Source organism: Staurois parvus, unplaced genomic scaffold (assembly GCF_062004578.1).
Source record: "Staurois parvus isolate SC_StPar_1 unplaced genomic scaffold, SC_StPar_1.0 ptg000498l, whole genome shotgun sequence".
NCBI classification, from domain to species: Eukaryota; Metazoa; Chordata; class Amphibia; order Anura; family Ranidae; genus Staurois; species Staurois parvus.
The window spans coordinates 461,435-533,523 of NW_028318294.1; the positions used below are offsets into that span (position 1 = coordinate 461,435).

The 72,089-nt window shown below is 43.5% G+C and overlaps 2 protein-coding genes across 3 annotated transcripts in view; one reads left to right on the top strand and one right to left on the bottom strand.

Annotated features, from left to right (window-relative positions):
- The first annotated feature begins 22,454 nt into the window (after nucleotides 1–22,454).
- Nucleotides 22,455–52,658, top strand: CUNH16orf46 (chromosome unknown C16orf46 homolog). 2 transcript variants are annotated; one of them, XM_089689781.1, is made up of 3 exons: nucleotides 22,474–22,687; nucleotides 46,461–46,674; nucleotides 51,336–52,658. In XM_089689781.1, the coding sequence occupies exons 2-3, from the start codon at nucleotides 46,483–46,485 to the stop codon at nucleotides 52,326–52,328; spliced, it is 1,185 nt and encodes a 394-aa protein (XP_089545907.1). In that variant the 5' UTR covers nucleotides 22,474–22,687; nucleotides 46,461–46,482; the 3' UTR covers nucleotides 52,329–52,658. The 2 variants fall into 2 exon arrangements, with proteins under 2 accessions (XP_089545908.1, XP_089545907.1); XM_089689782.1 differs by lacking the exon at nucleotides 46,461–46,674 and having other exon boundaries at nucleotides 22,455–22,687.
- Nucleotides 52,659–70,019: 17,361 nt separating this feature from the next.
- Nucleotides 70,020–72,089, bottom strand: part of ATMIN (ATM interactor) — a 33,197-nt gene continuing 31,127 nt past the window's right edge. The window contains exon 4 of the mRNA XM_089689783.1: nucleotides 70,020–72,089. This exon is cut by the window's right edge and continues 61 nt beyond it. Within this exon, the coding sequence (XP_089545909.1) occupies nucleotides 70,377–72,089 (1,713 nt within the window). The 3' untranslated portion in view covers nucleotides 70,020–70,376.

Sequence of the window (72,089 nt, forward strand, 5' to 3'; positions counted from 1 at the left end):
TCACTGGAATGCACTAATCACCCAAAAAATATTACCGCCACCCGGCGTGTAAATGGATCTAACTCTTTGAACGTACAATAGTGGTTGTGAAGCAGAAAGTCAGTTTATTGTACACAATCGGTCAATTGCAGCTTGCCGTTGGCTGGAAACTGTACGTTTATGTCACTGGAATGCACTAATCACCCAAAAAATATTACCGCCAGCCGGCGTGTAAATGGATTTAACTCTTTGAACGTACAATAGTGCTTGTGAAGCAGAAAGTCAGTTTATTTAGCACAATCGGTCAATTGCAGCTTGCCGTTGGCTGGAAACTGTACGTTTATGTCACTGGAATGCACTAATCACCCAAAAAATATTACCGCCAGCCGGCGTGTAAATGGATTTAAGTCTTTGAACGTACAATAGTGGTTGTGAAGCAGAAAGTCAGTTTATTTAGCACAATCGGTCAATTGCAGCTTGCTGTTGGCTGGAAACTGTACGTTTATGTCACTGGAATGCACTAATCACCCAAAAAATATTACCGCCACCCGGCGTGTAAATGGATCTAACTCTTTGAACGTACAATAGTGGTTGTGAAGCAGAAAGTCAGTTTATTTAGCACAATCGGTCAATTGCAGCTTGCCGTTGGCTGGAAACTGTACGTTTATGTCACTGGAATGCACTAATCACCCAAAAAATATTACCGCCACCCGGCGTGTATATGGATTTACCTCTTTGAACGTACAATAGTGGTTGTGAAGCAGAAAGTCAGTTTATTTAGCACAATCGGTCAATTTCAGCTTGCCGTTGGCTGGAAACTGTACGTTTATGTCACTGGAATGCACTAATCACCCAAAAAATATTACCGCCACCCGGCGTGTAAATGGATCTAACTCTTTGAACGTACAATAGTGGTTGTGAAGCAGAAAGTCAGTTTATTTAGCACAATCGGTCAATTGCAGCTTGCCGTTGGCTGGAAACTGTACGTTTATGTCACTGGAATGCACTAATCACTCAAAAAATATTACCGCCAGCCGGCGTGTAAATGGATTTAACTCTTTGAACGTACAATAGTGGTTGTGAAGCAGAAAGTCAGTTTATTTAGCACAATCGGTCAATTGCAGCTTGCCGTTGGCTGGAAACTGTACGTTTATGTCACTGGAATGCACTAATCACCCAAAAAATATTACCGCCACCTGGCGTGTATATGGATTTAACTCTTTGAACGTACAATAGTGGTTGTGAAGCAGAAAGTCAGTTTCTTTAGCACAATCGGTCAATTGCAGCTTGCCGTTGGCTGGAAACTGTACGTTTATGTCACTGGAATGCACTAATCACCCAAAAAATATTACCGCCACCCGGCGTGTAAATGGATCTAACTCTTTGAACGTACAATAGTGGTTGTGAAGCAGAAAGTCAGTTTATTGTACACAATCGGTCAATTGCAGCTTGCCGTTGGCTGGAAACTGTACGTTTATGTCACTGGAATGCACTAATCACCCAAAAAATATTACCGCCAGCCGGCGTGTAAATGGATTTAACTCTTTGAACGTACAATAGTGCTTGTGAAGCAGAAAGTCAGTTTATTTAGCACAATCGGTCAATTGCAGCTTGCCGTTGGCTGGAAACTGTACGTTTATGTCACTGGAATGCACTAATCACCCAAAAAATATTACCGCCAGCCGGCGTGTAAATGGATTTAAGTCTTTGAACGTACAATAGTGGTTGTGAAGCAGAAAGTCAGTTTATTTAGCACAATCGGTCAATTGCAGCTTGCTGTTGGCTGGAAACTGTACGTTTATGTCACTGGAATGCACTAATCACCCAAAAAATATTACCGCCACCCGGCGTGTAAATGGATCTAACTCTTTGAACGTACAATAGTGGTTGTGAAGCAGAAAGTCAGTTTATTTAGCACAATCGGTCAATTGCAGCTTGCCGTTGGCTGGAAACTGTACGTTTATGTCACTGGAATGCACTAATCACCCAAAAAATATTACCGCCACCCGGCGTGTATATGGATTTACCTCTTTGAACGTACAATAGTGGTTGTGAAGCAGAAAGTCAGTTTATTTAGCACAATCGGTCAATTTCAGCTTGCCGTTGGCTGGAAACTGTACGTTTATGTCACTGGAATGCACTAATCACCCAAAAAATATTACCGCCACCCGGCGTGTAAATGGATCTAACTGTTTGAACGTACAATAGTGGTTGTGAAGCAGAAAGTCAGTTTATTTAGCACAATCGGTCAATTGCAGCTTGCCGTTGGCTGGAAACTGTACGTTTATGTCACTGGAATGCACTAATCACTCAAAAAATATTACCGCCAGCCGGCGTGTAAATGGATTTAACTCTTTGAACGTACAATAGTGGTTGTGAAGCAGAAAGTCAGTTTATTTAGCACAATCGGTCAATTGCAGCTTGCCGTTGGCTGGAAACTGTACGTTTATGTCACTGGAATGCACTAATCACCCAAAAAATATTACCGCCAGCCAGCGCGTAAATGGATTTAACTCTTTGAACGTACAATAGTGGTTGTGAAGCAGAAAGTCAGTTTATTTAGCACAATCGGTCAATTGCAGCTTGCCGTTGGCTGGAAACTGTACGTTTATGTCACTGGAATGCACTAATCACCCAAAAAATATTACCGCCAGCCAGCGTGTAAATGGATTTAACTCTTTGAACGTACAATAGTGGTTGTGAAGCAGAAAGTCAGTTTATTGTACACAATCGGTCAATTGCAGCTTGCCGTTGGCTGGAAACTGTACGTTTATGTCACTGGAATGCACTAATCACCCAAAAAATATTACCGCCAGCCGGCGTGTAAATGGATTTAACTCTTTGAACGTACAATAGTGGTTGTGAAGCAGAAAGTCAGTTTATTTAGCACAATCGGTCAATTGCAGCTTGCCGTTGGCTGGAAACTGTACGTTTATGTCACTGGAATGCACTAATCACCCAAAAAATATTACCGCCAGCCGGCGTGTAAATGGATTTAACTCTTTGAACGTACAATAGTGGTTGTGAAGCAGAAAGTCAGTTTATTTAGCACAATCGGTCAATTGCAGCTTGCCGTTGGCTGGAAACTGTACGTTTGTGTCACTGGAATGCACTAATCACCCAAAAAATATTACCGCCAGCCGGCGTGTAAATGGATTTAACTCTTTGAACGTACAATAGTGGTTGTGAAGCAGAAAGTCAGTTTATTTAGCACAATCGGTCAATTGCAGCTTGCCGTTGGCTGGAAACTGTACGTTTATGTCACTGGAATGCACTAATCACCCAAAAAATATTACCGCCACCCGGCGTGTATATGGATTTAACTCTTTGAACGTACAATAGTGGTTGTGAAGCAGAAAGTCAGTTTATTTAGCACAATCGGTCAATTGCAGCTTGCCGTTGGCTGGAAACTGTACGTTTATGTCACTGGAATGCACTAATCACCCAAAAAATATTACCGCCACCCGGCGTGTAAATGGATCTAACTCTTTGAACGTACAATAGTGGTTGTGAAGCAGAAAGTCAGTTTATTGTACACAATCGGTCAATTGCAGCTTGCCGTTGGCTGGAAACTGTACGTTTATGTCACTGGAATGCACTAATCACCCAAAAAATATTACCGCCACCCGGCGTGTAAATGGATTTAACTCTTTGAACGTACAATAGTGGTTGTGAAGCAGAAAGTCAGTTTATTTAGCACAATCGGTCAATTGCAGCTTGCCGTTGGCTGGAAACTGTACGTTTATGTCACTGGAATGCACTAATCACCCAAAAAATATTACCGCCAGCCGGCGTGTAAATGGATTTAAGTCTTTGAACGTACAATAGTGGTTGTGAAGCAGAAAGTCAGTTTATTTAGCACAATCGGTCAATTGCAGCTTGCTGTTGGCTGGAAACTGTACGTTTATGTCACTGGAATGCACTAATCACCCAAAAAATATTACCGCCACCCGGCGTGTAAATGGATCTAACTCTTTGAACGTACAATAGTGGTTGTGAAGCAGAAAGTCAGTTTATTTAGCACAATCGGTCAATTGCAGCTTGCCGTTGGCTGGAAACTGTACGTTTATGTCACTGGAATGCACTAATCACCCAAAAAATATTACCGCCACCCGGCGTGTATATGGATTTAACTCTTTGAACGTACAATAGTGGTTGTGAAGCAGAAAGTCAGTTTATTTAGCACAATCGGTCAATTTCAGCTTGCCGTTGGCTGGAAACTGTACGTTTATGTCACTGGAATGCACTAGTCACCCAAAAAATATTACCGCCACCCGGCGTGTAAATGGATCTAACTCTTTGAACGTACAATAGTGGTTGTGAAGCAGAAAGTCAGTTTATTTAGCACAATCGGTCAATTGCAGCTTGCCGTTGGCTGGAAACTGTACGTTTATGTCACTGGAATGCACTAATCACCCAAAAAATATTACCGCCAGCCGGCGTGTAAATGGATTTAACTCTTTGAACGTACAATAGTGGTTGTGAAGCAGAAAGTCAGTTTATTTAGCACAATCGGTCAATTGCAGCTTGCCGTTGGCTGGAAACTGTACGTTTATGTCACTGGAATGCACTAATCACCCAAAAAATATTACCGCCAGCCAGCGTGTAAATGGATTTAACTCTTTGAACGTACAATAGTGGTTGTGAAGCAGAAAGTCAGTTTATTTAGCACAATCGGTCAATTGCAGCTTGCCGTTGGCTGGAAACTGTACGTTTATGTCACTGGAATGCACTAATCACCCAAAAAATATTACCGCCAGCCAGCGTGTAAATGGATTTAACTCTTTGAACGTACAATAGTGGTTGTGAAGCAGAAAGTCAGTTTATTTAGCACAATCGGTCAATTGCAGCTTGCCGTTGGCTGGAAACTGTACGTTTGTGTCACTGGAATGCACTAATCACCCAAAAAATATTACCGCCAGCCGGCGTGTAAATGGATTTAACTCTTTGAACGTACAATAGTGGTTGTGAAGCAGAAAGTCAGTTTATTTAGCACAATCGGTCAATTGCAGCTTGCCGTTGGCTGGAAACTGTACGTTTATGTCACTGGAATGCACTAATCACCCAAAAAATATTACCGCCACCCGGCGTGTAAATGGATCTAACTCTTTGAACGTACAATAGTGGTTGTGAAGCAGAAAGTCAGTTTATTTAGCACAATCGGTCAATTGCAGCTTGCCGTTGGCTGGAAACTGTACGTTTATGTCACTGGAATGCACTAATCACCCAAAAAATATTACCGCCACCCGGCGTGTATATGGATTTAACTCTTTGAACGTACAATAGTGGTTGTGAAGCAGAAAGTCAGTTTATTTAGCACAATCGGTCAATTGCAGCTTGCCGTTGGCTGGAAACTGTACGTTTATGTCACTGGAATGCACTAATCACCCAAAAAATATTACCGCCACCCGGAGTGTAAATGGATCTAACTCTTTGAACGTACAATAGTGGTTGTGAAGCAGAAAGTCAGTTTATTGTACACAATCGGTCAATTGCAGCTTGCCGTTGGCTGGAAACTGTACGTTTATGTCACTGGAATGCACTAATCACCCAAAAAATATTACCGCCAGCCGGCGTGTAAATGGATTTAACTCTTTGAACGTACAATAGTGGTTGTGAAGCAGAAAGTCAGTTTATTTAGCACAATCGGTCAATTGCAGCTTGCCGTTGGCTGGAAACTGTACGTTTGTGTCACTGGAATGCACTAATCACCCAAAAAATATTACCGCCAGCCGGCGTGTAAATGGATTTAACTCTTTGAACGTACAATAGTGGTTGTGAAGCAGAAAGTCAGTTTATTTAGCACAATCGGTCAATTGCAGCTTGCCGTTGGCTGGAAACTGTACGTTTATGTCACTGGAATGCACTAATCACCCAAAAAATATTACCGCCACCCGGCGTGTATATGGATTTAACTCTTTGAACGTACAATAGTGGTTGTGAAGCAGAAAGTCAGTTTATTTAGCACAATCGGTCAATTGCAGCTTGCCGTTGGCTGGAAACTGTACGTTTATGTCACTGGAATGCACTAATCACCCAAAAAATATTACCGCCACCCGGCGTGTAAATGGATCTAACTCTTTGAACGTACAATAGTGGTTGTGAAGCAGAAAGTCAGTTTATTTAGCACAATCGGTCAATTGCAGCTTGCCGTTGGCTGGAAACTGTACGTTTATGTCACTGGAATGCACTAATCACCCAAAAAATATTACCGCCAGCCGGCGTGTAAATGGATCTAACTCTTTGAACGTACAATAGTGGTTGTGAAGCAGAAAGTCAGTTTATTTAGCACAATCGGTCAATTGCAGCTTGCCGTTGGCTGGAAACTGTACGTTTATGTCACTGGAATGCACTAATCACCCAAAAAATATTACCGCCACCCGGCGTGTATATGGATTTAACTCTTTGAACGTACAATAGTGGTTGTGAAGCAGAAAGTCAGTTTATTTAGCACAATCGGTCAATTGCAGCTTGCCGTTGGCTGGAAACTGTACGTTTATGTCACTGGAATGCACTAATCACCCAAAAAATATTACCGCTAGCCGGCGTGTAAATGGATTTAAGTCTTTGAACGTACAATAGTGGTTGTGAAGCAGAAAGTCAGTTTATTTAGCACAATCGGTCAATTGCAGCTTGCTGTTGGCTGGAAACTGTACGTTTATGTCACTGGAATGCACTAATCACCCAAAAAATATTACCGCCACCCGGCGTGTAAATGGATCTAACTCTTTGAACGTACAATAGTGGTTGTGAAGCAGAAAGTCAGTTTATTTAGCACAATCGGTCAATTGCAGCTTGCCGTTGGCTGGAAACTGTACGTTTATGTCACTAGAATGCACTAATCACCCAAAAAATATTACCGCCACCCGGCGTGTATATGGATTTAACTCTTTGAACGTACAATAGTGGTTGTGAAGCAGAAAGTCAGTTTATTTAGCACAATCGGTCAATTTCAGCTTGCCGTTGGCTGGAAACTGTACGTTTATGTCACTGGAATGCACTAATCACCCAAAAAATATTACCGCCACCCGGCGTGTAAATGGATCTAACTCTTTGAACGTACAATAGTGGTTGTGAAGCAGAAAGTCAGTTTATTTAGCACAATCGGTCAATTGCAGCTTGCCGTTGGCTGGAAACTGTACGTTTATGTCACTGGAATGCACTAATCACCCAAAAAATATTACCGCCAGCCGGCGTGTAAATGGATTTAACTCTTTGAACGTACAATAGTGGTTGTGAAGCAGAAAGTCAGTTTATTTAGCACAATCGGTCAATTGCAGCTTGCCGTTGGCTGGAAACTGTACGTTTATGTCACTGGAATGCACTAATCACCCAAAAAATATTACCGCCAGCCAGCGTGTAAATGGATTTAACTCTTTGAACGTACAATAGTGGTTGTGAAGCAGAAAGTCAGTTTATTTAGCACAATCGGTCAATTGCAGCTTGCCGTTGGCTGGAAACTGTACGTTTATGTCACTGGAATGCACTAATCACCCAAAAAATTTTACCGCCAGCCAGCGTGTAAATGGATTTAACTCTTTGAACGTACAATAGTGGTTGTGAAGCAGAAAGTCAGTTTATTTAGCACAATCGGTCAATTGCAGCTTGCCGTTGGCTGGAAACTGTACGTTTGTGTCACTGGAATGCACTAATCACCCAAAAAATATTACCGCCAGCCGGCGTGTAAATGGATTTAACTCTTTGAACGTACAATAGTGGTTGTGAAGCAGAAAGTCAGTTTATTTAGCACAATCGGTCAATTGCAGCTTGCCGTTGGCTGGAAACTGTACGTTTATGTCACTGGAATGCACTAATCACCCAAAAAATATTACCGCCACCCGGCGTGTAAATGGATCTAACTCTTTGAACGTACAATAGTGGTTGTGAAGCAGAAAGTCAGTTTATTTAGCACAATTGGTCAATTGCAGCTTGCCGTTGGCTGGAAACTGTACGTTTATGTCACTGGAATGCACTAATCACCCAAAAAATATTACCGCCACCCGGCGTGTATATGGATTTAACTCTTTGAACGTACAATAGTGGTTGTGAAGCAGAAAGTCAGTTTATTTAGCACAATCGGTCAATTGCAGCTTGCCGTTGGCTGGAAACTGTACGTTTATGTCACTGGAATGCACTAATCACCCAAAAAATATTACCGCCACCCGGAGTGTAAATGGATCTAACTCTTTGAACGTACAATAGTGGTTGTGAAGCAGAAAGTCAGTTTATTGTACACAATCGGTCAATTGCAGCTTGCCGTTGGCTGGAAACTGTACGTTTATGTCACTGGAATGCACTAATCACCCAAAAAATATTACCGCCAGCCGGCGTGTAAATGGATTTAACTCTTTGAACGTACAATAGTGGTTGTGAAGCAGAAAGTCAGTTTATTTAGCACAATCGGTCAATTGCAGCTTGCCGTTGGCTGGAAACTGTACGTTTATGTCACTGGAATGCACTAATCACCCAAAAAATATTACCGCCAGCCGGCGTGTAAATGGATTTAACTCTTTGAACGTACAATAGTGGTTGTGAAGCAGAAAGTCAGTTTATTTAGCACAATCGGTCAATTGCAGCTTGCTGTTGGCTGGAAACTGTACGTTTATGTCACTGGAATGCACTAATCACCCAAAATATATTACCGCCACCCGGCGTGTAAATGGATCTAACTCTTTGAACGTACAATAGTGGTTGTGAAGCAGAAAGTCAGTTTATTTAGCACAATCGGTCAATTGCAGCTTGCCGTTGGCTGGAAACTGTACGTTTATGTCACTGGAATGCACTAATCACCCAAAAAATATTACCGCCACCCGGCGTGTATATGGATTTAACTCTTTGAACGTACAATAGTGGTTGTGAAGCAGAAAGTCAGTTTATTTAGCACAATCGGTCAATTGCAGCTTGCCGTTGGCTGGAAACTGTACGTTTATGTCACTGGAATGCACTAATCACCCAAAAAATATTACCGCCACCCGGAGTGTAAATGGATCTAACTCTTTGAACGTACAATAGTGGTTGTGAAGCAGAAAGTCAGTTTATTGTACACAATCGGTCAATTGCAGCTTGCCGTTGGCTGGAAACTGTACGTTTATGTCACTGGAATGCACTAATCACCCAAAAAATATTACCGCCAGCCGGCGTGTAAATGGATTTAACTCTTTGAACGTACAATAGTGGTTGTGAAGCAGAAAGTCAGTTTATTTAGCACAATCGGTCAATTGCAGCTTGCCGTTGGCTGGAAACTGTACGTTTATGTCACTGGAATGCACTAATCACCCAAAAAATATTACCGCCAGCCGGCGTGTAAATGGATTTAACTCTTTGAACGTACAATAGTGGTTGTGAAGCAGAAAGTCAGTTTATTTAGCACAATCGGTCAATTGCAGCTTGCTGTTGGCTGGAAACTGTACGTTTATGTCACTGGAATGCACTAATCACCCAAAATATATTACCGCCACCCGGCGTGTAAATGGATCTAACTCTTTGAACGTACAATAGTGGTTGTGAAGCAGAAAGTCAGTTTATTTAGCACAATCGGTCAATTGCAGCTTGCCGTTGGCTGGAAACTGTACGTTTATGTCACTGGAATGCACTAATCACCCAAAAAATATTACCGCCACCCGGCGTGTATATGGATTTAACTCTTTGAACGTACAATAGTGGTTGTGAAGCAGAAAGTCAGTTTATTTAGCACAATCGGTCAATTGCAGCTTGCCGTTGGCTGGAAACTGTACGTTTATGTCACTGGAATGCACTAATCACCCAAAAAATATTACCGCCAGCCGGCGTGTAAATGGATTTAACTCTTTGAATGTACAATAGTGGTTGTCAAGCAGAAAGTCAGTTTATTTTGCACAATCGGCAAACTGCAGCACCAACTGTGCACGACAGCCACCAAAAAAAAAAAGGGTGTATGTCACTTTAAATTTTCGATTCTTTGATAGCTGTGGCCCTAAGTAACGATTCTGTGTCCCTGAGTAACGATTCTGTGTCCCTGAGTAACGATTCTGTGTCCCTGAGTAACGATTCTGTGGCCCTAAAGTCTCTGTGGCCCTAACTCTGTCCCTTAATACACACAGGTCTGTCTCTCTTGAATGACCAGAGGCTAATGGAAAATTCTAAGATGGCCGCGATTTATAGCTCCACCATTACACATTGCTGGCTGGCTGCTGATTGGCTAATGCGATCACATGTCATGAATGCATTATGGGTCAGCGCGCCTTGTCTGCGCGCCTTCCCAGAGATCCCCGCCCCATCTTCTCTGTCCATTTTCTCCGTCGCCACACATGTCGCCGCCATTTTTGGGAAAATTCGATTCGTGCATCCGAAGTTTGCTAATCTTCGAATTCGTCGCGAATAGAATTTTTCCAAATCTTCGGAACGAATTCCACTTCGTCATGTTCGATTCGCTCATCTCTACTACTGACATACAAAGATACCAGAGCAGCTAGCGATTGTACATGATCACAACCACAGTAGTGCAAGGTCATCATAATGACACTGAACTTGCTCTGGTGACAGTATGTGAAAAAAAAATTTTTAAATTTTTTTCTTTTATATAATGTTACCAAAACAGTCTCACTGTACTGTTTGGTTGGGGGATATGTTTTCTCTTTTACACTGTGATTGCTTACTATAGTCTTGTTGCCTGTAGCAAGCAATGTTTCCTAAAACTGTTCCTGCAGCCTTTGTTTACTGCTGTGATTGGTCACAGCAATCACATGGTCAGGGCCAATGAAATTCTGATCTGTGATCGCTGCAGCCATGGGACTGCACACGAGCAGTGAGAATGCAAGGACATACTGGTTTGTCCTCCTGAAAAAACAGAGCTCCTGGCAAGAAGTGGCCAGGCAGAAGGTGGTTAAAGATGGTTATACACTGCTCAAATTTGGACCAATTTACGCGGAATCATCTCAAATTCAACCTGTAGGTCGCCCTGTCGGCACTACCCAGCTGGACAAAAAGCAAATTTTTTAGGGTCCTTTCGCACGGGGTGGACCCGTTTAGCATATCAGCTAATCGGATCTCTCCACTGATCCCTGCTGAGCAAGCGGATCACAGCTCTGTGTCTGCTCCGCTGCTGCAGAGCAGACACAGAGCAGCTCACTCTCCTCAATGGGTGGTGGGATGAAAATGGACCAACTGTCTGTTTTCATCTGATCTGACGGATGGAGGGGGAATTGGATCCCCATCCTTCCCTTTTTGGCCGATCGGATCCGATGTCGGCGGGTGTAAACAGACACATATACGTTTACACCTGCCGTTCCATAGAGGAGCATGTAAATTCCGATCGGGAAAAACAGGCACGTGGACCCGATCGAAACGTTCATATGAAAGAGCCCTTAATTGATTTTTGTTGAAGGAGTCAAATTGAAAATTGTCAGCGAAATAGTGACTGCATCCAATCAGCCACTGTTCAGGTATTCAACATCTATGGGTCACATCAGCTGCTGAAAACAACAACCCTCAGGGGAGATTCCTTCTTCCACACTGTTTAGTGTAGATGGGGGAATTGATTGACTTCTCTTGTTCTGGTTTCTATATACCTTGTTCTGGTTTCTACGTATACAAAAAGAACACTTGGAAACACAGCAGTTCACAAATAAAGCAAAAAAGCAAATGTTTTAACTTCCTCCAGCAGTGTCCAACTGAACGCTATAATACAATATTACATATTTTTGGTACAACCAATCAAAAAAAAAAAAGTGGGATTCTGACTTTATGTAGACTGTCCGCATCAAGGGCCAATTATCTGTAGGTAACTAGTGCATGGCATGTGAATAGCCGTGAATAGCCATGAACAGCTGCGGGTACTGTTAGCCTTCCATTGCTTTAAATGGGGCTTCCCGTTAGCTACTCACAGACAACACAGCTGAGTCTGCTGCAGGTAATTGCGGTCAGCTCCATTGACAAGTGTGAACGAGGCCATAGAACTGGGGATTTAAAGGGTCACTGTGGTGCATTTTCATTCTGCGTTATGATTGCAAGGATTACATACAAATATTTTGTATGCGTTGTTCGTTTTTTACGTGTTTTCTGTTCAGTTATTCATGACCGTATTTCATGTAGTGACGTATGTTATCGCTGTAATGGCTTTCTATTTGTTAGGCATTCTGTTCCCCGTAGAACCTATTATGAGATTGCAGAATAAATCACTTAAATAAATCATTGCAGTATATAATGTATAAATAATGTAATTAAATATGACTAAGCAGAGAGATATACCAGTACTAAGGGAAAAAAAGAGAAAAGTGCAATAGCTGGTGATTTTAAAGTGCATGAGACATATTACAGGAGTTTTATGAACTCTTTTTTGCATGTGTATCAAGCTTCAGGAGTTTGTTTCCTTGATTTGGCAAGGGGAGGAAAGCAGCTCTATAGGAGCAGAGTTCTGCGGGTGTAACAAATGTGCATGTTGCATGTTTATGAGCACTTACATTAAATTTTATGGGATCAAAAAACACCTGAATACATAAAAATAAAACAAAAACCCCCCAAAAAACAAAAACTTAGTGCAAGTAGGGGATGTAGGGCAAGGTAGGGGACAAGTGCGGTCAGGGACAATTAGAAAGGATGGGATTCTGCATAGTCAGACATAGTCAGGAGCAGGGGCAGACTGACAACTCATGGGGCCCCTGGGCAATAGGAAATCATAGGGCCCCTTTGTCCTCGCCCACACTCAAACCCCACCAAAAAAAGCCTATGAAAGGTACCAGGGGCATTTCATGGGGCCCCCTACTGACCCCAGGCCCTCGGGCAATCAGAAAAAAGTGTGAATGGGACTTAACTCCTTCCTGACCTCACACATATACGTGGCCTCATGGAAGTGGGTCTTTATCTGTGGGGCTGCATATATGTACTGCTGAGTTTGTGCTGGGAGCACACTGCACAGTACATTCCCAGCACAGAGACTGAGCTGTCAGTGACAGCTCAAGGTCTCCCTCTATTGACTAAGAACCAGGAAGCCCAAATCCTGATCATCTGCTTGCTGTGATAGTCTCTGATTGGCTATCACAATGCCCAGTTACTGTACAGCTAGTCCCTGTGTTGTTTTCTTCTCTAGAAATGAGAAAAAGATACATTATATAGAGGATATTATTATATAATACTTTGCATAGGTTTATCCTTGCTAGAGGAGAAAATTGTAAAAAAAAACTGTGTGAAAAAAATTGAGAAAATAAAAAAAAGGAACTGAGGTAAAAACCTTTTGAGTTTAGATATACTTTATTTGTGACTTTCAACCCAAACAAATCCCTGAATGTTGAACAATGATAAAAACATGTCAGAGCACACTAACTGCTTCCGCGCCTCCCTATAGCAGAAATACTGCTACAGGGTGGCACGGGTGCGCAAAATCACATATATATACGTGATTTCGCAGTTTCGGATAGGGAACTGCACTGCCATTTGTGGCCTCGGCTGTCAATCACGGGGTCCTGGCCGGTGATCCCCTGCCGGCACCGATCTCCCAGTATTACCGAGGAGGGAGAGACTTGTATGTAAAGAATACAGATCTCTCCCCTGTCAGCTCCTTCACACTGCTTTGTATGGATCTGCATAGCACAGCCATACAAAGCAGTGAGCTTAAAGTGTAAAGCAAACACAGCCCCCATAGTAAAACAGCACACAGTTAACCCTTTGATCGCCCCCATTACTAGTAAAAAATAAATCCCAGTATATATACCGCCATTTGTAAACGCTATAACTTTCACTTAAACCAATTAATTTACATGCATCCGGATTTTTTTTTTAGCAAAGACATGTAGTAGAATACATTTTGGCCTAAATTTATGATGAAATTTGATTTTTACATTTTTTTTCCTGGACATATTTAATAGCAAAAAGTCAAAAATATAGTTTGTTTGTTTTTTCAAAATTGTTGGCCTTTTTTTGTTTATAGCGCAAAAAGTAAAAAATGCAGAGGTGATCAATTACCACCAAAAGAAATCTGTGGGAAAAAAAGGACATACATTTAATTTGGAAGCAGTGTTGCATGACTATGCAATTATCAGTTAAAGCAACGCAGCGCCATATCGCAAAAAATGTCCTTCTCAGGAAGGGGGGTAAATCCTCAGGAGGGCAAGTGGCTAATAAAAACATAAAGGTTATGTCAAAAACAACTATTTGGTAAACACTCCAATAATAACCCACATTATGCAATAATAACTTGCACTTATTAAATAAACACTTTAATTTCCTGAATAGAAGAAATAGAGGGAAGGTCGTTGGTATGCAGGGCCCTGTGTACACAGACATTCTTCTGAGTACCCATGCCACTTTAAATTCACTTCTATTCCAACAGCTGCAAATAGCATTCCTTGATAAAAACAAATGTGCAGCCTCAACTACAATCACTGCAACTGAATGGTGTGTGACATAAGCACAATGAAGAACTTTCATATTCATTTTCCATGTATAAAGGTATTTTCATGTTATTTATTTGTTTGGTTTTTTTTATACCTTTCATCAGTTTCAGGTGGCAATAGGAATGCCTAAAGGATGCACAAAACACCGGCAGTCACTCTCAGCAAAACTTCATCAGTAGATATGTCTGTTGGTTGGAATTTAGCTGATGACGTGTTTTTCCCCAATATAAGAGCAGTAACAGTTATGTTATACAGAATAACATGTTTATTCTTGGGATTCAGGTATGTAGGTTTTAAATTTGTTCTAAAGGCAGGTTTTTATTTTACCTTCATGCATTATGTGCATGAAGTTAAAAAACCTTCTGTATGCAGCTTCACCCCTAGCCCTCCCCCTTATATTATTTGAGCCCAGGGGCGGACTGACCATTTGGAAACTCGGGCACTGCCCGAGGGCCCGGGGTTAGTAGGGGGCCCCATGAGATGCCCCTGGTACCTTTTGCATAGGCTTTTTTGAGTTTGGGCAAGGGCACAGGGGCCCCATGATCCCCTATTGCCCGGGGGCCCCATGAGTTGTCAGTCCGCCCCCGTTTGAGCCTGATCTTGATCCAGTTATGTGAACGAGAGCAGTGGCTCACCTGTCTCTCTCCCTCCTCATTGGCTTAGAGACAGCAGAAGGGGGCTAAGCCATGCTCTGTGTGTCCATGGACACACAGACCTGGCTCTGGAGCGAGCCCACACAAGTGCCCCCATTGCAAGCATCCTGCTATTGGGGGCACTCAGCAGAGAGGAGGGGCCATGAGCACTGAAGAGGAGGATCGGGACTGCTCTGTGCAAACCCAATGCACAGTGCAGGTGAGTATAACATGTTTGTTATTTAAAGGATAAGTTCACCTTTTGGGAACATGTTACATGTTCCACCCATTTTTAGGGTGGAACATGTAACATGTTCCCATATTTGCAGACGTGCCCGCCACACCCCCCCCCCCGACAGATAGTACAGGGAGGAGCTTGCATAGGGAGGGACAGGCTGCCATAGGCTGCCCAGTGATTTGGGGGGTGTGGCCAGATGAGAGGAGCAGCATGTCACATAGCTATCAAGATCCAAGAAAATGAAGACACCGGATGGACACCCTCTCCATCTCTTCTCCCGCAGCGCCTTGTGGACTGGATCAAAGTGGGACACGGAGTCGCGGAAACAGGTAAGACACAGCAACCCCTGTCCCTTTCCCACGGAAGTGTCCCTTCCGTGGGATAAGGGGGGAGAGGGTGGCCCTGCTACTGCGCAGCCCCCCAGAAGAATGCCTTGTTTTCCTCTTGGCAAATACGCCCCTGGAAGCACTCCAACCCACTGGTGTCTAGCCCCGGACATTGAGGATGGCCATGAAAACCGCCGCCGGCTGTTACCTTGGCAGGTCTGGCTCTGCATGCTGACATCATCCCTCGGTGGCTTTGTGGTTCCATCTTGCCTGACTGTTATCCTCTCCTCCACTTCAAAGCTGCACCTTCCTAACCTTGATGTACAGTCAGGTCCATAAATATTGGGACATCAACACAATTCTAACATTTTTGGCTCTATACACCACCACAATGGATTTGAAATGAAACGAACAAGATGTGCTTTAACTGCAGACTGTCGGATTTAATTTGAGGGTATTTACATCCAAATCAGGTGAACGGTGTAGGAATTACAGTAGTTTGCGTATGTGCCTCCCACTTGTTAAGGGACCAAAAGTAATGGGACAATTGGCTTCTCAGCTGTTCCATGGCCAGGTGTGTGTTATTCCCTCATTATCCCAATTACAATGAGCAGATAAAAGGTCCAGAGTTCATTTCAAGTGTGCTATTTGCATTTGGAATCTGTTGCTGTCAACTCTCCAGATGAGATCCAAAGAGCTGTTACTATCAGTGAAGCAAGCCATCATTAGGCTGAAAAAACAAAACAAACCCATCAGAGAGATAGCAAAAACATTAGGCGTGGCCAAAACAACTGTTTGGAACATTCTTAAAAAGAAGGAACGCACCGGTGAGCTCAGCAACACCAAAAGACCCGGAAGACCATGGAAAACAACTGTGGTGGATGACCGAAGAATTCTTTCCCTGGTGAAGAAAACACCCTTCACAACAGTTGGCCAGATCAAGAACACTCTCCAGGAGGTAGGTGTATGTGTGTCAAAGTCAACAATCAAGAGAAGACTTCACCAGAGTGAATACAGAGGGTTCACCACAAGATGTAAACCATTGGTGAGCCTGAAAAACAGAAAGGGCAGATTAGAATTTGCCAAACGACATGTAAAAAAGCCTTCACAGTTCTGGAACAACATCCTATGGACAGATGAGACCAAGATCAACTTGTACCAGAGTGATGGGAAGAGAAGAGTATGGAGAAGGAAAGGAACTGCTCATGATCCTAAGCATACCACCTCATCAGTGAAGCATGGTGGTGGTAGTGTCATGGCATGGGCATGTATGGCTGCCAATGGAACTGGTTCTCTTGTATTTATTGATGATGTGACTGCTGACAAAAGCAGCCGGATGAATTCTGAAGTGTTTCGGGAATATTATCTGCTCATATTCAGCCAAATGCTTCAGAACTCATTGGACGCCGCTTCACAGTGCAGATGGACAATGACCCAAAGCATACTGCAAAAGCAACCAAAGAGTTTTTTAAGGGAAAGAAGTGGAATGTTATGCAATGGCCAAGTCAATCACCTGACCTGAATCCGATTGAGCATGCATTTCACTTGCTGAAGACAAAACTGAAGGGAAAATGCCCCAAGAACAAGCAAGAACTGAAGACAGTTGCAGTAGAGGCCTGGCAGAGCATCACCAGGGATGAAACCCAGCGTCTGGTGATGTCTATGCGTTCCAGACTTCAGGCTGTAATTGACTGCAAAGGATTTGCAACCAAGTATTAAAAAGTGAAAGTTTGATTTATGATTATTATTCTGTCCCATTACTTTTGGTCCCTTAACAAGTGGGAAGCACATATGCAAACTGTTGTAATTCCTAAACTGTTCACCTGATTTGGATGTAAATACCCTCAAATTAAAGTTGACAGTCTGCAGTTAAAGCACATCTTGTTTGTTTCATTTCAAATCCATTGTGGTGGTGTATAGAGCCAAAAATGTTAGAATTGTGTCGATGTCCCAATATTTATGGACCTGACTGTAAGTGTGAATATTTGTTTTAAAGAAGAAGTACAGCCAAAGCTCTTTTGTGCTGTTCGTTCTGCACTCCTGTGATCCGTTTTCAGCTGACAGTGGGCTGAAGCCTGCTGTCGGCTGACATCACTCAGCCGGTCCAGGCTGGGGAGAGATCCCGACTTCAAAGTCGGGATCCACCCCAGAGTCTGGAGTGGCACCTGGCTCAGCCTCTCAGCGAGCTCTGGGGGGGCTGAGCAGAGAGCGGTGGCTGACAATCCCACTCTCTGCTCACAGCGGCTGTGAGAACTCATGTGATCGCTGAGTTCTCACCCTTAGAGCCGGTGGGGGACAGAAGCCACATTGGAACGATGCTGCATCTACCTAGGTAAGTTTGATTTTTTTTAAAAAATGACCATACTTCTCTTTTAAAAAAAGTGTTACAATGTTTTTTATTAACTCCTCTGCTCTTGGCTACTTTGTTTCTCCTGCATGCTGCCATGAATCTCTCCCCGAGCTGTCATTGCTAAGGAGCTGTGGAGCTTATCATCGTTCTACCTCACTGATCCCGCAGTGATCCATCCCTCCATCCATCCAGATGTTTTCTCAACCCTACCAACTGGGTTGGAATACCATTACAGTGAATGTGATTATAGACTTCTGCCTTTGATTCATCCATCTACCCATCCATAATCCGCACGGTGGGACCAGCATCCATCCATCCATCCTACACCTCCTTGGTGGGATTGTGATTTCTGCACAGGACTTACTCTACAGACATTTGTTTCATGAGCCATATAACAATTTTATTTCCTTTATACAGCGGGTAAAATAAGTATTGCACACATCATTATTTTTCTTGGTAAATATATATCTAAAGGTGCTATTGGCATGAAATTTCCTCCACGTCGGTAACAACCCATGCAATCCATACATACAAAGAAACCAAAGCAAACTACGTTCAGGAGTTGAGATTGAATCAACTGATTTTAATTTGCAGTGACAAGAGGCAGGATTGCTTTCTAATGACTGATAGATTACAGCAGGTGTCTTGGCTTTCCATGCCTTTTTTTGCACCTCCCTTTCTTCATGTGTTCAATACTTTTTCCCTGTGTCATTCCATTTTATTACACATAACTTAATTTCTGAACTTATATATTTATTTCTTTCAGGTACTTATATAGCACCTTCAGTTTACACAGTGCTTTACATATATATTGTAAATTCACATCAGTCCCTGCCCTCAAGGGGTGTACAATCTAAGGTCCCTAACTCACATTCATATCTATCTATTCAGTCGTATCTGACCCTTGGTGATTGCATGGACTGTCACTCACAAGCAACTTTTTCCATGAATTCTCTTAGCAATTATTTTGCAGGGTAGGTTGCCAGGTCTTTCCCCAACCCCTACCATGCAGGAGATCCCACATGGCCAGGGCACATCCATATACTAGGGCTAATTTAGACAGGAGCCAATTAACCTACCAACATATCTTTGGAGTGTGGGAGGAAACCCACGCAGGCACAGGGAGAACATGCAAACTCCAGGCAGGTGATGCTGTGGTTGGGATTCAAACCAACGACCCTAGTACTGCCAGGCGGAAGTGCTAACCATTTAGCCACTGTGCTACCTATACAGCTTTGGTGGGGATTGGCCAGTAATGGTACATGCATAGTTACACTGGTCAAAGCTGGACCAATTTAATTATTTGTTTTGGTTTCTTTGTATGTATGGATTGCATGGGTTGTTACCAACATGTGGTGAAAATTTCATGTCAAACGCACCTTTAGAAACATATTAAGGCTCCATTCACACTTGTGCAACTTCAAAATCGTGCAGTTTTCATTGCGACTTTACAGTGACTTTGATGTGACTTTCGATGAGTGCTACTTTGGCTTTGACCAAGGATGATTGTTTGTGCTGTACAAAGTCGCACAAAAGTCGCATGTTTAACGTTCAGGTGTGACTTTCTTGAAACTTGAGGGCCATAGACCTCAATGCAAACCCTCAAAAGTCACACCTGAATGTTAGACCAAAGTAATGCAGGAACTACTTTCAAGTAGCTGTGACTTGAAGGCGCACATATATGAATGGTACTCATTGGGAAACATGGGGTGTGAATTGTGTGAACCCCAAAGTCGCGTGACAAGTCGCACAAGTGTGAATGGGCTCTTTTAGGGTATGCATACTTTTGAACAGGGGCCATTTCATTTGTTTACTTGTTGCCACATTTTGTTTTATGATTGTGCCATTCTGTTATGACCTACAGCTGAATATGAAACACAAAAGTCACTGGTCACACCACTGAAATTGTGCAATTTGTGTGCAATTTCAGTGCGATTTCAGGTGTGATTTCTGAAGACTTTGTTGCTACTTGTGAACATTTCCATTGATTTCTTGCAATTTGCAGTGTGATTTCCATTATATTCTATGTATGTGAAATCGCAACAAAAATGCAATAACTACTTTAGAAATTGCGCTGTGGCAAATTGCACATTAAGACACTGACATTTCTGTTCATTAGATGCAATTTCAGGTGTGATTTCAATTTGCAAATCACACCTGAAATTGCACCGATGTCACCGGGCACTAAGTCACCAGTCACACCACTGCAATTTTAAATTGCGCAATTTGAGCACGATTTCAGGTGCGATTTCTGATTACTTTATTGCTACTCATGAAGATTTTCAATGATTTCTTGCAATTTGCAGTGCGATTTCCATTATATTCTATGTATGTGAAATTGCAGCAAAACTGCAGAAAAGGCAATGCAAGAACTAGAAATCACACTGCAGCAAATCACACGAGCTAAGACACCGATATTCAGATTAATTTCAATTTGCAAATCGCACCTGAAATTGCACCGGTATGAGCCGGCACTAAAAGAAATGTGCTTTGCCTGCTCATTCATGTTTTCTTTAGAAATGGTACATACTGTGTATACAATGCTCCAAAGGTATGCAAACTGTATATAAGTGAAGATCTGTGATGTGTCCTGTACTATATACAGAATATATACAGCAAGTGATCGTCTCCTGTATTGTGTCCTGTACTATATACAGATCTCCTGTGTTGTGTCGTGTATTATATACAGATCTCCTGTACTGTGTTGTGTATTATATACAGATCTCCCATATTGTGTCCTGTTTTATATACAGATCTCCCGTGTTGTGTCATGTATTATATACAGATCTCCTGTACTGTGTTGTGTATTATATACAGATCTCCCATATTGTGTCCTGTTTTATATACAGATATCCCGTGTTGTGTCGTGTATTATATACAGATCTCCTGTACTGTGTATTGTATTATATACAGATCTCCCGTGTTGTGTCCTGTACTATATACAGATCTCCCGTGTTGTGTCCTGTATTATATACAGATCTCCCATATTGTGTCCTGTTTTATATACAGATCTCCCGTGTTGTGTCGTGTATTATATACAGATCTCCTGTACTGTGTTTTGTATTATATACAGATCTCCCGTGTTGTGTCCTGTACTATATACAGATCTCCCGTTGTGTCCTGTATTATATACAGATCTCCTGTATTGTGTATTGTACTATATACAGATCTCCCGTGCTGTGTCGTGTATTATATACAGATCTCCTGTATTGTGTATTGTATTATATACAGATCTCCCGTATTGTGTATTGTATTATATACAGATCTCCCGTGCTGTGTCGTGTATTATATACAGATCTCCCGTATTGTGTATTGTATTATATACAGATCTCCCGTGCTGTGTCGTGTATTATATACAGATCTCCCGTGTTGTGTCGTGTATTATATACAGATCTCCCGTGTTGTGTCGTGTATTATATACAGATCTCCCGGACTGTGTCGTGTATTATATACAGATCTTCCGTATTGTGTCGTGTATTACATACAGATCTCCCGTGTTGTGTATTGTATTATATACAGATCTCCCGTGTTGTGTCGTGTATTATATACAGATCTTCCGTATTGTGTCGTGTATTATATACAGATCTCCTGTATTGTGTATTGTACTATATACAGATCTCCTGTATTGTATTATATACAGATCTCCCGTGTTGTGTCCTGTACTATATACAGATCTCCCGTGTTGTGTCGTGTATTATATACAGATCTCCTGTATTGTGTATTGTATTATATACAGATCTCCCATGTTGTGTCGTGTATTATATACAGAATGATCATCCGTATTGTGTCGTGTATTATATACAGATGTCCCGGACTGTGTCCTGTACTGGGTCGTGTATTATATACCGATCTCCTGTATTGTGTGGTGTATTATATACAGATGTCCCGGACTGTGTCGTGTATTATATACAGATGTCCCGGGCTGTGTCGTGTATTATATACAGATGTCCCGGGCTGTGTCCTGTCCTGGGTCGTGTATTATATACAGATCTCCTGTGTTGTGTCTCGTATTATATACAGATCTCCCGGACTGGGTCGTGTATTATATACAGATGTCCCGGACTGGGTCGTGTATTATATACAGATGTCCCGGACTGGGTCGTGTATTATATACAGATCTCCCGGACTGGGTCGTGTATTATATACAGATCTCCCGGACTGGGTCGTGTATTATATACAGATCTCCCGGACTGGGTCGTGTATTATATACAGATCTCCCGGACTGGGTCGTGTATTATATACAGATCTCCCGGACTGGGTCGTGTATTATATACAGATCTCCCGGACTGGGTCGTGTATTATATACAGATCTCCCGGACTGGGTCGTGTATAATATACAGATCTCCCGGACTGTGTCCTGCTCTGTGTACACCGCACACGGACGGTCACAGAATGTCTGATCCGTCACACGTCCTATGCGATGCTCCTACATCGTGCTGGGAGTCATTCCAGATGATGAGACGTCTGCAGACCGTGGGATCGCCCCGCCCCTGCATCAGAACCAAGGTCAGCGGCTGGCACACAAGGACTGCAGGGTCACCTCCCCGGACGACGTCACGTCCGCCTCGAAACACGCCCACCCCACGTGGTCTCCATGGTGACGGCGGAGGCTTGTTTTGGTGCGGTGGGGGATGGAGGCGGCTGTGTAGCGCTCATCAGCTCCTCGGTGCCGGGTGGGCTCGGTATGTACACAGTTCCTGGACATTGGAGGACGGCGTTCCAGCAAGAGGCGGGGCATGCTGAGCTTTGTAGTTGCACAGACCTGGGAGACATACACTGCTTGCCTGGCTTTTCTGGTAAGATGCCCTGAGTGTTGTTGCTGTGTATATACTTGGGGTGAGGTGGGGTGAGGGTGGGATTAGTTCCAGGTGACACATTTCTCTGATTTTCAGGGACAGTAGCAGACCTTGCATTGGACCTTCACACTTTCCTTCTCTCCTATTACCGCACCCCACCCACACATTTGCAGCCCACCTCCCACCCTCCTTTGTCGCCTAGATGAGTATGATGTGCTGTGTTCCCGGTGCGTCCTCGGATATGCCCGTCGCATCATCTAGAAGGTATCGGCTAGCATTTATGGAGGGAGGAAGGGGGTGATCTTTGTGGTGTGTCATTGGGAGGCAGCAGCCTGATCCCAGAAAAGACGCTTGCTGATGATGTCACAGAGGAAGATGGCGGAGCAGAACCTGAGCGGAGGCAGCAGAGAATAGGATCGCAGCAGAACAGCGCTGGATCAGCTGTGTGGATACGTATCTGAATTGCAGATAACCCCCCTCCCCCCAAAAAAAAATTGGGGGTGGGGGGTGAAGTTTGACTTTGGCCCCTTGGCGCCCATGCCTCCTGGTCCTTTAAGGGGTTGGTAATGCTAGGAGGCAGGGTTTAGGGTCATGTGACAACCGTGACAGCCAGTCACATAATCAGAAAGCTCACGACTGCAAGTAGCGAGCATGATGCGTCAGCAAATGAGCTGGGAGTGCAGAGGGTGCATGCTCTCAGCACACCTTCCGTTTACATGGTACGCAAATATGTGGGTGTTCAGCACCAAGGCTCACCCGCCAAGATATTTGTGTGTGCTCGGCGCAAAGGAAATAAAGGATAAGTTCACCTTTTGAACAAAAATAATAAATGCACATTTTTTTACAGGTGAAAAAATGTGCATGTATTATTTTTGTCTACAGGAGCCTTGAAAGCATTGCACCGGCAATCAGTAGATCTCTGATGACATGCAGGTCTCCTGCAGACCGGTCAGAATAGCTGCTTGCCATATGGGATGTACAGGCAAGCAGATATACTGACAGCAAGACTCAATGAACTACCACGGTGCTCCACAGTGCTGTGGTAGCTCATTGAGGACTACAAGCCCACAGTCGCTAAGGCTGTCAGGACATGCCGTCCATTAATTTATGGAAGTCAGTAATTGAATGATGCAGGCGTGTGGACGGAGCCCCACCATGCGGATGGCCACACTATTTTCAAATCTGACATAGTATGAGGAATGATATTACTGCAAAATTTCAGTAAAAAAAAAATTTTTTCATCACATAGGGGACAAAGTCCCCTATGTGATGATATTTGGTGACAAGTTCTACTTGGAGACATACAAGGTCTAAAAGACCCTGGATGTCTCCCCTCTGTTCCACTGAATGTAATGTGGTGCACATCGCACCATATTACATTCTTTCCCTGGGATTGCATTAAAATATTTCAGCTGGGACCCGGAACTGACATCGTAACATCACTTCTGGGTCAGCACAAGAAGGGGAGAGGAGCTGACTCATCCGCTCTTCTCTCTCCCCTCTAGCCGGCGGCGAGCTGGCCCGAGAAACCTCACGTTGGGGGGGGGCGCGGAGAGGCTGACATCGTGGGACGCACGATTGCTTCACCTGACAGGTGAGCCCTGCTGCTTACTCGCAGCAGGGCTAAAGGTAGAAAGATACTACCTGTCCAGTGCCCGAAACTACATGTCCCGGGCATCAGGCGATAGGAATCCAACATCCCTGAAAGTGATTCTGGACCTTTTTTTTTTGTTTTGTAATAAACATGTTCTGCTTATCTGCTACGTGCAATGGTTTTTCACAGAGAAACCCGAGCCTCCTCTTCTGGGGTTCCCTGCCAGGGCTTCTGGCTTCTCCACCCCTCCGAGTACCCCCCTTAGCAAGCTGTTTGCTAAGGGGGTACTGGTGTGGGATTGCTTCCAAGCCCCACTGCCTGCGTCCATAGACACAGTGAGGCTTTGCTCCACCTCCCCCGCTCCCTCCTCATAGGATTTGATTGACAGCAGCAGGAGTCAATGGCTCCCACTGCTATCACCCTGCCCTGTGAGGAGGAAGAGGGCTCTTGACCACAGCGTTGGATCAAGATCACGCTCAGGTAAATATAAAGGGGGACTGGGGGCATCCTGGACACAGAAGGTTTTCACCTTAATGCAGAGAATGCTTTAAAGGTAAAAAGTTTCAAGGATTTTGAACCACTTTAAAGAACTTTGGCCTTTTAAGAATAAATTAAAAGTCAGCAGCTACAAACACTGTATCTGCTGACTTTTAACAAATAGACACTTACCAGCCCAGGGATCCAGTGCTGTCATCAGCTGGGCAGATTCTTCACCAGTCTTTAGATTCCTGGCTCTGCCATCTTAGCTGTGAGAATCCAGCCATGTCTTCCTGCTGTTTCAGGGCTGGCTCCCAGTATGAATGTGTGAGATGCGCTTTGCTTGCAGACTCCTGGAATGTGTGATTTGTCTGAGGAGGTTGCAGGCAGGGGAAGGGTGGAGGGCATCGTCATGGCAATTTCCATTCTTCTCACCTAGGCAAGAATAGCGGAAGTGGGAGCAAGTACTTGTCAGAAATAGGTATCCGCGCCCAGAAAAAAATATATTCCAATAATGGCAGGGGAAGGGGGGTTAAAGGGGAATCTATGTGAAGTTCACCTCTTGAGCAGCCCAGCACTCTGCCACTTACACCTTTCACTGCCAGGTCTGTACGGCGTACGGACCTACAGCACTGCTTTCAGCTGGCCAGATCTGTACGCCGTATGGACCTGATTCCTCCTTCTGTTATGAACTCATGATCACTCCAGTGACTATGAGTTTATAGCAGAAACGTTCAGCAGACTCTAATGAGCAAAACAATAGCTCTGATCAGCGGATGACAATCTACTGATCAGAGCTGTTCATCTAAATTGTGCCACCCCCGCCGCCACCTCTTCACTGACAGTACTCCTTGCTTCCCCTGAAGTGCAGGCAGCCCCCCTCCACGGATCCCTCCTCCCGCCACGGTTTCTTCATTTACAGATCTCCTGACTCCCCCATGGTGCAGTCAGGCCCCCCCCAGCCACTGATCCCCCATCCCCAGCACTGATGGCTGTGGCTTACTTGCAGCTGCCTTCCCTCCCCTGTCTTCTCACTGGCTTTTTCCGCTGCAGGGGAGCCACAGACAAATCATCTTGCTCTGTACACCGCTGTGTACCAGTCCCCTCCCCTTCCCGTTTGCCCGCCACCTCTCCTGGCAGTGCTGCTGACCGGCTTTCCCTCCTGCCCCTTCAGCCAGCTGCAGCTACTGCTGGGAGAGATCACTGTCAGGATGGAGAGCAGGGGGGCTGGTGAACATGTGTTTACAAGCCCCCTTCCCTTCCTGAATAAATACAAACAGCAATCAGTACAACTCACTTCTGTATTTATCACTGGAGCATAGTAAACAGTACTATGTTCCAGTTTATGAATGGATAGGAGTCTCTATGCAGAGACTTCTATTCATTCATATGCAGGGCAACTGTGGCTGCAGAGAAAGGGACTGAGACTATGTTTCGGTCCTTTTCTCTGTCTCAAAAAAGAGACATCAGGGGTCTGTTTAGACCCTAGATATCCCCCCCCCCCCCAAAACAAACACTCCCAAGCTGGCATCCGTGCATGTCTTTGAGCTCACACAGTCTGGGTTCGGATGTCTACAAGCAAAGCATCATGTCTACGGCAGTATGAACTCACTCCTTTGGCTGCCATGTCAGTTTGTAGATGGGCGGCTGGAGGGCGGTGAAAACACAGATCAGCTGCCTGTTTTTATTGCCTGCCCACCACCAGTGTGAACTAAGCCTTAGGCTCCATGTACACGGGATGTTTGGAAAACTGTTCTGAATGATGGAAACTGACTGCTGGAAAACATAGGTTAAAAAACGTCAGTTTAGCCGCATTTGCATACCGCGTTTATGCATGTTTATGAGCATTTGCGTTTAGAAGCGTTTTTTTAAAGATAACCTCAGGAGACCTTCCAAAATGCCCAGAATGCACTGAAAAACAGTAACAAATTAACTATTTCAGACATTTTGTGAGAAGCAGAGAGAGCAGCATTTGTTGAGATTAGCTCTTTTTTTTTTTCTTGTGATGTTTGGATGTGTTCCAGCTCATTTCTGTGCAGAAATTATTGCAGCAGTGTCTAATATATTTTCTTTCATGCGAAAGCTCAAAGTGTGGTGTACCAGGTCCATTTGAGTACCGGGAAAACGCTTTGCATGTATTTTTCATGATGAAAAAAGGCTCTGGACAGCATCTGGAAATGGAACAGTTAAAAACATTTTTCCAAGCGCTTATAAATGCGGTTAGCTGTGTTTACAAGCATTTGGAACGCTGATAAAATCTACTCCTGAACGTAAGTTTGGTGCGTTAAAAAAAAAAAAAACGATTGTAAACTCAACTGCCTGTAAATGACGATGTGTACATGGACACATAGGAAAACATTAGGGAGAGTTCAGGGGCTGCTGAAAAAAATGCAGAAAAGCTCCTAAACGTGCGTTTATCAGCTGCAGTGTACATGGAGCCTTAGAGAGCTGCATGGTTAAGCCTAAGGTAAAAGTTCACCTTTTTTGGTTTATCAGAGTTGTTTTCTCTTTCCAATTCATTTAAATATATTACACCGGGATGAGAAAAGAATGTGTTTTGTGTAGATCATTTATGCAGCATTAAATAAGAATAAGTATGACGTAAACAGACAGGAGCTGGCGGTGCAGAAGGATCGATTCAGCTAATTGACTCTGGGCTGCTGGCGGTTACAGCACAGGATCCCACCAGAACCCACAGCAGCCACTGACATAGGGCACTGTTTCAGAATAGCACTGTGCTGGAGAACAACTAAGCTGTAATGTTAGTACTTTTACAGTTTTCTTTAAAGCTGGCCATGTACTGCTATGTTTTTTTTTTTCATCCAGTGCCCTGAACAGGAACCAAGTAAGTATCCATCTGTACAAACGAGGGGAATGTGCAGTGGCTAAGTGGTTAGCACTTCTGCCTGGCAGTGCTAGAGGTCGTTGGTTCGAATCCCAACCACAGCACCACCTGCCTGGAGTTTGCATGTTCTCCCTGTGCCTGCGTGGGTTTCCTCTGGGTACTCCGGTTTCCTCCCACACTCCAAAGACATGCTGGTAGGTTAATTGGCTCCTGTCTAAATTGGCGCTAGTATGTATAGTGCTAGTGAATTAGGGACCTTAGATTGTACGCCCCTTGAGGGCTAGGGACTGAAGTGAATGTACAATATATGTGTATGTAAAGTGCTGCGTAAATTGAAGGCACTATATACGTACCTGAAATAAATAAATATAGGAATCCCCCCCTTTTTCCCCATGGCCAGGACATTGTACTCTGACTGTGACTCCTGCTGCTGTCAGAAAACACTGATCAGCAGATGTGGCTGACTGGCTGCTGATCGATTAAAGTTTTCCAATATGTCCCTTGAGCAGAAGTCAAACAATTGACTTCTGTTGAGTAGGGATTCCCCCTGCTAAACCAGATTAATTTTTCTCAGTGTATGGCCTGATTAAAATTTAATATATCTATAGCCTTCACATGGTGTTTTCTTTTTTGTTTTTATTTGGGGGGATAAGGGAGCTACAACATAAGTAGATCCCTGAAATTTGCCAGTAGTGAATGCATGATTATTTATTTGATTTATTTATTACAGGTACTTTTATAGCACTGTCAATTTACGCAGTGCTTTACACATATATAATGCAAGTTAATACTTCCCTGTCTTTATTTTTTATCATTTTTATTTATTACAGGTACTTATATAGCTCTGTCAATTTACACAGCACTTTACTTATATATTGTACATTCACATCAGTCCCTAACCCTCAAGGGGCGTACAATCTAAAGTACACAGATTAGGGCCAATTTAGACAGGATCCAATTAACCTACCAGCATGTCTTTTGAAGTGTGGGAGGAAACCGGAGTACCTGGAGGAAACCCACAGAGGCACAGGGAGAACGTGAAAACTCCAGGCAGTTGGTGCCATGGTTGGGATTCGAACCAGCGACCCTAGTACTGCCAGGCGGAAGTGCTAACCATTTAGCCACTGTGCTGCCCATTACGTGCATTATGTTGTGTAGTATTGTGGAATACAGAGATAGTTACATAGTTAGTCTGGCTGAAAAAAAAAACAAAAGTTCATCCAGTTCAGCCATTTAAACAAAAAAAAAAAAAAGTTATAATTCTATACCCATAGTTGAAAAAAAGCCAGCAAAGCATGATCCAATTTGCTCCTGCAGGGAAAAAAATTCTTTCCTGATCCCCCGAGAGGCAATTGGGTATTCCCTGGATCAACTTTGGAGAGGTTCAGGATTTGTAGCTCACCAAACAGCAGATATTCAGCTGGGGAGCACAGAGCAGGTTAAGGCTCCATGCACACGGGTCACTTTAATAACACTGGTGACGTTCGCTGTGTATAGTCACGTTTTCAGCGTTTTTTAGCATTTTTGCATTAGTGTTTAGCGGCTTTTTTTGCGTTTGCATTTTTTACCTTTTTTTCAACCAAAAAAAAGTGCAAAAACACAGTTTTGATGCGATTTACCACGTTTTAGCGTGTTTTTCAGCATTAGAGCGTTTTTACAGCTAAAACTCTCCTCTAGAAACCCACTAGTTTTGGGGGGTTTTTCCAGCTAAAAAACACTGATTACAGTCTATGTGTACATGGACACACAGGTTAACATGCTGGGGGGTTTACTGGCTGTAGAAAAAAAGTCAAAAGCCAAAAACATCCAATGTGCATGAGGACTAATGCCCCATACAAACAATAACAAGATCATATGAAAAATTTTGCGGAACCACTGATCGTACAATTTTCTCTCTGTTGATGAGCAGGATGCTTTAACTGATAACGATATTATGAACAAAAAAATCTGGTTGAACAATAGTGAAAAATGTTGTCGTTTCGCATACGAACGACCAACTTTCTCTGCGGTCGTATGACGGTCGTACGAAAAAAATCTGTCAAGCGCTATCACGCATGAGCGGAAACAGAAGATGACCCGGATGTGTATGTCCAAGGAATCTTCGTATAGACGAACGAAAAATCCAAATGTTAAACGTAGATTGGCCTAATGAGATCATGAAACCAGAATTCTGCAGATTATATTTTATGTATCACTAGTTATGTACAGTTGTGTTCAAAATAATAGCAGTGTGTTGAAAAAAGTGAATAAAGCTCAAACCTTTCTAATAGCTTTTATTTCCATACACACAAATGCTTTGGGAACACTACACATTCTATTCCAAATCAAAACATGAAGAAAAATAGATCAAATTTGTGTTGTTCCTCTAAAAAAAATTGAAGAAAAGTGAATATTAGACGGTTCAAAAAAATAGCAGTGTTTGTATTCTTCTTTACAAACTCAAACATTCACTATATAAACTGAGAAATGTTTGAAGATTTTGCTTTCCTTTGAATCACTTAATGAATATTTTGCTGTATAAGCACTGTTTCTGAGAACTGCTGTACATCTGTGTTGCATGGAGTCACCCAACTTCTGGCCCCTGTGATCAGGTATTCCAGCCCAGGATGATTGGACTACATTCCACAGTTCTTCTCTATTTCTTGGTTTTTCCTCAGAAACTGCATTTTTGATGTCACCCCACAAGTTTTCTATTGGATTAAGATCCAGGGATTGGGCTGGCCACTCCATAACGTCAATCTTGTTGGTCTGGAACCAAGATGTTGCACATTTACTGGTGTGTTTGAGGTCGTTGTCTTGTTGGAACACCCATTTCAAGGGCATTTCCTCCTCAGCATAAGGCATCATGACCTTTTAAGTATTCTGATGTATTCAAACTGATCCATGATCCCTGGTATGCGATAAATAGGCCCAACACCGTAGTATGAGAAACATCCCCATATCATGATGCTTGCACCACCATGCTTCACTGTCTTCACAGTGTACTGTGGCTTGAATTCAGTATTTGGGGGTCGTCTGACAAACTGTCTCCGGCCACTAGACCCAGAAAGAACAATCTTACTTTCATCAGTCCACAAAATGTTGCGCCATTTCTCTTTAGGCCAGTCAATGTGCTCTTTGGCAAATTGGAACCTCTTCAGCACGTCTTTTTTTCAACAGTGGGACTTTGCGGGGGCTTCTTGCAGATAGCTTGGCTTCACATAGGCGTCTTCTAATTGTAACAGTACTCACAGGTAACTTTAGACCTTCTTTCATCTTCCTGGAGCTGATTGTTGGCTGAGTCCTTGCCATTTTGGCTATTCTTCTATCCATTCAAATGATAGTTTTTCGTTTTCTTCCACGTCTTTCAGGTTTTAGTTGCCATTTTAAAGCATTTGCGATCATTTTACTGAGCCGCCTATCATTTTCTGCACTTCTTTATATGTTTCCCCCTCTCCAATCAACTTTTTAATCAAGGTACGCTGTTCTTCTGAACAATGTCTGGAACGACCCATTTTCCTTAGAATTTCAGAGAGAAATGCACTGTAACCAGCATGTACAACATTTGCTGCCTTCCTTCCTTAAATAAGGGCAATAATTGCCACCTGTTTTTCAAAGAATGAATGACCTCACTAATAGAACTCCACACTGCTAATATTTTGAACATGCCCCTTTCAATTAGTGATTTAAATTACACAGAATCAGCAGCATGCATGTCATGACTGTTGGGTCTGTTGGATTTCTATTACTCTACTACACCTGCTAGTAAATTATTTGCTATGTAGAAATATAATTTCTACCAAAAACAGTGATTGATCAGGTTAGTGATGTCTGACTGCTATTATTTTGAACACAACTGTATATAGGTCATAGGTAATAAACGATATTATACTCATTGCTGGTAATTGTTGTGTATATCGCTCGTTCTGGCCGGAAGGGTGTGGCTACAAGGTCACACGCACACCGCATCACTTCCACTTGTGTGGAATACGCCAACAGTACGTATTGCCCGACGAACATTTTTTTTTTAGATTGGTGAATGTAGGCCACGATTTCGAGCAACGAAAGAACGCCTCTCGGTCATCGGATGACTGATCGGTCGATTTTCTAATTGTGTATTCCCACCTTAAAGGTCCTGCCATCTCTTGCTTTGTGCATCACTCCCCTCACGTCTTGTCCTGGAGACACTTTTCTGGATCAGGATACACAAGATGTTGCCTCATGGGAACGTGGGATATCTCCCCAACTGGGACAGGGATAGCCAGAAAAACAATTCTTATATTATCATGGGGAAGAAACCTCTGTTAGTAATAAAAACCTGTTTATGTAGATTTGTGAGCTATACCCTGACATTTTATTGAATGACTGCATAATTTAAGAAAAATGGCCTGTCAAGTCAAATATGATCACCAGACAAAGGAAATAACAGGTTGTGTCAGCTTGATGTTACTTTGTTGTTCATGGTAGTGGTAGTGGTCTTTGTACTGAAGTTTACTTTAACAATTCTCGCTCCAAGGTTACCATTGTTGGAAGTCCATCAACCCTGTACTTAGCACCAAGTTGAATCATGTGATTTGTTTTTTTGGCCTTTTTCGAGGCTAATTTGCAAGCTGATGGTTAAAGGGCAATGACATAGGGAACTTGTACCTATACAAAAAAAAATGTATACAAAAATACCATTCAGCAGGAGAAGGTCTAAAACTGAAATTAAAGTGATTGTAAACCTTGATTTTTTTTTTTTCTTTAAATGACAAACATGTTATACTTACCTGCTCTGTGAAATGGTTTTGCACAAAGCAGCCCCTATCCTCCTCATCTCGGGTCCCCTGCTGAAGCTCCTGGCTCCTCCTGTTCTTGAAGTGCCACCATAGGGAGCTGCTTCCTTTCGTGGCACACCTGCATGCTCTCTCCCTAGCCAGCTCTGTGTGTTTATAAGACACACACAACATGACTCAGCCTTGACTCCCCCAGCTCCCTTCTCATTGGCTGTGATTGACAGTGGTCAGATTCCTGCTGCTTTGTCTGAGCCAATGAGGAGGGAGAGAGGAGAGAGAGAGCGCCTTGGCTCTCATCCACATCCCTGGATTGAGATCAGGCTCAGGTAAGTACAAGGGGGTGGGGGCAGGGGGGGGGGGTTCACTGGTGTTCGCAGAAGGTTTTTCACCTTCATGCACAGAATACATGAAGGTAAAATAAAGTCTGCCTTTACAACCACTTAAAAAAACAGATAAAATGGTGTGGGGGGTTTCTCCTAAAATTTCCAACCAGACCCATTTCCGGGCATGCAGCCTGGGTGGCCAGGATGGGGAGGCCTGTGCCCCCCTTCCTGAACCAGACTAAGCCACATGATTTTCAACACTGGGGTGGAGGAGAAAAAACTTTCCCCCTAGCAAGGCACCCTCTCCCAATGTTGACAGGGGACAAGGTCCTCTACTCCACATTGGATGCCAAGAGGTGTGGGTGTGGGGGGATGATGTATGGGAATCTGGAGGTCCCCTTTATAATGAGGGGGCCCACAGATGTCCAATCCTCCCCAGTACAGTGTCGGGGAACATTAGCACCCCTTACGCCATTCCCACAGAACATTAAAAGTCAATAAAACACTCATACCACAAAGTCCTTTTTTTACCAAAAAAAAAATCTAAATGATAGAAATATACAGTTGTGTTCAGTGTGTTGAAAAAAGTGAATAAAGCTCAAAATCCTTCTAATAGCTTTTATTTCCATACACACAAATGCATTGGGAACACTACACATTCTATTCCAAATCAAAACATGAAGAAAAATAGATCAAATTTGTGTTGTTCCTCTAAAAAAATTGAAGAAAAGTAAATATTAGACGGTTCAAAAAAATAGCAGTGTTTGTATTCTTCTTTACAAACTCAAACATTCACTATGTAAACTGAAAAATGTTTGAAGATTTTGCTTTCCTTTGAATCACTTAATGAATATTTTGTTGTATAAGCACTGTTTCTGAGAACTGCTGTACATCTGTGTTGCATGGAGTCAACCAACTTCTGGCACCTGTGAACAGGTATTCCAGCCCAGGATGATTGGACTACATTCCACAGTTCTTCTCTATTTCTTGGTTTTGCCTCAGAAACTGCATTTTTATGTCACCCCACAAGTTTTCTATTGGGTGAAGATCTGGGGATTGGGCTGGCCACTCCATAACGTCCATCTTGTTGGTCTGGAACCAAGATGTTGCACAATTACTGGTGTGTTTGGGGTCGTTGTCTTGTTGGAACACCCATTTCAAGGGCATTTCCTCTTCAGCATAAGGCAGCATGACCTCTTCAAGTATTCTGATGTATTCAAACTGATCCATGATCCCTGGTATGCGATAAATAGGCCCAACACCGTAGTATGAGAAACATCCCCATATTATGATGCTTGCGCAACCATGCTTCACTGTCTTCACAGTGTACTGTGGCTTGAATTCAGTGTTTGGGGGTCGTCTGACAAACTGTCTCCGGCCACTAGACCCAAAAAGAACAATCTTACTTTCATCAGTCCACAAAATGTTGCGCCATTTCTCTTTAGGCCAGTCAATGTGCTCTTTGGCAAATTGGAACTTCTTCAGCACATGTCTTTTTTTCAACAGTGGGACTTTGCGGGGGCTTCTTGCAGATAGCTTGGCTTCACATAGGCGTCTTTTAATTGTAACAGTACTCACAGGGAACTTTACACCTTCTTTCATCTTCCTGGAGCTGATTGTTGGCTGAGTCCTTGCCATTTTGGCTATTCTTCTACCCATTCGAATGGTAGTTTTTTCGATTTCTTCCACGTCTTTCAGGTTTTGGTTGCCATTTTAAAGCATTTGCGATCATTTTAGCTGAGCAGCCTATCATTTGCTGCACTTCTTTATATGTTTCCTCTCTCCAATCAACTTTTTAATCAAGGTACGCTGTTCTTCTGAACAATGTCTGGAACGACCCATTTTCCTTAGAATTTCAGAGAGAAATGCACTGTAACCAGCATGTACAACATTTGCTGCCTTCCTTCCTTAAATAAGGGCAATAATTGCCACCTGTTTTTCAAAGAATGAATGACCTCACTAATAGAACTCCACACTGCTATTATTTTGAACATGCCCCTTTCAATTAGTGATTCAATTACACAGAATCAGCAGCATGCATGTCATGACTGTTGGGTCTGTTGGATTTCTATTACTCTACTACACCTGCTAGTAAATTATTTGCCATGTAGAAATATAATTTCTACCAAAAACAGTGATTGATCAGGTTAGTGACGTCTGACTGCTATTATTGTGAACACAACTGTAACTAATGTGCCTGGATGTAAATCCTCATCAGTCATGCCCAGTGGTGCAGATCCATTGTCAATCATGTTGCCACTAAATGACAGATCCTGGGTGCTTCTGTAATGCCAACAACAGCCCCGGGGATCTTAGGTGATGTTATTGACCACATGTGGTTATGACCATATTCGGTGAATGACATCTCCTGGGATCCCTGGTTGTTTGTTTACATACAGCAGCTGGAGATTTGGGTGGATGAATTGGACAATTTTGTCCAAAAATGTTCACCCGGTCCATGAACAGGCTGGGTTTGAGCCAAACCTGAATCTTCTCCCTTATCCTGAGTATAAGTGTGAAAAATGGATATTTTAAGGTAGATCATAAGCTCTTCTGCTAAACAATACACAATGCAGGGGCAGCTGAGCAGGTATTCCTACTCCTTTTTACAAAATGTTGTGTTTTGCTTGCCATGCTCCAGTATCAATGCAGAGATCTGCAGTAACTTAGAAGAAACACATGAATAATTAGTTCAAATAAGCTGAAATTCATTTGATAATAGCAACTCACTTCAGAGAGACTCATTTAATCGATGTGGTTTAATTAGTGGAGTTAACTGAAGACTAACTGAATACATTGCAAGAGCAAACCAATGTCACTTTATCACCTGAACATTTTCAATAAATAATTACACAGGACACTGCCTTGTACTTTACATTAATGGTCTCAAATAACACTCCATAAATCATGGATCTTTCCATTACTTCAGACAGTTTACTTTCCATGTATAAGGATGAGATGGCATTTATTCTTATAGTTCTAAATAGTTAGTGTTATTATTATTATTATTATTATTATTATTATTACTACGAGTTTATATAGCGCCAAAGGGTTTGCTCAGCGCTGTACAATAGGGGGGGACAATACATGGCACAGTACAACAAAGACAGACAGCGTACGAGGGGTAAGAGGGCCCTACTCTTACGAGCTTACAATCTAGGAGGGAGGGGGTAAAGGTACAGTAGGAAGTGGCTGGGGGGGATGAAGTGGTAGGAGGAATGAGGGAGGATGGCCGTTAGGTGAGGGTGGGGTAGGCTTCCCTGAAGAGATGGGTTTTGAGGGAGCGCCTGAATGTGAATAGAGAAGGCGACAGTCTGATGGATTGGGGCAGTGAGTTCCAGAGGATGGGGGAGGACCTGGAGAAGTCCTGTAGTCGTGCATGGGAGGAGGAGACCAGGGAGCAGGATAGAAGGAGGTCCTGTGAGGAGCGAAGGGTACGGGTAGGGTGGTACCTGGTGATCAGATTGGTGAGGTAGTCAGGGGCAGTGTTGTGAACGGCTTTGTAGGTCAAGGTAAGGAGTTTAAATTTGATGCGTTGGGCAATCGGGAGCCAGTGGAGGGAGAGGCAGAGGGGGGTGGCAGAGGTGGAGCGGGTGGTAAGGTGGATGAGTCTGGCAGCTGAGTTCAGGATGGTCTGGAGCGGGGAGAGCCTGCACTTGGGTAGGCCAGTGAGGAGGGAGTTGCAGTAGTCAAGGCGTGAGATGATGAGGGAGTGTACTAGAAGTTTGGTGGTGTCTGGGGTGAGGAAGGAGCGGATCTTGGCAATGTTGCGAAGATGGAGCCTGCATGTGTTTGTGAGTGATTTGACATGCGGTTGGAGGGAGAGGTTCGCGTCAAGAATGACGCCAAGGACTTTGGCTTGCGGGGCGGAAGTGATAGTGGAGTTGTTGGTGATGATGGATAGGATGGGGGGGGGGGGGTGTGGGCAGGGGGAAAGACGAGAAGCTCGGTTTTGGAGAGGTTAATCTTGAGGAAATGTAGCGACATCCAGTCTGAGATGTCATTTAGGAGGTGAGTGATGCGGGCGGAGATAGTGGGGGTGAGGTGAGGGGTGGAGAGGTAGATTTGGGTGTCGTCAGCATAGAGGTGATAGTTGAAGCCGTGAGATTGTATAAGTTTGCCCAGGGAGGAGGTGTAGATGGAGAAGAGAAGGGGTCCAAGGACAGAGCCTTGGGGGACCCCAACAGAGAGGGGGAGGGAGGGGGAGGTGGCACCATTGTAGGTGACACTGAAGGAGCGTCGGGATAGGTAGGATGAGAACCAAGAGAGAGCAGCATCTCCGATGCCAAGGGAGAGTAGTTTATTAAGAAGGAGGGGGTGGTCAACTGTGTCGAAGGCCGCAGAGAGGTCCAGGAGAAGGAGGACAGAGTAGTCGCCCTTGGCTTTGGCGTTGAGTAGGTCGTTAGTGTTGAATGGAAATGGCAACTGGCTTATTTGGGGGGAGGGGAAAAAAAAAAGAATACCATGTGCAATGATGTTTTCTAACACAGGTTTGGATGATTGAAGTCCTTTATTTTTTATTTATTTTTAGTAAATCAGCCCCACTGTGTATTTAATAAACAGAAGATGCTATACAATAAATCCTCAAAAAATTATGTGCAGTCCAAACCCTATAAGTCCAAAATTTAAATCAAGTTCTTCTCGTGTTCAAAAATCTATCAAAAAATTCCTCCGATAATATACCTCAAAGAAAAGAAAATATTCACATAGTGCATTATCTTTTTTAAAACTAAATAAATAACAGTGACTTCATGCAAGTGAATACCCAATCACAATAATCAGTGAAAAAGTGAACAAAGTGAAAAAAACTGAATCCAAAACAATAAAAAAACCACTGTGAATGTGAATCACTCTTCAGTGCTCTATTCCAACCAGCACTGTGACACTTCTAAGTGCAGTAAGGAATGCATACCCTTACCAATATTCAGAAAACAGACGCTTTTTTATATCTTTCCAAAAGATAGGTGGGAGACAATCCTTCTATGGATCTTTACCCAGTTTAGTCTGCCTTCATAGTAACATCAGGGTCCAAAAGCCTTGAGACTCCATATATCCCCATCAAGCATGTTTCATAGAAATATGAATATATAAGGGACACAATAGTGTGATACCGCCAGAATCAATCTTAAAATCAACTTTTAATTAGGATGCTCACATTTTATCAACTTAAACGCTTTAAATACTCACTAGTAGTTTTACTGTCATCCAGGAAGTGCCCAGGGGAAATCAGATGGTCGTTTCCCTCATCCAAGATGGCCGCCGGTCAACTTCCGGTTCCTGTGTGCGCGTTGACGTCACTTCCCCTTGATGCGTTTCGTCATCAACTTAATCATAAGGGATCAACTGTGTATTTACCAGTCCTGCCAGCCGTATATACACTATATCACCAAAAGTATTGGGACACCCCTCCAAATCATTGTAATTTTTTCTCTAGAGGATCATGTTGTAATTTAATGTTATTAATAATTACCTTTCCTGCTCAATCTTCAGTGCTGCGATTTTGTAAAATTCAATGCGCTTTGGCAGCCTGGAGGCATTCCGTACACAGTCCATTGGCAGCAGCCTGAGATCTACTGTACACTATGTTGCCAAAAGTATTAGGACATCCCTCCAAATCATTGGATTCAGGTGTTCCAATCACCTCCATGGCCACAGGTGTATATAATCAAGCACCTAGGCATGCAGACTGCTTCTACAAACATTTGTGAAAGAATGTGTCGCTCTCAGGAGCTCAGTGAATTCAAGCGTGGTACCGTGATAGGTTGCCACCTGTTCAATAAGTCCATCCGTGACATTTCCTTGCTACTAAATATTCCACGCTCAACTGTTAGTGATATTATAACAAAGTGGAAGCAACTGGGAACTACAGCAACTCAGCCACCAAGTGGTAGGCCACGTAAAATGACAGAGCGGGGTCAGCGCTCAGTGCGCAGAAGTCGCCAACTGTGTGCAGAGTCAATAGCTAAAGACCTCCAAACTTCATGTGGCCTTCAGATTAGCACAACAACAGCATAGAGAGCTTCATGGAATGGGTTTCCATGGCCGAGCAGCTGAATCCAAGCCTTATATCACCAAGTGCAATGCAAAGCGTTGGATGCAGTGGTGTAAAGCACACCGCCACTGGACACTAGAGCAGTGTAGACGTGTTCTCTGGAGTGACCAATCACGCTTCTCTGGCAATACGATGGACGTGTCTGGGTTTGGCGGTTGCCAGGAGAACGGTACTTGCCTGACTGCATTGTGCCAAGTGTAAAGTTTGGTGGAGGGGAGATTATGGTGTGGGGTTGTTTTTCAGGAGTTTTCGTTTACACAACTGCCTCTCACTGGATGTATTTTCTCCGTAGAGATGGTTGTGTATAAATATCCCAGTAGATTAGCAATTTTTGAAAAACTCAGACCAATCCGCTGGCACCAACAACTATGCCACATTTAAAGTCACTTAAATCCCCTTTCTTCCTTATTCCGATGCTCAGTTTGGACTTCAGCTAGTTGTCTTCACTACTAGATACCTAAATGCATTGAGTTGTTGCCATGTGATTGGCTGATCAGCAATTTGTGTTATCAAGCAATTGAACAGGTGTACCTAATAAAGGGACTGGTGAGTGTGTGTATATGTATATATACATATATATATGTGTGTGTGTGTATATGTATGTATGTGTGTGTATGTAATATATACATATATATATGTGTGTATATGTATGTGTGTGTATGTATGTATGTATATATGTATGTATGTATATATATATAATTTTTTTTTATTTTTGTATATGCGGAGGCTGGAAGAATGGGTTTAATGTCATCTGCCACACATATTCCTCACACATATTCGTAATAGCCAATCCCAGTAATCATATAATTAGGAAGTCCGCCATCACCTCCCAGCATTCAGTTCCTGGGGCAGTGGTGGTGGCAAGGGGTTAAAACCCATCTCTGGAATAATACGATCTACCCTGATTGCTATGGTAATAGCAAAGGAGTGCCACAGATACCTACAGACATAAACTGGCACCGCATCCCAAAGTAGATACAAAAGATAAATGTCTAACAAGGACAGCAATACAAATATAGCTGCCCTTGTTAGACCTTTATTTTTTTGATTGCTATAGTAAATAAAAAAATAAAAACTGTCTAAATGTCCCGTGTTACTTTCACAAAGCCATGGTCATAGTTAGTCTGGCTGAAAAAAGACATAAGTCCATCCAGTTCAACCATAAAAAAAAAAAAAGTTATAATTCTTTACCCACAGTTGATCCAGAGCAGTGTTTCTCAACTCCAGTCCTCATGGACCCCCAACAGGTCATGTTTTCAGGATTTCCCTCAGATGAAACAGCTGTGGTAATTACTAAGGCAGTGAAACTGATCAAATCACCTGTGCAAAATAATGGAAATCCTGAAAACATGACCTATTGGGGGTCCATGAGGACTGGAGTTGAGAAACACTGATCCAGAGGAAGGCAAACATGGTCACATGACACTGCAGTCCCAGGTCTTCTCTTTTCCTTTGTTTATCTCCTCTGGGGTCATGTGTTCACATCACTGCCTGTTTAACATGAACTTTTCCTATTGGCTCCCTAATAGTGGGGTTCTCTCAGGATCCAGCAGAGGAGTGATGTCAGCATGTGGGGAAAGTAGACTGGCAGGCAAAGGGACTATCTACGTACTGGATTAGTAGTCTCCCAGCAGCAGCGAGGTACCTGGATGGGGGACTTAGCTGCTTATGTCTTCTTTCTTCAGGTAAGACAAAATAAAACCCCTTTCAGTATGGATTTAGAGCAGTGGTTCTCAACCTTTCTAATGCCGCGACCCCTTAATACAGTTCCTCATGTTGTGGTGACCCCCAACCATAAAATTATTTTCGTTGCTACTTCATAACTGTAATTTTGCAGTGGGAGGAGTAGTGCCACGTCATTGGTGTCAGTGGAAGGAGTAGTGCCCCATCACTGATGTCAGTGGGATGAATAGTGCCCCATCATTGGTATCAGTGGGAGGAATAGTGCGCCATCGTTGGTATCAGTGGGAGGAATAGTGCCCCATCACTGATGTCAGTGGGATGAATAGTGCCCCATCACTGGTGTCAGTGGGAGGAATAGTGCCCCATCACTGATGTCAGTGGGATGAATAGTGCCCCATCACTGATGTCAGTGGGAGGAATAGTGCCCCTTCGTTGGTGTCAGTGGGAGGAATAGTGCCCCATCGTTGGTGTCAGTGGGAGGAATAGTGCCCCATCGTTGGTGTCAGTGGGAGGAATAGTGCCCCATTGTTGGTATCAGTGGGAGGAATAGTGCCCCATCGTTGGTATCAGTGGGAGGAATAGTGCCCCATCATTGGTGTCAGTGGGGGGAGTAGTGCCCCATCATTGGTGTCAGTGGGAGGAATAGTGCCCCATCACTGGTGTCAGTGGGGGGAGTAGTGCCCCATCACTGGTGTCAGTGGGAGTAGTGCCCCATCACTGGTGTCAGTGGGAGGAATAGTGCCACATCATTGGTGTCAGTGGGAGGAATAGTGCCCCATCATTGATGTCAGTGTGGTGGAGGGGAGAATAGTGCCCCATCATTGGGGTCGGGGGGGGGGGAAATAGTGTCCCATCGTTGGTGTCAGTGGGGGGAGGAATAGTGCCCCATCATTGGTGTCAGTGGGGGGAGGAATAGTGCCCCATCATTGATGTCAGTGTGGTGGAGGGGAGAATAGTGCCCCATCATTGGGGTCAGGGGGGGGGGAAATAGTGCCCCATCGTTGGTGTCAGTGGGGGGAGGAATAGTGCCCCATCGTTGGTGTCAGTGGGGGGAGGAATAGTGCCCCATCGTTGGTGTCAGTGGGGGGAGGAATAGTGCCCCATCGTTGGTGTCAGTGGGGGGAGGAATAGTGCCCCATCGTTGGTATTAGTGACACAAATGATGGGGCACTATTCCTCCCACTGACACCAATGATACTTACTTTGCTGACCCCTGCTCCAGCCTGGGCTCGCTCTCTCACTTACCTGTCAGCTGTCTTCCTTCTCTGGCCGCTCTCCTCTTCACTCGCTCCGGCAGCTCCCTCGATCTTCTTTGATGTACGCGCGCTGCCGCTCGGCTCCTCCTCTCCAAGCTCCACCTCCTCGCCGGTGATTGGCCGCCTGTGTGCCTCTCCTGAGCTAGTTCCGGTGGCCAATCAGCGGCGAGGAGGCGGAGCTGCTGAGCGATCCCGGAGGTGTGGCCAGGTGACAGGAGCAGCGTATCATCCCGCCCACACATCGCCTGAGACGGAGGAGCGGTGTCTCGGTTCCTAAGACCATCGGAAATATGTGTTTTCCGATGGTCTTAGGCGACCCCTGGGAAATGGTCGTTCGACCCCCAAAGGGGTCGCGACCCCCAGGTTGAGAACCGCTGATTTAGAGGGTGGGGGATAGGAAGGGGTTCAGTTTATGATCTGAATGGGGCTTTAACCCATAAAAGTATTTTTTTGATTTCTGGTTTGTTTCTGTGAAGGAACTGTATCGTTGCATGATGCTACTACAGACTTTTCAAGAAACCTATTCACAAAGAAGTATAAAAATATAATTGGACTAGCTTGGCCCTTACTAAACATTGTAAAAGCAGAACCGGAGTGCTACTGTAATTCCTAGATTGTAAGCTCTGATGAGCCGGGCCCTCTGTTTCCTCTTGTACCAAATTGTATTGTAACTGTAATGTCTACCTTGATTATGTAAAGCGCTGCGCAAACTGTTGGCGCTATATAAATCCTGTATAATAATAATAAATTGCACATATGCTGCTGTTGGCAGACATACTGAGACTGTAAAATTAGTTATAGAGGAATTTCTCTTAGCACTAAGCCGGGGTATTAAGTAGGTCACACTGCATGAACAACAGAGGAAATCAGGAAAGATACGTGTATCATGATACAACATCTGACAGTGAAACCGAGCGCTCCACAGAGACGGGGGGATTATGAGGGATTCTTACGACAGCTTTATGGGCAGAAAATAATGTATCTGTGGTGAGTGTTTTCAGTACATCATACCCCAGCTTTGTGTACTAGTGCAGGCCAGAAAATATACAATTTTTATTGGCTGATATGAGCGACACATAAATTGTACTTTCCAATAGTTTTACTATTCAGCTCCATCAACTTAGAATTCTCTACATATCGCCAATCATCGCAGATACATTTGCTAGTCACATGCCAAGACCTTTTCCTCCAGCATCTTGTCTTCAGCATTAGCGGTCCTCTCTGCTGTAGGGAACAGCGCTCCAATTGTGACATGAGGGCTGTTCTTTGCAGTATTTTGTCCTGTGGGTTCAGGCTACATGATAACCCCCACCCAAGGGGGAGTGCCATTAATGTACAAGAAGGTGGTCACTGCCCCGGTCTATAACTGGCTTTTGCAGCAGTGAACATGGACAGGCATCGCATATCAAATAAAAGAAACTACCCAGTTCAACTTGTCAGCCATCTAGTCAACAACAATGGTCAGCAGCCCCAGTCTAAAATTTGATTTTATCAGCAAGGGACATGGACAGGTATCGCATATAAAAAAAGGGGGGAGAAAATACCCAGTTGTAAACGCATATTGTTAGACAGGTTAATTTGGTTGTTGGCTGGCTGGCAAGTTGAACTGGGTATTTTCTCCCCCTTTTTTTGATATGCGATACCTGTCCATGTTCCTTGCTAATAAAAGCCAATTTTAGACTGGGGCTGCTGACCATTGTTGTTGGCTAGATGGCTGGCAAGTTGAACTGGGTAGTTTCTGTTATTTGATTGGAGTGCTATTAATGGTTTGGGCTCACGGGAAGTTGATTGGTTATTGCAGGGCTTGGGTTGACAACAGCCATGCCAAGTAGAGGAGGATGGGGAGTACCCCACAGGAGCATGTAGAGGGTGAGTATTCTCCATAGAGTAAGGCAGGCCATAAATGATGTGATAATGCAAAAATTGCTTGATTCCCACATCAAGACAGTGAGCGTTGATGGGAGAATCCCTCCCGCAGAGCTGTTGTGTTCTCCCTGTGGTGGGGATGCAGGCGTGGAGCCATCCCTGGTGGGAGAACACCGTGATTATTGCTAGCGGCTTCAGCTGCTGGTAATATTTGCACGTTGGAAATTCAACATGCTGGTTGTACCCAAGTCAGTCGATGGATCAACTTGGGTACAATCAGCATGGCCATACATTGATCGAATCTCAGCTGGTTGCTGCTGAACCGGCTGAGATTCAAACCATCTATGGCTGGCTTAAGGGAAAGCATTTAAGGGAAAATAACTGTAGTTAGGCTTTAAGTTCCCAATATTTGCAGGGCATTCGATTAGCAACATCATACTCTGTCATACTGGGATCTTTTAAATGCCTACCATAGAGTTGGTGTAAAGCAAATTAGAAATAGTCATTGGAAATGAAGTCATGCAATCCAAGCCATGATTTAATGACGAATTCTGGCAAAATACAAAGCATACAGATACATAGAAAATCTATTTAAAGATTTCTGATTTTTTTATATTTGGGAGTTCATTTCAGAGGAAAGAAATGGTTACAAGCTTTATGAGGCTCTAACTGGAAATGAAGCCTGCTAGCACTATGTCCTTTTTACTTTGACTTCTGAAAAGTGTATTTGCAAAATCAGTTTTACTTTAAACAGAATCCTCACACATTCCTTTTCCATGATTATTATTATAGGACAGGGCCGGATCTAGCTTGTCCAATGTGGGAGTGCAGTAAAAAATGTCAGGGGGGCAGAATATGGGAGATCAGCAGTGCAGTGTACAGGAGGGGTCAGCATTATGTAGGGCAGTGTACAGGAGACAACAGAGCTGAGGACAGGGGTCACTGCTGGCGGGGCAGAGGACAGGGCTCTCTGCTGGCGGGGCAGAGGACAGGGGTCACTGCTGGCGGGGCAGAGGACAGGGCTCTCTGCTGGTGGGGCAGAGGACAGGGCTCTCTGCTGGTGGGGCAGAGGACAGGGGTCACTGCTGGCGGGGCAGAGGACAGGGCTCTCTGCTGGCGGGGCAGAGGACAGGGCTCTCTGCTGGCGGGGCAGAGGACAGGGCTCTCTGCTGGCGCGGCAGAGGACAGGGACCACTGCTGGCGCGGCAGAGAACAGGGACCACTGCTGGCGTGGCAGGGGTCACTGCTGGCAGGGCACTCAGCAGAGCTCCTTTTCCCATCCCTGTACTTCACACAGCCTGTGCACAGGCACCAGAGCTCCTCCAGGGGAGGACAAGGGAGTTGTACAGGAAGCCTTCCCCACCCCCTGACCCGATCGATTTAGATTGGCAGTACATTTACTTGTACATTTACAAAGCTGCAAGGAGAGGGAAAGTGCAGTGTCTGCAGTATGAACGCAGACAGGCAGAGTGTTCGGGGTAGGGTGGGGGGCTGGTGGCTTTAGGGGGGGGGGGGGCAACTAAAACCTAGGGAGGGGCATAGCCCACCCCAGTATCGATCTAGATCCGTCCATGTTATAGGATATTGTTTCAGTTGCTGTGAATAGTATAAGTGGCAGGTTACAGTCAGAATGAAACTGCAAGTGCAGATCATTTGAGATCATAAAGGCATACTTTTTTATCCTTGCCTATACAGCATACTGCACCAGGCAGTCTTGTGGCTCACCTTGAATGAGGGTGCTGGCTAAACAGGGACTGTTATTCTCCGACTTGCCAAATGAAAATAAAATAACACACACATCTAAAATAAAAAATTATAATGCAGCGCTTCTCAAAACTCCATGAACCTTACACATACATTAATAAATACAAAAAGCAACAAAATATAACAGTGATGCGAAGTTCGCGAGTCCTCTATATTGTGATTGAGAGATGTGATTAATGTTGTGACATCCTCTTCTCAAACCTATATTCGTATTCCTACAAAAACATGCAAATCTTTATATTCAAAAATCCGTGCTCCTTCACCAAACGCCACGATTGTGCGCTCACCTGAATATTTTGACCTCACATGTAATGCTTGGTCATAATGCGCTTATGTCCCTTTAATGGACTGGGGTGGAGATGAACCATGAGGAGGAATAGTCTTTCCTAATAAACAGATCATCGTCTCCACCCGCCTCCTACTACTCCTTTTTTCCAACTGACATAAAAAAAACCTAAAGACTAATAGGGGTTTATTTACTAAAGCTGGAGAGTCCAAAATCAGACTCCCTTCTGCATAGAAACCAATCAGCTTCCAGGTTTCATTGCCAAAGCTTCATTGAACAAGCTGAGTTTAGAAGCTGATTTCTATGCAGAAGGGAGTCTGATTTTGGACTCTCCAGCTTTAGTAAATAAACCCCATAGTGTTAATAAAACATTGGTTATTTAAAACTTAAAATGGCCAAACGCATAAAAAAGTCCTGGATGGCACCACATATATTCTGCAAAACATGGATCTATATATTTCACTCGTCTCGTGTTCATCAATGTTCCAATGACCGCAAGCGTCATGACGTCACAAGCCCCTCCCCTCCCCCAGCCCACACATCTGCCTTTTTTCTTTTCTTCAGAAAACTTTACTGTACAATGGAGTCCCCAAGTCCAGGCACTTTGCCCAGATCCTGCTGGGGCTTAATCATAGGGGGCAATGTACTTGGATTTGATGTTGTGAACTAATTCTTGATGCATTCAAATTTTGTGTGAGAAAAAAATCAAAAAGACGTCATCGGTGTTCAGCTTATCTCTATTTGAATTTGATTTTTATTTGTGATGGAATTGTCGCTGTTATGGGTGTATTCTTTGTTTCTCTTTATCAAATACTCTGTTTATCAGTAGTTTTGGCTAATTAGGGTCACGTTCATTTTTAATTTGTGTTTCAGGATTATTTTAGAAGGCAATCCAATGGCTATCCTAGATAACGACGTACTGTTAGAGAATTTGCAAGATTTAGAAGAAATCCCGCAGAACGTGTGTTCCCCACGTGGGAAATGGGAGAAGGTTTTAACTGAAGCTCTCGTGGAGATCAGTGAGAAGCTTTTATATGATGACCAGAAGTCAGTTGAGCTGTTAATAGGGACAGGATGGGAAGAAGCGGTAAGTAGACATCACATTTCCAAGTCACAATTAAAACAAAGCTAATTTTATATGATAGGTTAGGGAGGCCTTACACAGTAGAACACGAACATTAAAGGATACCTTCACCTTTTGGAAAATGAACATATTCCATCTGTAACCTGTTCCAGCTCCTCCTCCTGATCCCCCTCTCATTGTGACAGTGGATGGGGGATCTTCTCTCTGCTCCCGCTGTCACAATTCAAAAACAATGTGGCTGTGCAGGGCTCCACATGGCCTCATCATCCATTTCCTGTGAATGAATGAATTACAAGTACTGACAGCCACCACGGCAGACGGCTTGTAATTCTGAATGAGCATGAACATTTTTTTTTGGGGGAGGGGGGTTTAAAAGGTGAACTTGTACTTTAAACAAATCAATATATGAAACCCTAGGAAGTCTTCCCAAATATGCTTAGAATATAAAAGGAGAGGGTTTAGATACACCAGGTGAGGGAAATAAGCACTTAGGTCAAGCTAGTAGGACATGGAGAGAGTCATAGGATGCTGACCTCTGGTTTCAGTTTAAAACACACACACACACACACACACACACACACACACACACACACACACACACACACACACACACACACACACACACACACACACACACACACACACACACACACACACACACACACACACACACACACACACACACACACACACACACACACACACACACACACACACACACACACACACACACACACACACACACACACACACACACACACACACCTCCATCTAAAAGGTCTCCATCAGTGAAAACGTTCTTACATTCTCTTCTCATATTTCTACTGAGTGCAAAACCCTTTTTTATTATTATGTGTTCACAAGATGTTTTTTTCCCCCAAGGGATTTGTTCAAAGGGGATGCAGAAATTAGGATGTATCAATTCTCTTTTTAAATTTGATCTAAAGCAGCATGAAAAATAATATTGTGTGATCATAGAAAAGATACATTGGCTGGTATTACATTCAAAATCAGCCGCTGTGAAATTTCATTATATTAGAAATTCTTACAAACAAATTCTTGAGAAGGTTCACTAGACCTAAACGATAACTGGTCTTCCATATAATTCAATATTACTTTAATTTATCCATTTTATTATTTATTGTCAAACTATATACTGTATAAAGCCTCAGTGGCTTAGATTTCTAATCAGTAAACCTACTTGGAGAAATGTTATCACAACAGCTGAAGACCTGTTACATTTAGAGTGCAAGATATCCACTATTATGTGATTATTAAATGGGAAACCAAATAGTTTGGGATATTTTTTTTAATATATGTACACTATATTTCCAAAAGTATTAGGACGCCTCCCTTTATACGCACATGAATGTTAATGGCAACCCAGTCTTAGTCTGTAGCGTTCAATATTGAGTTGGCCCCGCCCTTTGCAGCTATAACAGCTTCAACTCCTCTGGGAAGGCTGTCCACAAGGTTTAGGAGGGTGTCTATGGGAAGGTTTGACCATTCTTCCAGCAGTGCATTTGTGAGGTCATGCACTGATGTCGGACGAGAAGGCCTGGCTCGCAGTCTCCGCTCAAATTCATCCCAAACGTGTTCTGTCGGGTTGAGGTCAACTGTGCAGGCCAGTCAAGGTTCTCCACCCCAAACTTGTTCATCCATGTCTTTATGGACCTTGCTTTGTGCACGGTCATATTGGAACAGGAAGGGGCCATCCCCAAACTGTTCCCACAAGTTTGGAGCATGAAATTGTCCAAGATGTCTTGGTATGTTGACATTTTAAGAGTCCCCTTCACTGGAACTAAGGGGCCAAGCCCAGCCTCTGAAAAACAACCCCACACCATAATCGACCCCTCCACCAAACTTTACACTTGGCACGATGCAGTCAGGCAAGTACCGTTTTCCTGGCAACCGCCAAACCCAGACACTATCAGATTGCCAGACAGAGAAGCATGATTGGTCACTCCAGAGAAAACATCTCCCCTGCTCTAGAGTCCAGTGGCAGCGTGCTTTACACCACTTCATCTGACGCTTTGCATTGCACTTGGTGATGTAAGGCTTGGATGCAGCTGCTCGGCAATGGAAACCCATTCCATGAAGCTCTCTATGCACTGTTGTTGTGCTAATCTGAAGGCCACACCAAGTTTGGAGGTCTTTAGCTGTTGACTTTGCAGACAGTTGGCTGCTTCTTTGCACTGTGCTCTTCAGCATGTGATCAGCCCATTCTATTATTTTACATGGCCTACCACTTGCTGGCTGAATTGCTGTTGTTCCCAGATCCTTCCACTTTGTTATAACACCACTAACAGTTGAGCGTGGAATATTTCGTAGGAAGGAAATGTCACGGATGGACTTATTGCACAGGTGGCAACCTATCACGGTACCACGCTTGGAGTCACTGAGCTCCTGAGAGTGACCCATTCTTTCACAAATGTTTGTAGAAGCAGTCTGCATGTCTAGATGCTTGATTTTATACACCTGTGGCCATGGAGGTGATTGGAACACCTGAATCCAATGATTTGGAGGGGTGACCCAATACTTTTGGCAATATAGTGCATTTATATATTTTGGTATTTAGAAATGCTGTTGTTGAGAAACTATATCAATATTTTTTTTATTTTATAGAACTGTTAGGCAGCTTTTACATTGATGCAGTGCTGTTTGACCACACTGCAGGAGCAGTGAAGTGTACTTGCATGTTTGGTGTGGGTTAGCTGCACTTTCATAGAGTCCTATTATGTCCTGCGTGTTTGGTGCTCTTTCTGAAAGCGGGATACAATAGAACTCTATGGGAAAGCGTAGCTAACCCGCTCCAAATATGTGCATAAGCTGTGCTGCTCCCGATGCAGTCATACTGCACCAAATCAATGTTAAAGCAGCCCAAGGTTTATCATAGAATTCTCCATTAGCAAATGTTTAGCAATCTGACTAATTTTTGCAGATAGGGAAAATTTCCACCCATGCCTTCTATAGCTCTACCCACAGATGTGACTGTTTTGCATAGAGCATTTTCTGCTGCCTTTCACCCAAAGATGCTAATTCAGGTTGCTGTTTCTTCACAAAATAGGTTTTTCCAACCACAGACATATAATTTAGATTGTTGATCTGCTTATTGTGTGGTACAATTTGCATCAACAAGCACTGGCCAAGGGGATGGCATGACCTTGTAAACCAGTGTAGTACACTTTCCGGTTCAAAATTCTGTCTTTTTTTTTTTTTTTTTTTAAAGGGAAACCCTCTTGAAGAGCTTGCTATTTACTGAATACCACTAATAAATAATACTGTCCAAAAATGACAATGTCCAAAATAAAACCAATAAATGAATAAGATAAATGAGTAATCGAGAGTCCTCCAAATAGACAGTCCGCAAAATGACTTCCAGCAGGATATAAATCCAATGATTATGGAGATCGAACCTCAAAGAAAGAGAGAACTCACATAGTGTAATACCATAGATACGCATAGAATAAAAATAACATCACCGCAAACGCATGTGAATCACACTAAACCAAACGTGGTAACCCATACAGGTGAGTATAATGTGAGCTGTGCATGCTGCTATTGTCACTCTTATGCAGTGTGCAAACCGTGTAAAACGTGTCCACTTCTAAGTGTAAGGATAAAACACCCTTACCAGAACGTGGATATAACAAGCATGTACCGTATTTTTCGCTCCATAAGACGCACTTTTTTCCCCCCAAAAAGGGGGGAAAATGTCAGTGCGTCTTATGGAGCGAATATAAAGCGGCCGGTCCGGTATTTCTGCTGCCACCATGTCAGAATACCGGGCCGGCCGCTCAGCTGTTCTCTCCTGCAGGACCTTACCTGTTCCTCGCTCCAGCGCTGCACAGTCTTCCCGCGCTGGATTCTGTGACAGCCGGGTGCCCACTGCGCATGTGTTGCGCTTTGTGAATGATCCGGTGTCTTCTGGGACACATGACAGGTCCCAGAAGGCGCCGGGCCATTCACAAAGCGCAGCGCTTCTCGTGCATGCGCAGTGGGCACCCGGCTGTCTCAGAAGCCGGCCCGGGAAGAAGAGGGAAGGACCCGCGGAAGTGGGAGTGGGTACCGGTCAAATTCAGGTACCCGCTCCCCCTCCCTCCCCCAAGGTCAGCAGTCTCTGGTCATCCCCTGCGCTGTGTCCGCAGTCTCTGGTCATCCCCTGCGCTGTGTCCGCAGTCTCTGGTCATCCCCTGCACTGTGTCCGCAGTCTCTGGTCATCCCCTGCGCTGTGTCCGCAGTCTCTGGTCATCCCCTGCGCTGTGTCCGCAGTCTCTGGTCATCCCCTGCGCTGTGTCCGTAGTCTCTGGTCAGCCCCCGTACTGTGTCTGCAGTCCATTGGTTCAGAATGGTTTTTTTCTTGTTTTTCTCCTCTAAAACCTAGGTGCGTCTTATGGTCAAGTGCGTCTTATGGAGCGAAAAATACAGTAGTTCATATAAACTCATCCGGTCATGTTCTCTGTATTCAGTGACTCCGGATAATGCCACCAGAACCAGCAATGAGAAGCTCTTCAATAACAGATACATTTTATTAAATAAATAAAAAATCATAATAAAATAAGATCAGACCCTCCATAGATCCTTAGGATCCTATTTATAATTTACCAGAACTGCGCAGTTAGAATATTAATGATTGTTTGTTTTTGTTCCTTTTGGCACTATAGGTTGGCGGATGGGGTCCAGTTTCTGCTACAGCCTGCATGTACCCGGTTAGGAAACCGAAAAAACTGAAACAAGTAGAGGTTACAGACTGTCTCCTGTGCCTTGACTTGTACTATGTACCAGACAATAAAGACGGGACATCATCAGAAACAAAAGACACAATACACGTTAACCATAAAGAGATGCCTGGAGCAGAACAGAGACCGGTCAGTACCATTCCTGTAGAGGAGGACCTGCCCTCTGAGTTTACAGATCACTGCCTTTCTACTGCCATGGTTTCCACAACAGAAACACATTGTGATACAGTAAACCTAGTATCTCCTGGAGAACAAAGACCGAGCAAGGATAGGAATGTACAAGCAATCTCATCTCCATTTACAAGCAAAGCCATTCCGATTTGTACTAACTGTTACAATGTGGACGAACTCCATATCTTACGCTCACCAATGTTACTGCCACCTCTCAAAGTGACTGCTGGAATCGGTCATGCCGAACACATGGCAAGAAGAAGAGATTTTCTCATGCAGCAGCTTGAAAAGCTTCCATCAAAGGGGTCTGTAAGGGGCACTCTGAACGGTCATATCCTCAGCAATACAGACTTGAGGGCAGAGAGGAGACTCCTTGAAGCGTTATCAGAACTTCCTCAAGAGCAGCTGAAAGTGCCAGAACACCTATCCTTTATCACGTCTTGTGTTCCAAAAACACCCATCAAAGAGCTTGACCATTTCCAATGGCCCAGGTCACCTCAAGAGCAAAAGCTGAATGCACCCAATGCCCAGCTGTCCATAAAGCAGAACATTAACTCAGCTCCAATAGGCTTCCTCCACACCAAAACAATACAGAACAAGCGCAATGTGCGCCAAGAAGTAAGACCTCTCAATGACACGAGGTATAGAAGAGCAAAATCGAATACCACCTCCGTTCTTAGAAACACTGTATTACCTTCTCTGATTGTCACACGGGTGGATATACCACCGAGGATTAAACTGTGCTAATCTGTTTTCCTTTCAGCAATAAATGCAATTGAGTATATATAGCACAAGTGAATAAATATGGATTTTAGATACGTTTTGTTATCTACCTCCAAGGCTTTTGTCTGTGTACAATTTTTTTTTTTATAAATGCCCTTGCTGAAATCTGTTCTTGGCCAGCTTAGCAGCAGTAGGATGAAACCTTGCTGGAACCAGTAATAAAAGTTTTACTTTCCTTTTTTTCCCTGCAATATGTGTCAAACCTTTGTCTTGGTATACAGGAGCTGTCTCTGCTGGAATGGTCTTGCCAAACTTCTGAAAGAGTGCCAGTAAAACCCATGTTTAACACTGCTATTGCTGTGTATTTATTGTTAGGATTAGAAATAAAACATATGCGGAACATGTGTGCATGGTGGAAGTGAGAATTCAGTCATATGGGTGACTTTGTGAGTAACAAGTACTGCCTAAAAAAGGAGACCTGTATCTAGGTGTTAATGAAAAAAGTTAACATGCTAGTAAAAAAAAAAAAAAGTAAAGGAAAAAAATGTAAAGAATAATTCCAGGGATTGGTATGTTATGCATAGTTACAATGGTCCAGCTGACCAATGTAACTATGTATATGACATTCAAATGTACCGTATTTTTCGCTCCATAAGACGTACTTTTTCCCCCCCCCAAAAAAGGGGGGAAAATGTCAGTGCGTCTTATGGAGCGAATGTAAAGTGGCCGGTCCGGTATTTCTGCCGCCACCATTTCAGAATATCGGGCCGGCCGCTCAGCTCTTCTCTCCTGCAGGACCTTACCTATTCCTCGCTCCAGCGCTGCAGTCTTCCCACGGCGGCTTCTGTGACAGCCGGGTGCCCACTGTGCATGCGCGTGAAGCGCTGCGCTTTGTGAAAGGTCCGGTGTCTTCTGAGACACGACAGGTCCCAGAAGGCTCCGGGCCATTCTCAAAGCGCAGCGCTTCACGCGCATGCGGAGTGGGCACCCGGCTGTCACAGAAGCCGGCGGGGGAAGGACAACTCCGCGGAAGTGGGAGCGGGTACCTGTAAAATTCAGGCACCCACTCCCCCTCCCTCCCCAAAGGTCTGCAGGCTCCGGTAATCTCCTTTACTGTCTGCAGTCTCTGGTCATCCCCTGCACTGTCTGCAGTCTCTGGTCTTCTCCTGTACTGTGTCCGCAGTCTCTGGTCTTCTCCTGTACTGTGTCCGCAGTCTCTGGTCTTCTCCTGTACTGTGTCCGCAGTCTCTGGTCATCCCCTGTACTGTGTCCGCAGTCTCTGGTCATCCCCTGTACTGTGTCCGCAGTCTCTGGTCATCCCCTGTACTGTGTCCGCAGTCTCTGGTCATCTCCTGTACTGTGTGCGCAGTCTCTGGTCATCCCCTGTACTGTGTCTGCAGTCCATTGGTTCAGAATATTTTTTTTCTTGTTTTTCTCCTCTAAAACCTAGGCGCGTCTTATGGAGCGAAAAATACGGTAAGTGCAGCACTAAAGCATAAGTGACAAATGCAATCATAAAGTGCTTATGTGAATAGAAGTGTTCATACAATATTCCAGTGAAATAAATCAAATAAAATGTGTCAGATCACATAGGATCAGAAAAACTCTATAATTCTGAATATAAATAGTGGATAGTCTGTGGTATCGAAAGTCACAGAAGTGCCAAGTGATATATGTGTGCTTATATAGCAATAATAGTGATTATACATAGTCCGTGGCACTACAGGTCACAGCATAGCCCAATGTTTGTGGAACTACAAGGTGCAGCATAACCAGCTGGGATGCTCAAGAGTGCTGTTGAATCGGTGATCTTCACTTGTTTCTCATGCTGAACAGTTCCCATGCTGAGAGGTTACTCTCCTGCATTGCGAACACAGGAGGTTGGCCACTTGGCACAGGCACCAGAGAATGCTTAGCATTTTCTAAATTAATGTAAAGTGTTCTCTGATTGAACAAGGTGGAGAGGCAGGGCAATGATGTCACGCTCTCAACCTTGTCCAATCAAGCGAACACTGCATTCAATCAGAAAATGCAAAGCATTTTCTGAATGGCGCCTGTGCTAAGTGGTTGACCTCCTGTATTCACAATCATTTTTTCACACAAATAGATTTCTTTTGGTGGTATTTGATCGCTACTGGGTTTTTTATTTTTCTGTGATTTAAATATAAATGTTGGGGGGGGGGGGGGTTTCAAAATTTTCAGTCTTTACTGACTGCTATAAAACATATCCAATAAAAAAAAAAAATAGAAAAAAAAATAAAATTCCTTCATAAATTTTGACCAAAACATGTTTTTTGATAAAAAAAACAAATCCTAATAAGTGTATATTGATTGGTTTTACATGAAAGTTATAGTGTCTACAAACTATGGTAGATATACTGGAATTTAATTTTTTTTTATACTAATAAAGGCGGCGATCAGCAACTTATAACGGGACTGCGATATTGCGACTGGCAAACTGATGCTGGTGGGGAACTATCTGCCACTGACATTACCAGTGACATCAATACAGTGAAAATACTTTACGCTGTCACTGTACTAATGATGCTGGCTGGGAAGGGGTTACCATCTAGGATGATCAAAGGGATAAAGGTGTACCTATGTGTAATGTGTGTGTGAAGTGTGGTCCTATTACTACTACAGTCAGGTCCATAAATATTGGGACATCAACACAATTCTAACATTTTTGGCTCTATACACCACCACAATGGATTTGAAATGAAACGGACAAGATGTGCTTTAACTGCAGACTGTCAGATTTAATTTGAGGGTATTTACATCCAAATCAGGTGAACGGTGTAGGAATTACAACAGTTTGCATACGTGCCTCCCACTTGTTAAGGGACCAAAAGTAATGGGACAATTGGCTTCTCAGCTGTTCCATGGCCAGGTGTGTGTTATTCCCTCATTATCTCAATTACAATGAGCAAATAAAAGGTCCAGAGTTCATTTCAAGTGTGCTATTTGCATTTGGAATCTGTTGCTGTCAACTCTCAAGATGAGATCCAAAGAGCTGTCACTATCAGTGAAGCAAGCCATCATTAGGCTGAAAAAACAAAACAAACCCATCAGAGAGATAGCAAAAACATTAGGCGTGGCCAAAACAACTGTTTGGAACATTCTTAAAAAGAAGGAACGCACCGGTGAGCTCAGCAACACCAAAAGACCCGGAAGACCACGGAAAACAACTGTGGTGGATGACCGAAGAATTCTTTCCCTGGTGAAGAAAACACCCTTCACAACAGTTGGCCAGATCAAGAACACTCTCCAGGAGGTAGGTGTATGTGTGTCAAAGTCAACAATCAAGAGAAGACTTCACCAGAGTGAATACAGAGGGTTCACCACAAGATGGAAACCATTGGTGAGCCTCAAAATCAGGAAGGCCAGATTAGAGTTTGCCAAACGTCATCTAAAAAAGCCTTCACAGTTCTGGAACAACATCCTATGGACAGATGAGACCAACATCAACTTGTACCAGAGTGATGGGAAGAGAAGAGTATGGAGAAGGAAAGGAACTGCTCATGATCCTAAGCATACCACCTCATCAGTGAAGCATGGTGGTGGTAGTGTCATGGCGTGGGCATGTATGGCTGCCAATGGAACTGGTTCTCTTGTATTTATTGATGATGTGACTGCTGACAAAAGCAGCAGGATGAATTCTGAAGTGTTTCGGGCAATATTATCTGCTCATATTCAGCCAAATGCTTCACAACTCATTGGACGCCGCTTCACAGTGCAGATGGACAATGACCCAAAGCATACTGCAAAAGAACCAAAGAGTTTTTTAAGGGAAAGAAGTGGAATGTTATGCAATGGACAAGTCAATCACCTGACCTGAATCCGATTGAACATGCATTTCACTTGCTGAAGACAAAACTGAAGGGAAAATGCCCCAAGAACAAGCAGGAACTGAAGCCAGTTGCAGTAGAGGCCTGGCAGAGCATCACCAGGGATGAAACCCAGCGTCTGGTGATGTCTATGCATTCCAGACTTCAGGCTGTAATTGACTGCAAAGGATTTGCAACCAAGTATTAAAAAGTGAAAGTTTGATTTATGATTATTATTCTGTCCCATTACTTTTGGTCCCTTAACAAGTGGGAGGCACATATGCAAACTGTTGTAATTCCTACACCGTTCACCTGATTTGGATGTAAATACCCTCAAATTAAAGCTGACAGTCTGCAGTTAAAGCACGTCTTGTTCGTTTCATTTCAAATCCATTGTGGTGGTGTATAGAGCCAAAAATGTTAGAATTGTGTCGATGTCCCAATATTTATGGGCCTGACTGTATATCGCTCAGCTGAAACTGACAGATCGCTCCCTCTGTACAGAGCTCTGGGCTGTGATTGCACACAGCCAGTCAGCAAGTCCCAGCCGTAAATTATTGGCCAGGACTTGCTGACAGGCTCCTGCTGTGTACAATCACAGCAGTTGACTGGCAGGGACATGAATGCACAGGCCCTAAACCTGTAAGTAGGCAGCAGCGACGTAGGAATACGTTTCTTTGCAGACAGTGGCCGCTGCAGTACATTGCTGGTGGGCAGTCGCCAAGTGGAGATATATATATACATACACACACACAGTGTATTTTTCGCTCCATAAGACGCACTTTTTTTCCCCCCAAAAAAATGGGGGGAAATGGCTGTGCGTCTTATGGAGCGGCCAGCTTAGTATTCCCCCCGTCGCCGCTGTGTTAGAATACTGGGCCGGCCGCTAGGCTCTTCTCTGCAGCAAAACCTGCTCCTCGGTCCTACATGTTCCTCAGTCCAGCGGTGTCATCATCTTTAGTGTGGGCAGCTTGTGGCTTCACAGCCGGGTGCCCACTGTGCATGCGCGAGAAGCGCTGCACTTTGTGAATGGCCCCGTAGTCTTCTGGGACCTGTCATGTGTCCCAGAAGACTACGAGGAGAGAGGTAATCGCAGCAGAAGTGGGAGCGGGTACCTGTCCAATTTGGATACTGTGTCCGCAGTCTCTGGTCATCTCCTGTACTGTGTCCGCGGTCTCCGGTCATCTCCTGTACTGTGTCCGCGGTCTCCGGTCATCTCCTGTTCTATGTCCGCAGTCTCTGGGCATCTCCTGTTCTATGTCCGCAGTCTCTGGGCATCTCCTGTTCTATGTCTGTAGCCTCTGGTCATCTCCTATAGTACATCCACAGTCTCTGGTCATCTCCTGTACTATGTCTGCAGTCCATTGGTTCAGCATATTTTTTTTCTTGTTTTCCTCCTCTAACACCTAGGTGCGTCTTATGGAGCTAAAAATACAGTATTTTTTTTGTATATTGCCAGGCTTGCTTGGATAAGCACCATCATCCCTAAAGTTACTAACAGCCAAAAGACATTCCTACAAATGTGGGACAGACACTTTTTGAAGCTCCACATTTGTAGGGATGTGTTTGTCTTTTACGAACATTGGTTTGGATGGGTGCGAAGATCCTTCCTACTGCCACGTAGACTTGGACAGTGCTGTGCTTTACTGACTATTTAGCTGTCATTCAAATCATGATTAGTTATTGGTTTTATATGGCCAGTAGTTCAATGGGGGGAGGGATTCCTAGGGGCTAGCTCTTGTACACAAAAGGGGTTGATTTACTAAAACCACAAAGTAAGTAGGGTTACTGTAACCTATTTCTCCTACAGACAGCTTCTCGAAATGCTGAAAATTTGGGATTGGTTTAGTTAATAGTGTTAAAGTTATGCATTCACTCCCCTTTAAACTGTTAAGTAGCTTTAGGCTAAGAACAAATGGCATTTTCAATCTGACTTTTAAAGGCTACTTTAATGAGTATCCTTTAAAGCTGAATTTCAGGCAAACCGTGAATTACAGAGATTAAATACACAGCTGGAAGCCATTTTATCTCTCTCCATCTAGTTCTGATATACAAACACAACATAGAATGCATGAAGGGAAAAAAACCTTGAGCCTTTAGAACCACTTTAAGAATAGTATTTACAAGTTAAGTTTAAAAAAAATAAAATAAAAAAAAAATCAGTGTATTTGGTCTAAAAGATAAAAGGTGCCCATGCATGCTCCATTCATACAAGCAATGGGGTGGATAGTTTGCTGTGTTCAAAAGCTTCTAAATGCCACCTCTGGACACAAATTGGCCGATTAGCTGCAGGAAGAAACAATGACTATGGATGCAAACTGCTCAGCTGAGCGGTCACATGCGAACATTAGCGGCACCAGTCATTGATTTGTACAGAATACAAATCTGACAACCACTGTTGTTCATACACACAGGTGGAGATTTACTAAAACTGGTGCACTCAGAATTGGGTGCAGCTGTGCATGCTAGGTAATTGGCTTTTATCTTCAGCTTGTTCAATTAAGCTTTGGCAATAAAGCCTGAAGCTGATTGGTTTCTATTTGCTTTTCAGTTTTAGTAAATCCCCCCCCCCCCCCCCCCATAGTGTGCATGCAGTGTTTAAAACCGCCAGCAAAGAATCTCCTGATTCTCAGTGCTTAGAACCGCCAGCAAAGAATCTCCTGATTCTTTCCGGCAGCTGCCTCTGTAGATGTAGTATTCAGGTTTATAACCATCACTCTGGCTAATGAGATCCAGTTATGAACGCTGGTAGTAAGTATGATGTTTGAGCTAGGTGGTTCAGAGAATCTTAGTATAGACACATGGCTCCTGTTGCTTGGTCCGTTGCTAGATTAGTTACAAAGTGGTGATTGTGGTATTTGTAACAGATTACCCCAACATTTCCAAGTAGGTAATAGAAAATAAATCTTACCTGTTGTAGACATTCATTGATTTATAAAGTAATGTACACCCTAACAAAGATCTTCTGTTGTTCACTCTTTTTAGTCTGTTACTATTGAAAGCATTTTTTTTATATCTTTTTGGGACACACCAAAAGTATCTGATGATCCTGCCCGAAATCCAATGTTGTCATGTGACCTGTGCAATCTTCAGTTTTCGCCAGTACAATGGTCTTCAAACTGGGGCCCAGGGGCAGAATGAGACCCTTTGCCTGCCTTTATCCAGCCCTTGGGGCACTATGATATAAGGCATTATTCCTTATACTTTCACCAACAATGGGGCACTATTCCTCCAACTGACTGAGCACTCTTCCTCCCACTGCCACCAATGATGGGGTACTATTCCTCCCACTGTCAGCAATGGTGAGGCACTATTCTTGCACTGACACCAATGATGGGGCACTATTCCTCCCACTACGAGAGAATGTCACCAGCACACCGAGGATCACAAATATGGGTCCACAAGTTTTAATGAACCACATAGCTATATAATTCCTGTATTATAATAATAATAATATAGTGGTTTTTAAAATACTATGTAAAATGTAAGTATCCTAGCTTGTCACTGTTTTACAGGCACATACAGTTTTGAGGCCTGACATATTTTATATTTCATATTGTGTTTGCATGCACTAAAATGAATTTTAATGCTTTTTTTTTGTGAAAATATATGTTTGAAAAATAGCTGCACAAATACCATGCAACATAAAAATTTGCAACTAACATCTCTTTACCCTACAGGTTTTCTGCTTTCAGAAAATATGTTTTAGAGGTGATAAGTAATCTTTCAGCCAAAAATGTGTATATTAGAACGTGTCTGAAAAAAAAAAATTGGCCTGGCATTGAAAGAGCTAAAGGACCGATGAGCTTTAGTATATTAAATACATATATTTCATTTTGTTCTTAGGTTCAGATCTACTTTAAGCATTTCTGCTACATTTCCCTCTGAGCGAGTATGTGCACAATTTGCCTTGAATGGTGATACACTGACACTAAAAGCTGGTCATACACTGTTAGTCTCATTTCAGTCAGCCAGTAGGCCTCCTGGCCATACATAATAGGGTGGATGGAGGATCACCACCCGCTGGGCTATTATATTCTGACAGCAGTATCCTTGCCAATTATAGCAAGCAGTCCAAAAGAGGAAAAGATAGAAAAACAAGGGAAGGGAGTTGTGTCTATCAATGGACTTTGAGAAAAGGATTTTTAGTCCTCATGCACACTGGAAGTTTTTACAGCGGCTGTTTTTGGCCTTTTTGACGTTTTTTTCTACAGCAGTAAACTCCCCAGCATGTTATCCTATGTGTCCATGCACACATAGGCTGTAATCAACTTTTTTTGGTAGGGACATTTACTGACTAGAAAAAAAAAAAAAACAGGACTAGTGGGTTTCTAGAGGAGTTTTTTAACTGCAAAAACACGAACACAGAAAAACGTGGCAAAAACGCCACAAACCGGTGTTTTTGGACTTTTTTGACCAAAACAAAAAATAATAATAATTAAAAAAAAAACCCCGAAACGCAGAAAAACAAGGCTAAATGCTAATGCAAAAATGCTATAAAACATTTTTAACGCGACTTTACACAGCTAACATTACCAGCGTTATCAAAATGTCCAGTGTGCATGGAGCCTAAAAGTACAAAAATCCTATTTTCTCTATCATCCAATTAGAGACACAGATTGGTGGTATTAAGCAACAAAAGGGAGGTCCAAAACCAGTTCAAATGGAGGGGTGGGCACTTAAGACACAACAAACCAGCCAAACAAAAAAACAAAAAAAAAAAATCTAGAGAAAAACTAAAGTCTTTAAACAGCTACTTGCAGGACTTTGGCCATAACTAGCACCTGTGGAGAGTAATACATCAAGCTTGAAAAACAGAAAATGTGTGAACCAAAGACCAGGACACAGCCATACAGATCTGAATCACAGGGGTTTGATGACAAAAAGTCCAAGAGGCACTCGCTGATCTAGTGAAATAGGCTTTAATGGGAAAAAGAGGCACTTTCATCTTACAACCCATAGGCCTGCATAACAATCTGTTGAACCCACTTAGAAATAACAGGTCTAAGGCTAGGTTCACATCTGTGAGGGTCGTGCCACTGTGGATCCACACGAAAATCTGCAACCGGACCACCCGCAGAGAAATGCGGACCCACAGGTGGGTGCCATTAATTCTGCAGCCCGCACTGGAAAACGCAACCATACTAGGAACCTCAGTTCCCGTGCGGGCTGCGTTTTCAGAAGTGCAGGGACTTCTCTGTGTGTCACGGGGCTCCATTCAAATGAATGGGCTCTCGTGCCTGCACAAAACATGGCATGCACGGCCGCATATATGTGAACCGGGGCTTAAAGCTGGAGAAACTTTCTTAGGACCTTCTGGAATAGAAAACAGAATTCCATTTGCAGTGGCCAAGAGGTAAACCCTGATGGCCCTCATAATCCATAAGATAGATCTCCTTTGGATGAACCAGAACTGGACATGAAGAGAACACCAGATCTTCATTAAGGCAAAAGAGTAGAGACCACTTTAGGCCCAAAGGAGGATTGTGGTCATGTATGCAAGATCAAATGCTGACAATTCAGAGATCATTCTACACAGTATAAGGGTAACATGTTTATAAAATGAAATCTGATGGCACCCTACTAACTACACCCACCTTGTTTGTAGCCACATCCACAAAACTACATCTTTTTTTTTTATTAAAACACACCTTGAATTGGTGACAGACTTTTGGTACAAGAGGCAGACATTGACCCCTGGTTCACATATATGCGGCCATGCGGGCCACGTTTTGTGCAGGCACGAGTGCCCATTCATTTGAATGGACTCCCATGCACCATGACACGCAGGTAAGAAGTTCCTGCACTGCCTCTGAAAACGCAGCCCGCACGGGAACCTCGGTTCCCAGTACGGTTGCGTTTACCAGTTAGAACTAATGGCACCTGCCTGCGGGTCCGCATTCCTCTGTGCAGGTGGTGCGGCTACACGGATTTTCATGCGGATCCGCAGTGGCACCACCCGCACAGATGTGAACCAGGGCTCAAGGTATAAAGAGAAAATGTCTTGGGCACCATGAGTAGAAACTTGGCTGTGGCTGAATTGTGGTAACAATGGGAGGGTCTTAAAAAAGTAAATAAAATAAAAGTAGCCTACTCTAATGTTGATTAAAAGTGCATAATACACAGACTGCAGGGACAAGGAGTCAGGAATGCATAAGGCAAAGAGCACAAGTGTCAGGAATATGTAGTACAGAGTTCAGGAGTGTGTAATGCACAAAGTGCAGGGCTCAGGGCTATGTAATGCACAGATTGCTGGTTTAGAAGCAGGTAATGCATGGAGTGCAGGGGTCAGTAATATGTAATGTACAGGCCAATGTACACAGGAGAACCAAACATTACCCTTTCATTCCTGTGCAGATACCATCTCAAATCTCAATCAGTACAGGCTGCCCCTCCCCCCCCAAATACCCCTCAGTACAGACCCTCCCCTCCAATACATATCTGTCTTCCCTAGTATGGATTACAGACATCACATCCCAGTAGTACAGACCTGTTCCTCCCCATTCTGCACCCCAGTACACATAACAGACCCCCCCACTACAGAGCTCTTCCCTCCAGTACAGCAGAAACGTAATCTAGTTCTCAACTGCCAAAAATGGTGACTGAATAGACAAGAAAATACTTGTTTTCTACAGCAGATGTGAGACAGCCACAGGTTCAAACCCCAGGCACAGCACATCCTTACAAAAATGACTTCAGGGAAAGGGTCCGAAAAAACTGACACAGCCCTGATCCCAACACTCAAAAAGGAATCCAGAGAAAAAAAAAAGCTTGACCTGAATAGAGTCCTATCCAGGGGCGGACTGACAACTCATGGGGCCCCCGGGCAATAGGGGATCATGGGGCCCGTGTCCTTGCCCAAACTCAAAAAAGCCTATGAAAAAGGTACCAGAGACATCTCATGGGGCCCCATACTGACCCCGGGCCCTCGGGCAGTGCCCGAGTTTCCAAATGGTCAGTCCGCCCCTGGTCCTATCTTCCCTGGAACACAGCCGGGATTGTCACTGCCAATCACATTACTGTCACAGAGGGAACACCAGCAGACAAACTGGGAAAACCTGCGTTGGTTGGTGTTATCTGGAGAGACGGCCAGGTTTGTAGCTCATCTGGCCTAAAACTAAACTCTGTGTCAGGGGTGGACTGACAACTCATGGGGCCCCCGGGCAATAGGGGATCATGGGGCCCCTGTGTCCTTTCCCAAACTCAAAAAAGCCCATGAAAAGGGTACCAGGGGCATCTCATGGGGCCCCCTACTGATCCCGAGCCCTCAGGCAGTGCCCGAGTTTCCAAATGGTCAGTCCGCCCCTGCTCTGTGTGCACTCGGAGCACAAAACCACGTGGGCTCAGTATATAGACCGGTCATACCTGTAGGAACCTGGAATTAAAGGAACATATTCCTGCTTATTCCTTACACTCCCCCTCCCCCGACAAAGCGCACATTTAACCCTTGCTGAGGAGGTAGACACTGGATAGTCATTTCTTACTTCTGACCGGGGCTCAGCTTTATCAGAGTGATAACATTCCATCCTGCACTCTGCATGTTAAATAAGTCGGAACGATCTGTTATCAAACTAATTTGTATCGCTGAATTGCAATAAAAGAATAAATCAGCAAGTGATGAAAAAACCATCTGTACTGGATGAGGAAGCTGACAGCCACCCTCATTGTTAATCAGTCACCACGGCTATCAGATGGGAACCTTCCTGTCTTCTAGATGAACATGCCAGACTGCGGCCTTCATGCCAAATGGATCTCTTCCATTATATGGTTCGCTGTAGCTAAAAATATAGTTCGGTTTGACTGTGATAGTTGTTAACATTACAGTCTTCCTAAGGCCTAGTTCACAGCTTGCAATTTGGGATCGCAGGCAAAATCGCCATGATTCCAAATTGCACTTCACCCTAGGTTCACATCTTTGCGGGTGGTGCCGCTGCGGACCCGCACAGAGTAATGGGGACCCGCAGGCGGGTGCCATTAGTTCCATACTAGAAAACACAACCGTACTGGGAACCGAGGTTCTCGTGCGGGCTGCGTCTTCCAAAGAAGTGCAGGGACTTCTTCCCTGCAAGTCAGGAGTATGGGAGTCCATTCAAATGAATGGGCTCTCGTGCCCGCACAAAACGAGGCCCGCACGGCCACATATATGTGGACCGGGGGTCAATTGTGGCAAAACGTCACTGGATTTGACTGACAGCAACAAGTGCCAATGGCTCCCACTGCTCTCAATTGCGGCCAGTGAGAAGGGAGAGGGAGCTGCTGCTCTCAAACACAGCACTGGATCGAGATCAGACTCAGGTAAGTATTTAGGGGGGGTTGGGGGAGCTGCATATTAAAAAAATTAAAAAAAATAAAAAATAAAAAAATGGTATTTTACCTTAATGCAGAGAATGCATTAACCTCCCTAGCGGTCTGATTATGTCCATATTTCTGTGCTGAAAGCAGTAAATTTTTTTGCATGGAAATATGTATTTTTTTTTATTGTAGGCCTGTAATTTTTAAGAATAAGCTGTAATATTTAAAATTTTTGTTTTGGGTTTAATACTTCTTTAACCTCCCTAGCGGTCTGATTATGTCAGTATTTCTGTACTCAAAGCGGTAAATTTTTTTGCATGGAAATATGTATTTTTTTAATTGTAGGCCTGTAATTTTAAGGAATAACTCACTGAAATCTGTCCGAACAAGAGTCTAGTAAACATCCCGGGTAGGCTAAAACTTGAAACACAAAATCATAAAATTACAATTTAATAATCATAAAAAATAATAATATAATAATAATAAATTTAATTCAATAATATAATCAAACCATAAACACTGAAATTTGAAATAGAGCTCCAAGTTCGCACATCGCTGAGCTCAGTCGCAGAATCGTTTTCAGTGTCTGATGACGAATTTCCCCACGAATCATTATCACTCAATTCTACAAGTGGTTCTGATTTACTATCGCTGTTCTCTAGCTGGTCTAAACCCGCTTTTGACCTAAAGGGACGCTTTTTGGACGCTTCTCAGTTTCCAGGCAGAAAGAACAGTAAAAATGCAGGCAGGGCACAGGACAAAGCACTCGGGACAAAATGTATGTGAAATGGTTTGAAACAGTAATGTTTTACTATGTGATATTCGTTTATTAGAAAATGACAGTTTTTAACATTTTCAAATTTGCCGCCGGTTCTGGCCCCGGTACGTCCCGACGCTCGCAGGGACCGGAACACGGAAGCCGGATGCCAGCATCGGCCAGAGGAGATGGCTGGGGACGCTGCAGGGGACGCATCGCGGGAGCAAAGGACAAGGTAAGCGCTGCAGGGAATCCCTGAGCAACGCCGCATGGTAAGCCCGAGTGTAGCTCGGGGTTACCGCTTTTGGTACTGAAACTTTACCCCGAGCTACACTCAGGAATACCGCCAGGGAGGTTAAGGTAAAAAACTTGAAGCCTTTACAACCATTTAAATTGGTTTTAGTCCTTTCCTACTCTATAGGAAAAAAAACAAAACAAAGAAAAAAAAAAATAGCTATACATAAAGGATTTTCCAAAAATTAAGTAGCATCTCTGAAACATCCCTTTTATCTTCTAGCTACATATTTAGGTCCTCACACCAATTTGTTGAATAATGTCACTGATAAATGATCAAAATCAAAACCTGAATGCGGCTCACTTTAGGCGCACTCACACAAGAAAAAGGAGCAGCATACTATCGCATCCAATCAGATGGCTGCTTTGTGATAGAGGTAGTGCGATATGCCTGTTGGGGGCAACAGATACTTTGCTACCCTGTTGCCTTATGCTGGCCATACACTAGTACAATCTAAATTTTTGTTAAGAATTTTTTGTTCTAATAAGTCTTACCTGAGAAACCATCGATCCTGGTGCTGCGCATAGAGATGAGTGAAGGAAAGATGGCCGCCACTCATCTCTATGCCCTTGGAGGATTGGAGCGATGTTACTTCCCGTTCCAGCCATTTTTTTTTTTTTTTAAAGCACTAGATCAATGCTTTTTTTTGATCCAAAGTTTTACATTGCAGAGATGAGATGTGGGGTCTTATTGACCCCATATCTCTCCATAAAGACGACCTGTCACTAATTATTTCTATCACAAGGGATGCATGCATGTCTTGTGATAAGAATAAAAGTGATTAAAATTTTTTTAAAGGGGCAGTGCAAAAAAACCCCCCCAAAAAAACAAAAACAAACATTAAATAAATTAAAAAAAAAAAAAAAGGAAGAAGTTTAGAGTGCCCCCGTCCCCCCCGTGCTTGCACGTAGTGGTGAACGCATACGTAGGCCATGCCCACATATGTAAATGGTGTTCAAACCACACATGTGAGGTATCACCCTGAATGTCGGAGCAAGAGCAATAACTCTCACACTAGACCTCCTCTGTAACTTCACACTGCTAACCTGTAGAAATTTTTAAAGCATCACCCATGGAGATATTTTAAGTGCCGCATTTTCACGTCATTCCACGAGCGTGCGCAATTTTAAAGCGTGACATGTTGGGTATCTATTTACTCGCTGCAACATCCTCTTTCATATTTTACAAAAAAATTAGGGTATATATTGGTTTTTTTTAATCAAAGTGTATTTTTTTTTCAAAAAAATATATATTCATTTTTAAAAACTGAACATTTCGGTTTTCGGCCAAATGCATTTTGAATTTTGTTTTTGGTTTCGGCCCCAGAATTTTCATTTCAGTGCACCACTAATTAGTATGGTAAAATCAACGTTTGCTTTCAACTGCAGTGATGAAAAAATTCAAGGCATAGGATGGAAAATTTTTCTCAAACAAATTTCTTACAGAGTATGTGATTTTTGTTCAGGAAAACCCATTCACTGCAAAATCAATTGTTTAAAGAAATTGAAGTTCGTCATTAACCACTTCCCAACCACCCTATAGCAGAAGTACTGCTACAGGGCGGCAGGGATACGCAAAATCACGTATATATACACACGTGATTTCACATTTTCAGGTAGGGGGCGAGCACGCGTTCCCTACCTGCGCTGCTATTGGCTCCTCGGCATGTCAATCACCGGGTCCCGGCTGGGACTCTGATCATCGGCGCAGCTGACAGGGGAAAGATCTGTATGTAAACAACACAAATCTCTCCCGTCAGTACGAACAGGCTGCTTTGTATTGCTCCGCACAGAAGAGAAATGCAAAGCAGCTTGTGTACACAGTAAAACACACACAGCACACAGTTAACCCTTTGATCGTCCCAGATGTTAACCCCTTCCTGCCCAGTGTCATTAGTACATTGTCAGTGCTTTTTATTAGCACCGATCACTGTATTAGTGCCACTGTCAGTTCCCCCCAGTGTCAGAATGCCCGCCGCAGTCCCACTATAAGTCTGTAAGCATGGTGCTAAATAAATATTTATTAAAATATTGTGGAACAGTCAAGTGCAACGTGTAAAGTGACAATCAATAAAGTCCATATATAAAACAATAAATAGTGTCTGTGGGACTACAGGGCACAGCAATCACGGTGAAGGAGAAAACTATGAAATGATCCAGTGACACCACCGCTGCCAGATGTAAACTCACCAGGAAGCTACTGGTAGAATAGCATGCATGAACATCACATCAGGAAACAGCCAGAAGCCTCTGTCATGGGCTGCTCCGCCACAGGCAAACTGAAGGTGGACCCTCTTCCCTGGAGGTTGTATTTGAGGATGAAGAATCAGACATATTGAGTGTTTCTTAGAGATGAACTTCGAGAATAGTCAAAGACTGCTTAGCAACCAGCAATTGCTGTGTGAAGTGGTTTTGTACAGAGCAGCTTGGATCCTCCTCTGCTATACAATCACGACCCACTGATTCACTAATCGCCGCCATTACTAGTAAACACAAAAAAAACAAAAACATTTCCAGTATACATACCACCATTTGTAAACGCTATAACTTTCACACCAATTAATTTACACATATTGGGATTATTTATTTTTTTAGCAAATACATGTAGCAGAATACATTTTGGCCTAAATTTATGACAAAATTAGATTTTTTGCATTTTTTTTTATTGGACGTGTTTAATAGCAAAAAATTTTAAATACTATTTTTTTAAAAAATGGTCTTTTTTTGTTTATAGCGCACAAATACAGGTGATCAAATACCACTGAAAGAAAGCTCTATTTGTGGGGAAAAAAAAAAAAAAAAAAAAGGACAAACTTCATTTATGGTTTGCAGCGCTCCATAGTGATTTCCTGCTATTTGGAAGGGATCTTTGCCACTCCACTTCTACAAATGAAATAAGCCTTATAACATGAGCCTTTGTGCCCATTATTGAAGCCCGAGTATATTTTTAAACATGTGAGTGCATAGAAGGCAGCCTTTTTTTTTTTTTTTTTTTAAATTAAAGATTTTTTTTACAGTATTGCACTATTTGTTGTTTTTGTTTTGTTTTCCATTGTCATCCAATCGTGGGAATCGTTTCTGGAGGATATTAAGTACAGAGTTATCTGGGAGGACACGCTAAGTCACTATAAGCTTCTTTGACTCTTTTGCCATACCAGAAAGAGTCCACTCCATCTGGTGAGTGTGGATAGAGCAGGGGCGGACTGACAACTCATGGGGCCCCCGGGCAATAGGGAATCATGGGGCCCCTGAGTCCTTGCCCAAACTCAAAAAAAGCCTATGAAAAAGGTACCAGGGGCATCTCATGGGGCCCCCTACTGACCCCGAGTTTCCAAATGGTCAGTCCACCCCTGGGATAGAGCATTAATCACGGATAGTGGGAGCACATTTGTTTGAAGAATTTTGGAGCACGTTTTTTTTTTTTTTTTTTTTTTTGGGGATTGAGCACAATTCATATATTTTGAAAAAATTTTTTTGTGTGGACTCTATTTTTATGGACTTTTATTGATAGTATTTTAATTTTTATATATAATTTATTTGCGCTGTGGATAATTTTATTGGATTGATTTTTAGAACAGCAGCATTTAAATTTATATATATTTTTCTGTGGCGCAAGTTTATATTTATTTTGTTTCATTTATGTACAACGTTGCATGACCGCACAATTATCAGTCAAAGCAACGCAGCACCATATCGCAAAATATGGCCAGGTCAGGAAGGGGGAGTCCTCTGGAGGGCAAGTGGTTCAACATACTGAGAATACTCAATTCGAACATCTACTAATGTATGGCTAGCTCTAGTACACAAAGGGGGTTGATTTACTAAGACATGAGAGTGCAAAATCTGATGCAGATCTGCATAGAAGCCAATCAGCTTCCAGTTTTTTTTTTTTGTCAAAGCTTGAATTGAACAAGCTGAATTAGAAGCCGATTAGCTACTATGCACAGCTGCACCAAATTTTGCACTCTACGGTTATAGTATCCATAATACTGCCCCGTACTACATCACTGACCTAATATCCAAATACCACCCAAAACGCACTATCCGCTCCTCACAAGACCTCCTTCTCTCTAGTTCCCTGGTCTCCTCCTCCCATGCCTGCCTCCAGGACATCACCCATCCTCTGGAACTGCCTACCCCAATCCATCAGACTATCACCTACTCTCCTCTCCTTTAGGCGCACCCTGAAAACCCATCTCTTCACGGAAGCCTACCCCGCCCCCTGCTAATTGCCGATCTCCTCCACTCTTCCTACCACTCCATCCCCCACAGTTTTTCCTCCTGTACCACTATCCCCTCCCTCCTAGATTGTAAGCTCCAAGGAGCAGGGCCCTCGAAACCCTCGTGTATCGCATTGTATTTTTATTGTACTGTCTCATGTATTGTCTCCCATTGTAATGTACAGCGTTGAGCGAACTGTTGGCACTTTATAAATACTGTAGAATAATAATAATAGTAAATCAACGGTATCATAAGGTATGTTTGCCCGTGTAAACATCGCAGACTTTCAGCGTCAGACCGTTTTTAGAAATGAACCACAACAAGTTTACAGTCAGCCAGATAATTCTTTATCTTCACACTATAAATAATTTACAATGAAAACCAAAATAAATAAAGTGCTTTTCTAGGTGTTTGCGCCAATATACAAAATAGACCAAATGTCTACGAGATTGGTGTACAACGCCATGCAATTTAGAATCACGTAAAATAAAAACAGCATTTAAATGTATGCCATGCCTACTACTGGCCAAGACATTCTATAAAGGCTGTATAGAAGGACAGAAATAGTGAGGTTTGTTTTTGCAACATACATTAAGACATGCAGAGACAAACCAATAAATAGAAAGCAAAAAGGAGGTCATCGTTCATTCACTGCTATCGGTAGGATTGAAGGCTCACGGGTCAGTTCTCAGATTTTTCAGAAAACAAAGCGAAGCGCTCCTCGCAGGTCTGGGTTTCCACTGAGCTGAACTGAGACTCCATTGTATTCCATGCCAGATCTGCCAGGAGAAAGTCATCCATAGCAGTCTGGGTTTCATTGCTCGTAAGAAATAAACTTCCAAGAGTCTCAAAGCAGCTGTCAGTGGTTTGTGTCTGGGCGCTGTTCTGCTGTACGTGGCTCTCCAGCGCAGGGCACGGCACATTTTTGCTGGTTGAGGCTCCATCTGCATGGCTTTCTGCATCAGAAGAGTCTGTGCTTATCGAAAAGCTAGACTGTTTCAAGAGACTGCCCAGACGCAAGGGAGAATTACGGTCCAGAAAGAGATTCAAGTCCGTCTGGGTTTGAGTATCGAACATTTCCATCCCCAGCAGATTGGAACTGCCTTTGTTTGAAAACGACTGTGTTGAGTCATTAGAAAACAGAAAATCGGTTTGCGTTTCAATATCCAAATATTCAGAATTCAGGTTGCTCAGCATGCTCTCTTCGGTCTGGGTCTGGATATTGGATGCTGAAAAAAACTCATCGATGTCAAAATCGATGCCGGTGTTGGGGTTACAGTTAGAAGATAGATGGGGTTCTCCAGCGGACAGCAGATTGCGATTATCCAATGGCTGGCTGGATATATTGTCAGATAGGATTTTTTCGAGGTCACTTAACAGCTCCATAGTTTGGGTTTGGTTATCAGTCATGTTTTGGGGTGGGAAGGTCCCATTTTGTGTGTTGAAATTAATGAAAGAGGGAGCTTTCATTTCCTCCACCCTGATGTCCTTCATGGCATCTGCACTCAGTAGATTTTGCCCCAAGGTTCCTGGGATGTAGGTACTGTCTGGTTGGCTTGTTTGTGTAGACACAGTGTAAAAGGAATTCGTGTTATTGAAGATATTATCACAGCTGACTGCCTGGTCCACCAGCATTGGGTTCTCTCTCAGCAGAGAGGCACTGCTCGTTTGAGTCTCCCGAGAGATTCCACAACTGAGACAAGGACTGACCTCGGAGACCTCTGGATGAGATTTGGGGGCAAAAGAAGAATAGTCCTGCAGTGTTTGAGTCTCTACACTGATGGGCAAAGTCATCTGGGCAGTAAAGGACAAGTCTGTTTGGGAAGAAGATGAAATGCTAGACTCATTGGCAGCCCAAGAAGTACTGGGTAAAATACTGGGGGTAAAATAGGATAAGTCCGTTTGAACATCAGATGTGATTTTGCCTTTAGGCAACATACCATTGGAATTTGAGTGAGAGTCATTGGGCGATAGTCTCCCCATATTGACTTGTACATAAGAATTAGCAGCTCCTAGACAACCAGCTTGAGGGAGGTTACTAGATGACGTCTCAGCACCCAGACTTGGCAGGACTGTTCCATTATGAGGTACGAATTGCAATGTACTTATGACTGGTCCACGACTATTAACCGCTACCACTACAGGTTTCATAGGACAGTCGCTGGCCGGGACTAGGACAGGCAGGTGAGCCAGCTGCATGACTGGTAATTTAACTACTGCTAACTTAGGCTTTGGTAACAAGAGTTTTTGTGCTTGACTTGGCTGTAGAGGAGTGTCCCCTGTAACATAGGATGCAATGTAAGTGTCACTTGCAGGTGATGCCTTTAACTCTGCCATCTGCTGGTCAAAAGTCATAACTGCTTCAGGCTGATCGTTTTTGACAGCACACTCCGA

Excerpts from the sequence above, each read along its gene's own strand:
- CUNH16orf46 (XM_089689781.1), top strand. The coding sequence starts at position 46,483 with ATGGCTATCCTAGATAACGACGTACTGTTAGAGAATTTGCAAGATTTA. Across the intron at positions 46,675-51,335 it reads GGACAGGATGGGAAGAAGCG|GTTGGCGGATGGGGTCCAGT; the intron begins GTAAGTAGACAT and ends TTGGCACTATAG.